Genomic DNA, 60,948 nt, shown 5'->3' on the forward strand with positions numbered 1-60,948 from the left:
ACTTGATTTGATATATGACGATGCCAAAAAATGGATGCATACACATACTGTTGCTGACGTTTATAAAGCCATGATCCAATAAACATCTAACTGGTTCTTGCACTCCGCGAAGTTATCAGCCAATTCTATTTTACTAGATGATTGTGCTGTTGTTCTACTTGTGCTTGTGCTTGTGCCGGACAAAATAGGCTTGTGCTTGCGCTGGTAATTCAAGATAGGCTTGTGCTTATGCTGGATATAAAAACAAATGGCCCATTGTGCTGGATTGGATTAGGGGCAGTGGTGCTATAATCTGTTTTTTAATATGTTTGTCGATTTGCTAAGTATAATATGTTGATTTGTAGATGGTTGAGGCTGATTGGTCCGAAGAGAACACTAGAGTTGTTTGTAGATTGTTTGCTGAACAAGTTAGGTGTGGAAATCGTTCGAGCACCCATTTGAACAATGTAGGATACAAAAATGTGATTGTCCAGTTTCATGAGGAGACGGACATTTTGTACAATAGAGGCCAGTTTAAGAACAAATGGGCAAAATTGAAGGTGGAATATACTGCTTGGAAGGGTTTGTTGAAACAAACAGGTATAGGTTGGGATGAAAAGAAGGGGACAGTTCGCATGAGCGACGATTGGTGGAAGAAGATGAGAAAAGTAAGTTTGCAAGTTGTAATTTATTTGTTCTTTCATGCCTCGACCAATAATAAATTTATAACATATACATACATGTTTTCAGGAAATTCCAGGATGTGGCAAGTTTAAAGACAAGGGACTTCAAAATGAAGATGAGTTGAAGATTATGTTTGAAGACCTTCGTAATACAGGTGATGACCACTTTTGTGCTTCATCAGGTGTAATTCCTCAAAGTCCTAATGGTGGCTCGAATGGTGGTGATGAGGAGGCTGAGTCAGATGATGACAGTGAGCCAGAAGAAATAACACCAAGTGGCAAGGGCAAAGGCAAGAGACCTAGTGGTGATGACAAAGACAAGGGAAAAAGAGCGAAGACAAGTGGAGGCAAGTGGATAGAAGACCAAATTAGTAAAATTGTGTCCTTAAATGAGAGGTCTACAGCTTCTGTTGAGTCAATGGCAAGAAGGGAGGACAACTCAGGGTGTTCCATCAAGGAAGTAATGGCCATTGTGAAGGAGTGTGGTGCTATTCCTGGTACAAAGCAACACTTCATTGCTTCTGAATTATTCACTAAGAGAGCTGAGAGGGAGATGTTTATGACTTTGGACACTCCAGAAGACCGGTTTGCCTGGCTCACTATGAAGCACTTTGTCAAATATGGTCCTGTGTAAGGTTTTGAGACATGTTTGTTACTTTATGTGGAGTCATGTTGGACAGATTATGTTGAGACATATTTGTGGGTTTATGTGGAGTCATGTTTGTTACTTTATGTGGAGTCATGTTGGTTGGTTTATTCATGAACTTGTACTATTAAGTCATGTTGGTTGGTTATTCATGAACTTGTCATATTCATGTTATGCTACAGATGTCCTCAAGTGAAAGTGAAAGGAGTGCAAGCGACTCCGATGATGATGATGTTTTTGATTTACAAGCCATACGTCAACATCAAGAGCTGCAGGCCAACTTGTTTTCTACTGTCACTATGTTGCACAAGTACTACATGAAGTATCATGATAAGAATGCACCAAGGACCTCACAACTCAGTGGATATGGATGGATTATGGAAACACTGAACACACCTGGAGAAAGTCACAGAATGTTCAGGATGAATGAAGGCCTTTTCATCAGATTGCATGATCTTTTGGTAAGTAATTATGGTCTACAGTCATCCATTCATATGAGCTCAATGGAATCACTTGCCATCTTTCTGTGCATTTGCGGGCAAAATAGATCCAATAGTTCGATTCAGAATACATTCAAGCATTCAGGGGAGACAATCAGTAGGAAGTTTGATGATGTGTTGCATTGCCTAGTTCGGATGGCTAAAGATTACATAAGACCTCAGGACCGTAACTTCTCCAATGTGCATAGTAGGATTAGTGGTGACCAAAGGATGTGGCCACATTTTAAGAATTGCATTGGAGCCATTGATGGAACACACATCTTAGCGACACCACCTCCTCGAGATTATGTAAGATACATTGGCAGATCAGGGACTTCAACCCAAAATGTTATGGCAGTGGTTGATTTTGACATGCGTTTCACCTATGCATCTATTGGACAACCAGGTTCTATGCATGACACAAGTGTGCTATATCATGCTATAGAACATGATACACAAGCCTTTCCACATCCTCCGCTAGGTAAAATTTATTGCTATCTTCCTTCCCTTTCTTTTTTGTTACTTTCACATTTATTGATTTCTTTCATGTTTATTCAGGAAAATATTATGTTGTCGATGCTGGTTACCCAAATAGACCGGGATACTTATCACCATATAAAGGACAGAGGTACCATGTTCCTGACTGGAGAAGGGGTGTCGCTCCTTCTGGTGAGCAAGAGGTATTCAACTATTTGCACTCAAGTCTTCGTAATGTCGTTGAGCGCACTTTTGGCGTATGGAAGATGAAGTGGAGGATACTTTTAAAGATACCTACTTATCCAATGAGCAAACAAAAGATGATTGTGGCATCTACCATGTGTCTCCATAATTTTATTCGTGAAAATCATGCACTTGATAAACATTTTCGAAGATGTGATCGGAATCCGGATTACATGCCCACAATACCTCGAAGATATGTAAGGTATCAACCCTCTCAAAATTCATCTAATGCGTCTACGTCCGATGCAAATGACATTAATATGGACAGATTTCGTGATGATCTTGCGAAAGCAATTATGGAATCTAGGTCATAGATCAATTTATCATTTTATAATGTTGTTTTAGAAGCATGTATTTTGGTACCTCTCATATTTTCAATGCTCAACCAGTGGGCCAATTATTCTGTTATGCGATAATTATGGATGCATGTATTTTGTACCTCATTTTCCATGTAAAAATATACTGAAAATTCATCACAAATATCAGGGGTACATTGGTCAATTCCAACACTTCTTTCTCTTTCCAGAATCTGAATCCAGACAGCTAGCCAAACGGTTTCAGCAAGTGATTCTGATTTACCAGAGAAACATTTCCAGAGAGAATCTGAATCTGAAACGTTTCTACGTGAATCTGGATCCCTACCAAACACGCCCTAAGTTCGGTCATCCATTCGGACAGGTCTCCTTCCTCTAGCTCACACAAATGTTCCTCTTCTCCGTATGGTCAGTGCAGTGGTCCATGTCCCACTAGCCTCCTCTTGTTTCTAGTAGCATCTCTGTCATCAGATCCGTATCCACTATCTATTACCGCATTAACCTCTTCATTTTCATCACCCCTGCCACCGATCTCGACCACCACCCTCCTATCGCCCGTGGTACCGTTGCTTCACTGCACTACCACGCTACAGCCCACCGCCAGTCCAAACACCACTCCAGCCTCCATCTAACCCAAGAGGTCACTTGTGAACCTCAAATCCTACCCCCATCAATCTTAACTATGGTAGTCATCACGTGCTCACACATATTCACACTCATCGAGATTTCATGCACTTGAATTTTAGGAAACGTCTAAAAAATATTCTTCTATTAAATTGTCCTTTTTAGAAATATTCTTCTCTTAAATTATATTATTACATGGTCCTAAAATAATTCGCCTCCTAATCGAGAGGAGACGTAACAGATGAAACCTAACCTGCTCAACTAGTACTGAACAGCCGATGCGTCTGTCGTTGGCAGAGTCATCTGCACACCCACCGCCTATGATGTAGCCGAGACGGCGCACTTCTTGCTTTCGGTCAATGCATTAGGTGAAAAGAAAAAAAGTCTTCAACTACACATGCTCCATGGGTACCATGCGGTAGCTAGCAATCAGCGAAATGAAGAAATGATTAGGTCAATGCCATTTCGACCATAATTAATCTCATGCAATCAGTAAGATCACACTGTAACGCAACGTCAAAAGCTTGCTTCGAGTTAGAGTTCTAGGAAGGAGAGAAAAGCTTTCTTCGAGTCGGGAAATTTTGCCTCTTGCAATAATCCCAGCCTTTTGACAGACGATGAATCAGCTTGCACTTCTTCTTAGGCGGCTGCCATGTGTTGAGAATTGGATAGAGGTAGATGCTGCGCCTCCATTGCGGCTAAACAATTCGTTAGTGCCTTCAAGCTTTGGCATCAGTTCCCTAACCACTCCAGTTTCTGCTTTTCTTTAATCCATCTCTTCCGTTTAATCTGTGTTAGCGCGTCCGATCGCTGACAAAAGCAGGCATGGTCTAGCCGTCTAGAAATATTGGACCATGAGATATATAATTAGAAAACAAAGCTGGTGTAAACGGCCCGGTGAACCAATCCTCATGTGTAAACGGCCCACCTACCATGCATGGATGGATTCATACGGAAAAGAAAACGGAGAAGAGATAGCGACAGATTCCTGAACACCACTTGCTCAGCATTTCAGCTATTAGTTTCACCATTCAAAAGCACGGGGTTCTTTAAGTGGAAGGAGCATGATATCACCTTATGCATTCCTGAAAGGCATGCATTCCATTCTCTTCATATGCACACACAAAACCGTGGAGGAAAGAAAATAGAAGGAAAAAAATTTAATTAGTACTCCACGTACGTATTCGATGGAGCTATTTCACAATTGCGATCGCTGAAAAGAGAACAAAAAAATTCGAGTTAGAAAGGAGAATAAGTGAGGAACACAAACGTAGATCAACTGCTCTTATCCTGTAGCCGCCGCGTCTTCCCCACGATTCCACGACAAACATGTGGTGTGGGTCTATAAAAGGGACCCTCTCCAACCTGCCCTGTCCATCGTGCAACCACTTACAACTCGCAAGACATTGCTAGCTAGCTGCCTAGTTCCTCCGTTTCGTGCGCACGCTAGCTCCTCCTCTCTAGCCTCAGCCATGGCGTCCCGTTCAGCTCTGGTCGCCCTGCTCGTCGTCGTGAGCTGCGCCTCAGCGGCCTCGGCGGAGACGTTCACCGTCGGTGATAGCCAGGGGTGGGCGACCGGCGTCGACTACACCATCTGGACTAGTGGCAAGACCTTCGCGGCCAACGACACGCTAGGTGAGCCCTCTGTCCTCGCCGAGCTACTTGATGCCTGTTCTTCTCTTCTGAAAGCACACATAACGGTTTTTTTTCCATTATATAATGAACAGAGAATTAGAAGAAAAAATTTGATCGCGCATAGCATATTTTTATCGTCGTCATCATCTTCTCCTTTTGGAAGGGTGACATATCGATGATTCGATGTGCGTTTTTTCAGTTACATGATTACAGTACAGTAGCACATTTCCATTTTTCTCCTCAAAAGCATTTTTGTTATTTTTTGGTTGCTAAGGCAAAACTAAAAGTCACTAGGCGATAAATAGCGAAACCGTTATTTTATTTTTAAGGGCATAAGAAAGTACAATAATATGAAAGGGCATCAACAATGCTAGGTGCTTAAGGAAAAAGTATTAAACATGTACATAAAAACTATAATTTTCAGTGTAGACAAAGATTACATGTGCTTAAATATAATTTATTATTTTGTTAGTACTAATATAAGCAGCAGTACTTAAGTAAACACATTACCTTCGGTCTAAACACATGTGCCAGTGTGGTTAAGAAAAAAAACTTGATTTTTCCATAAATATCTACTCTGAGCAACCTAGTGTACATGCTCTAATCAGCAGTCAAGTGATAATCAACCGTGTATTACTAACGAACTGCCCGCGTTGACCATGGCCTGATCCAACATTTTTTCCCTTCATTTTTGCAGTGTTCAACTTCGGCACCGGGCAGCACACGGTGGACGAGGTCTCCAAGAGCGACTACGACACTTGCTCTTCCAGCAACACCATCAACACCGTGAGCACCGGCCCGGCCACCATCACCCTCGCCCCGGGCACCCACTACTACATCTGCGGCATCTCCGGCCACTGCGCCAGCGGCATGAAGCTCGCCGTCAACGTCGGCTCGGGCTCCGGCTCCCCCGCGACGCCCGCGACGCCCGCCACCCCCGGGACTCCCAGCACCCCCACCGCCTCCACCCCGACCGGCGCGTCCGCGCGCCTGCAGGCCGGACCTGCCCTTGCCGTGGCTGCTGGCGTCCTCTTCAAGCTCGCCCTGTTCTGATCGTCGACGTCGTTGTTGAGACGATGGCGGCCCTGCCATGATCGTGGCCAGTGAAGAGGCAGTGCAGAATTCTTGAGCATTTTCTGACGGCCGGCATGTACGTACGTTTCCACGGTAGAGTAGTTGGTTTCGTGATGTTATTATTGATGCTTTGTTATTGTTTCGCTTGTGTTCATTGTGACTTTGCGAGTGTACTAGTTTGTGTCTTGTAATTTCTTTCTTTTCTCTCCATGGTCCCATGGATATTATTTGTATGACTTTGCTGTGACATTATCATCTCTAAATTACTATATCACAGTGGTTAGCTGATAGTAACAGTTAGCTGCTGCTTTCTCTCTCTCCTAACAACTCTTCTAACAAAGCTACATTGATGAGCTCTCCCGTCTGGCTCTTCTTCTCTCGTCTTTGGTGCCAACTCACGCCACCTGTCACAGTTTCGCTAATCCGATGTTGTTAGGCTACCGACTACACACCCTCATCTCAACCATGCTTATCGTCGGTCCTCTACCACCATCGTGGCACGCCATATCGTCCCACCCACCGTTGGACCGACCTACTATTAGGAAATGGGTAGACTATGATAGTGTAAATCAAATTTTTTTACCGTACTTAACCAATAAATCATACTAATAGAGGATCATTGATCATTACCATTAGATGCGCATAGTAGTGGAGGAAGAGTTGGAGCAACAACAAGAATGACTCTACGGTATCAACATGTCTAGGGGTGGAACGTAGTGTGCTAGTGTGCTAGCACCAGGCACCTGGCTAGGGTTTCATGGGGAGGCCAGTTTGAGGTAGCGGCTAGGGTTTCGGGATGAGAGAATTGACTCGTATAGAGCCTCATGCCTCAACTTATATAGAGCCCGCTAATAGGCTAACACATTGGAAACCCATTAGAACTCTAAAGCCTACGGATCGTTATATGTGTAGCCTACATACACAACCAATATGAATTAGTGTTCCAACATATTAAGTGTGTGACCTCTTAAGCTTATGTGTAAACAATCACGACCTGAAAACCCTTTTCATACCACATGTCAATAGTGATATCTAGCAAGACATTGACTCTCGAACACATACAAAGATCACATCGGTTGAACTTTGATATACACATATATCAATCCCTTTACTCACTAAATCAGTCAAGCTCAATGCAAGATGCATGACATCCTTGTGACAGTTCAACCATTCACTCAATCTTGTAATGTATTACTAACTCGTGAATATTTTTTTAATATTTTTTTAATCATATTAGCATGACCACATACTTTCTTAATCAAACCACATCGAGGAGGCTATGCATATCTCTCTTGTTATTTAAGAGGGGTAAATTTCATCTTAATCGCTCACACCTCACAACAACGTTTCATAGCATACCTAAAAACTACGTTTGTAATTACCTAGTTACGGGGTAGCATTTGACAGCCCATAAGTATGCTAATACATACTCTGGAGATCAATAACAATCTTGGGTTTAAGACCATCTCTGATAGATACTCTAAAAATACATCTGTTATAACACTATTATAGCATCCCCTAAGACTATCTCCAGCAGATACTCTAAAAATTCATCTCCTATAATATTATTACAGCATCCTCTAACACTATTATAGTACTCTCTATTTTTTTCTATCTCCAGCAGGTACCCTATTTCTTACCTTCTATTATTTTTCATCTCTCTTCGGGCCTACAGGCATCTTTTATGAGCAGTGATACAGACGCTTCATCCCTCCCGCAAATTTGTCGTTCCTTGCTGCTACAGTGATTCACGCACGCATTACTGTAGCACTAGAAACGACGTCTATTGGACCACGATACGGGCCAGCAGAAGCGATATCCGCGCTGCTGCAGTGATGCGGCTAGCGTTTGCTGCTTCTACTGGAGATGGCCTAACACTATTACGGTACTCTTTATTTTTTTTTAATCTATAACAGCTACCCTATTTACTAACTTCTATTACTTTTCATCTCTTTTCGAACCGACAGTTGTCGGAGAGTGAACTCCTGTCGCAGGGATCCCGAGAGACCCCTTTTTAGAGATTCGGCCGGGGGGATGATCCTGGAAAAGCTTGTGTGGGAAATAAGCGGGAACGGAAATAAATGCGATGGCTAGTGGGTACGCCGGGTTTTAGACAGGTTCGGGCCGCACGGAGGCGTAACACCCTACTCCTGTATGAGCGCTATATTTATCCTTGAAGGGGATTCTTCAAGGAGGTATCTGGTTCTAAGGGGAGAACTGTTTACAAAGAGCTTGAGGCTCTTATGTTCCAGCTTAACTTGAGCTGGTTCGAGTGTCTGTCGATCTATCTTTGGCCTGGCTCGCCGGAGATTGTTGGTTATCTGGTCTCTTGGTTGTCTTGTGGTCGGGGGCTGTTGCTCTCTCTTTTAGTGTTCTCCATCATTTCCTTTTATAGGCGCGCCGACCTCAACATATCCTGAATGGGAAAGAGGGGACGCGAATGCCAAGGTGCCACGGAGAAAGGCGTAATCATTTCATCTTGGCGAAGTGACAGGGGCGGTGGAGAAATGCGGCGCGCATTCGACCACCAGCCGCTGCGGAAGCCTCGGGGCGCCATGAAAGGGGCCCACCGGGCAGCCTCAGAGGTGCCCGGTGCGCCCACCCTGTCTTGTTCTTCTGCCAGGGCAGGGTGGCAGGCCGAGCGCTTCGATTCTGGCAACGTTATCCCGAGGCACCTGGATGAAACGGGACGGGACCCGTGCATTTAATGGACCCACGCCCCCCTGCCAGTGCATGGCAGGGTCTGACACTGGGGCGTGGGCAGCTGAGAATGTCAGGATGTCAGGATGTCAGACCGCGCGTGCCTATTAAATGCGGCATTGGGCCTTTGACTGGATGACACCCTGACGACGGGACCCTTCGGGTCGTTGAATGATCTTGCGCGAACCTTCGGGGAACCGAGTCCTCGGGGGCTACCACGTGCAGCCCCGAGCACTCTCTCCCAAGCACTCGAGTGAGACCTTCGGGGAACCGAGTCCTCGGGGGCTGCCACGTGCAGCCCCGAGCACTCTCTCCCGAGCACTCGAGTGAGACCTTCGGGGAACCGAGTCCTCGGGGGCTGCCACGTGCAGCCCCGAGCACTCTCTCCCGAGCACTTCGGTGGGACCTTCGGGGCACCGAGTCCTCGGGGGCTGCCACGTGCAGCCCCGAGCACTCTCTCCCGAGCACTTCGGTGGGACCTTCGGGGCACCGAGTCCTCGGGGGCTGCCACGTGCAGCCCCGAGCACTCTCTCCCGAGCACTTCGGTGGGACCTTCGGGGCATCGAGTCCTCGGGGGCTGCCACGTGCAGCCCCGAGCACTCTCTCCCGAGCACTTCGTTCTTAGTATTTGGGCCCTGCAGATCATCGGGGAACTAGGGTGCTCGGGAACCAGAGGCGGCGGCCCCGAGCACCTTCTCCCGGGACTTAGCTTTTTCTTACCTTGCAGGGTGGTGACATGTGGTGGATGGCCGGCCTGGCCTCGGGACTTAGGGACCCCTAGTTCTGAATACACCGACAACAGTCATCCACAGTCACTGCACCGCATAGTGATGCGGCCTCCTCTTGTTGGCCGCAAATTTGACTGCGTCGCATAGCATCCCGTGTCACTGTGCCGCTCGATAGCGACTCCGCTAGAGCGCTTTTGCGGCCTCCCCAATTGGCATCCAGTGCTGCAGTGTCCACTATAGCACTAGATACAGCTCCCGCGAGAGCTGCCCTAAGGATCCTGCATGCAGGTGCACCATCCGACATCACATAATAATAATCTAGTAGTGTTTTGAAGTGGGTCAATCTAACATCATATTTTTTAACATGTGTTCATATTATTGATTTGATATCTTCGTATCTATAATCCGTAAAATATGATCATCAATCAATACATTTGTCAGTCCTGTAATCATCATTATAATATGGGACTAGGAATCATTTATAATGATACCATAATATAAACAAAGAGCTTTACAAACAAATCACATACTTATATCGATGTAAATAATAATTATCTATTAAATAGAATAACACATCATTCAAAAACACATAAACATAAATATGATAAGATTATTCCTATAATTACCTCCAAGACATCACCAACACCTGCCTTTACAGAGCTCCCGCGAGAGCTGCCCTAAGGATCTTGCATGCAGGTGCACCATCCGACATCACATAATAATAATCTAGTAGTGTTTTGAAGTGGGTCAATCTAACATCATGTTTTCTAACATGTTCATATTATTAATTTAATATCTCTATTTCTATAATCCGTAAAATATGATCATCAATCAACACATTTGTCAGTCCTGTAATCATCATTATAATACGGGGCTAGGAATCATTTATAATGATATCATAATATAAACAAAGAGCTTCACGAACAAATCACATACTTATTTATCGATGTAAATAATAATTATCTATTAAATAGAATAACACATCATTTAAAAACACATAAACATAAATATGATAAAATTATTCCTATAATTACCTCCAAGACATCACCAACACCTGCCTTTACAGCATTCCCTCTAGGCCAGCTGCAGTGAACCTACCCTGAAGCTAAAGCCCTACCCGATCCCTGAACCCTAAACTTGCGCAGCTTGTGAAAAAAGGCGTTGACTGAGATTCCATCCACTGTCAAGCGATTGAGATTGGACTTTCAGAAGAAATTTACGGATCAGTCATGCTTAGCAATGTATTAGGTGTTGGCTTTGAGGTGAGAGTGACTTGGGCAGTTGGTTTAGGTAACAAGGATGGGACTAGACTGGAGGAAAAACGATGGAATAATCTGCCGGAAAGTGATTTGGTTGGACGTGAACGTGTCGTTAGAAGTTCCCAAAGTGTTCCATAATTGTAGTATGAAACATGTTAACAAAAGCAAGACGGAAGATCCCCGCCTGCTGTGCGGGAGTAAAAAACGTGAAGATTACAAAAGTGAGATGAAGAAGTCAGCAGCGAGTGAGCCTCGCTGACAGGCTTAATGACGTCAGCTGCGATCGATGCCAGTTTCCCAGCTATTGTTCATACCAGCTCTGGGAGAAAGGTTCGCATGCTCTGGAAGAAATTTTCAGTAACGTCAAATATGTTTATGTGGATAAAATGTAGAGAGGCTTTAGGACAAATGTCTCTTTTGAAGTTCATTAACCTTTTCTCTCTTTTTTCCCCAAGTTTGAGAGGAATTTAACCGTTTCTTTGTGAAAGTCTACGTTTGAAACATGTCGTCCTTGCCTTCGGAAGACCCTGTCCTTCGGAAGAAAAGTTGCTTATGGGTATGTTTGGTACAGCTTCACCTGATTTAAATTTTTTGAGAGGAGGATTCTCTGGGAAGGTGATTATGTAGTTGAAAGTAATTTTTAAAATAAATTTTATGGAGAAAACGATTCTGTGAGAGAAATAAATTAAGAGAAACTAATTTTTCTAGTTCTCAGCATCTAGTTCAAATCCGTCCTATGTTAAATTCTGACTGAGAAATCGCATCATGCTTTGAAAAAGAGCATTAAGAGGAGGGATGACGACAATACATGGAGCAACTCTGCTAAATACGTCCTATGTTAAATTATGAACTGAGAAATTGAATCATGCTTTCTTGACGAAAAAGAGCATAAAGAGGAGGGATGACGACAATACATGGAGCAAGCATGGTGAATGGTTTCTCAAGTTTCTTCACATCCCTGGTGGCTGGTGGTAGTTGGAGATTGACGGTGAGTAGGAATACTCTTTCCAGGTGCTCTCTCTCAAGTCTCAACAAAAAGGATGGGCCAACGGCGTGTGAAGGAAAGTAGGAATATCCACTACTGTGAGGCACAAATCCAGGAACCAGGTTACAGAATGTCGGTCAATTGGAAGCCCATCACTTGTTAATGCTTAACCCGCATTGGCACATGGGCTACCTACGGTAAACCCGAATTCAAAAAATATATTATTTTATTAAAAAATTATAAAAATAATAGTTAAATTCATAAAATTATAAGAATAGGTATATATCGGTACTTTTTGATATACAAACGGATTCAAATGAAAAAAATGTTCAACTATGAAGTTATAGAACTAGTTGAGAGACATAATTTTCATATAAAAATCATCTTCATCTACAATCACATAAAAAAAGTTATGATTTTTCTTTAAATATGAGACACTCCAAATGGATTCAAATGAAAAAAATGTTCAACAATAAAGTTATAGATCTAATTGAGAGACATAATTTTCATATAAAGATCATCTCTATCTAAAATCACATAAAAAGTTATGATTTTTCTATGAGGCACTCAGGACCTGTCAGCACTTCAACAGGGCCGTTGGGCCAACTGCTATGTATTGTCATGTGAAGTGCTTATTTTTTAATTTTGTAAATTTAACTATTATTTTTGTAATTTTCTAATAAAATAATATTATTTAAAAAAGCCCTGATAAACCCACGCCCTTTTTCTTTCTGAAAAAGGATTGATGGCCCATCGGGTCCATTTGGACCCACTCTCAATGATCCCAAACTTTCTTATTTATATTTTTTAAATAAAAAAATTGCAAATATATACTCCTGTTTTAAAAAATTACAAATTACTTGAAACAGGAAAAACAAAATTCAAGAGTACAAATCATATTTTTGTTTGAATTTTTTGGAGATACATAATAGCATCCTCTATACTACACAATTTTTCATAACAGTCTAGATTTACAATTTTTTCCAAATGAGCGTATATATTTAAATTTTTTATTTAAAAATAAAAAAATTCCAAAGATCCCTTCCTCGCGTGGGGACACATGCCGGGCGTTGGGGGCAGCCGGCGCTGACGCCGACGAGGGCCCCACGCACGCCGCAAATGTGGATCAACATTCAACAGGAGTAGTGATATCATCGTCATAATATCACTACAGCACATGAGGCCGGTGTTTTTCCCACGCGCAGCGCACCGCCAGCACCGAAACCGCCGTCGCCGTCAGGATCGTCGCGGTCCGCACGACCACACCGCGGAAAGCAGCCACGCGCTGACGCGCCGTGCCGCATGGCCACCACCTGCTCGCTTTCGGCTTTCCACTCCAGTCCACCACTCCAGATGCTTCTCCACTATTAACTTACCAGAGTCTTCCCATAGTGCCCCCCACCAAAGCCACTGTGAAAACTCATCGCTCTCGCTCGCAAATAAACAGAGAAAAATATTTGAGCAGATCTGGAGATCCAGCTCTCCAGATCTGCACGAGCAAGCACAGATCAAGCAACGAAAGAAGCTAAAGATCATGATAGTAATACTAGCAGCAGTGATGTAGAAAGAATGCGCTACATAAGAAACGGGGGCATTATACAATGGCAAGCCACAGCAACTGTCTCAACAATCTCTATCTCACACGCACAAACGCTAGATCAGATCTGACGAGCCCTAGACTAAAACCGAATGGAATGAGCAAACCCAAAAGCGGGATGGATAAATAGAAGTAGCGGAGGCCATATCATATCAGCGCAGACCTCAGTAGAAGACGGCGGCAGCAGCCACGGCGGCGGCGGCGGCCCACGAGGCGGCGGGGGCGACGCTGTACGCGGCGCTGGGCGGCGGAGGGGAGGTCGGGGCCTCGGTCGGCGTGTTGGCGATCGAACCCGGGGCCGGCGCCGGTGGCGAGAGGGGGGTCTCCGGGGCCGGGGCCGCAGCCTTGGGCACCGGAGCGGGGGCCTTCGGGGCGGGCGCGGGGGCGGATGCCGGAGGTGGAGTCGCCGGAGGCTGAGCAGGGGGAGGCACTGGGGCTGGCGCCGGAGGAGGCGGCGGCGGCGGGGTCGCCGGGGGCTGGGCCCGGGGCGCGGGCGTCGGGGAGGCGCCCGGGGCCTGCGCCGCGGCGGCGGCGAACAGCACGGACATGGCCACGGCCACGAGGTGGAGGCGCGCCATGGGCGGCGGCGGGCGAGCGTGCTAGGGTTTGGGTGGTGGGCTTTGCAAGTGGGGGAGGCGCTGCTTGGAAGTGTGCGAAGGGGATATAAAAATGGTGGGATACGCGGCAGAAGGATATACTAAAAGGAGGTTAGAGTATAACAATGGCGGGTTAACGACGAATTACGTCATCGCGTTATGTCGATGGGCTGTGGGACGGCTCTGACCATCGGATCCGGATCCAGCGGCCCACAAAAACTTCTTGTCGCCTTGTATTTTCTAAGTCAAATGGAAAATAGAAAATTTAGGTTTATGCCACTAGTTCAATTGTTATTTTGGTTTTTATCATTGTTTTTTGAATTATTAGGTTCATGCTAAATTTTTAAGTTCATGTCACTAGTTGGCGTGTTTTGAGTTGAAAATTTGTTCAGTTTATACCACTGGTTCTGTTCAGCTAGTGACATGAACCTAACAAGTTTTGAAAGTAGTGGCATGAGTCCAATAATTAAAAAAATAATGATAAAAATTGAAACTACAATTGACACAATGACATAAACTTAAATTTCTAAATACCATGCGATAAATGAGCTCATTAAAGTAAGAGAGATAAGGTCTGCGGTGAGCTTCAGCTGGCCTCCAATAGGCCTGGTCGCAGTCAATTTGATACTTTCGAGTTGGATAAGTAATTCCATTTTTCTCTAAAATAGACATAATTCAATATAAGAAAGAAGCTGAAAACAAAACAGTCGATACAGATGAAAGGGGAAATAGAGAGGGGAGAAGTGAAAGCAGTAATTGAGTTGCTTCCTCAGTGGGTGCAGGAGTTCAAAGGCAGCTGTCAAAGTGATGTGTGGGGGGAAATTGTGTTGCATGGCAAGTAGGAGATGAGCCGTCAAAGGATGACTTTTGATCGTTTCAAGCTTCAACTGAGTCCAAATAGGGCTAGCAATGAGTCAGGTCAGGTTCGGCTAGAGCAAAATCATGTTTGACTCAAAACCCGTCAGCCCCAACTCGACACGAACCCAAATTGCCAACAGGCGAAAACTTAAACCCAAACCTAAACCCGTCGGACGCCCATCGGGTTTTAGGTGCCCGTCGGGTTCAGTTCTACAGTAACATGTATATCTTAACAATCAGCAATAACAGGTACATCTCAGTAGTTCCAATAACATATTACACACAAATCAACATATCCAATAGACCAATATTAGTACTTATTACATATTTGATGCTCAAATAGAGAACAAACCAGCATAATGGGCACCCACGAGCCTCTTTGTGAGAATAGATTTTGGGTGACTCGTGGGCACTCGCAGGTGAAACTGAAAACTCAAAACTGATCCGACCCATTTTTGGTATTCGACCTGCCAGATTTGTGGGTGAAAATTTGGACCCGAACCCAAACCCATCAGATGCGAAACCTGCGGGTACCCGAACCCATAAGTCAAATTGCCAACCCTAAGTCCAAACGAAGATTCCTCATAAGTGCAACTAGAGGAAAGAAGAATGCATGGGCGATTTGGGTACAATCATATTGCTCCTTTTATTTTGTTTGGCAATATTTGTAAGTCTCGCAAATCTTGGATGCTTAATACTCTCTCTGGTCATAAATACAGTTGTTTTGGAAAAGGTTTGGTCAAATTTTTAAAACTTTGACTACAATAGCTTTCAAAATATTTAGTTTGGAAATATTAGAATCATATGTGCAGATTTGTCTTTAAAATGTTTTCATAATATCACAAATCCAATACATAATAGAAAATAATAATCAAAGTTATGCATTAGAGATCGTGTCTTATCCAAAACGACGTGTATTTATGGCTGGAGGCAGTGTTTGTCACATTGAAAGTGTATCTAAACCCCCATGTGGGCTTTGGATGATTAATGACAAACGATTGATGGACTAATGAGTTCAATAAGTTTATGGATAGATTGTAGTCCTATCAGAAGAAAATAAAAGGACGATTTGATGACTCTCAAAAAGAAGAAAGAAGCGGCATATGGTTATCTCTAAGTTTTTTAGTTTAAGTTTGAATTTGAATTTGAGTTTCGGGATGTCATACTATCAAGAGGGATACGCCAATGAATTTACTTGACATATCTCAATGCTCACAAAATATATAGGTCATTTTAAGAAGACACATATCACCCATGGTCATTGAGAATCTAGAATTTATCTTGGGTACCGAAAGTTCAGTTTTGGACCAGAAGTTTCAACACTACAACAGAAATAATCATCTGAGCCGAGTCATCAGTGTCGGCTAGGACGGAACTGACACTAATGAAGTATCAGTACCAGTTCATAACTTTCCGCACTCGATCAACGACTGGAACGGGTTGAACCGATACTGATACTCAGTATTAGTGTCGGATCCAGATACAAACTGATACTGATACTATCGGTACCGGTTTATAATTTTAACCAATGCTAATATAGGTCTGGATCCAAAATTACACTTCATTAAGTTTTAGCTTGCAAGCCTCACGTCAGTCTCACTCCTATCTCCTCTGCGCCTCTCTCTCCTCATCCTCTCTCTCTCTCGCTCCAATCCCCTTCGTCTCCTCCCTCTCTCGAACTCTCCTCCTCTCATCTCCTGGATCGCAGCATCATCACCGAGGAGGAGGAGCTCCGCGTCCGGGCCACGCGTGCGACTGCCTCCATCGCAGGTGACCTCCACCCTGGGTCTGGTGCCGAGGAGGGCGGTGGCGGGAGCAAGGGTGTGGTAGACGTGTTCGGCCAGACGCACCTAGCTTCCAAATCCTCTGTCCAACACCTGATCGCCATTGTTGGTATGACACTACTTATGCTCCTCTCTTCTTGTTTAGTTTAGCAGCATCATTGGCATTAGAGGAGAAAGATACCTTCTTTCTTTGCCATGGGTTCTTGGCAGTTCGCAGACTTGGGGTGAGCTATGTTCTCTTGCGGTGTGGGGAGTCGTTTGTGCTTACTGCCATAGTTGCTTCCCAGCTCTTGCTTCAGATTTAGCAGGGGAGGGTGGGGAGGGGAGGGATGTGGCCGTGCTCGTGAGGCATTCGTGGAAATGCCACATTGCTAGTGCCCTAATGGATTGTAGTACTGAGTGTTGACTCTAGGACTACGGCTCACATGGGATGTGACTGTTCGTGTTTGATCTTAGAATTCTCTTGGGACGAGTTGCAATAGAATAATACTAGTGATGATCTTTTACCTATACAGATGGATAGAAATAGCCAACGTGTCATGCCCTAGACTAGTTATTTTGAGGAGCATTTACCAAACCAGTAACATCCTACAGTGTGGTTAATGCATCTACTACCTTTGATTTTCATGTAAGACATCCTTTGCTTGGGAACAAATTCATGTTGTGGGCTATGACAGTTCCAGGCTTTCTATATATGCATATTTGTATATGGCCTATGACAAGTATGTAAAGTTCTTATTTCTACCAATGCTAAATGTAGTCAAAGTGCAAGATTATGGATTCCTTCATCTTCAAACACCATTAAATTTTAGTATTTGTAAACTACTTACAATCACGTGAGTATTGATCTTTGAAATAGGAGCCTTGGACGCATAGCTCTTCTCCTCTGTGTAACGCTTCTTTAATGGAAATAGATTTTCATCTCATGTGATTAGGGTTGCTTATTCGACGTGAGGGCAAGCTTGTCTTCAAGATTAGACTTCTATACAGGTTAGTGCATGCAAAACCTCTCTCAAGATTTACCTTTGGTCTATGTTTTTGGTTCTCTGAAACTTTCTAATTCATATTCAGTTAACAACATTTGTTTTCTATGTGGAGAATTGGACAATTTTACATCTAATTTATTTAAGTTGTATTTAAGTAACAGTTAGTTTGCAAATTGTAATGTGTTCATTGTTCCACATTTGTAAGATAATGTTGTATGCATATTGGCATTCCTGATGTTGAGGGTTGAAAAATTGAAAAATGTTTTCTTTGTTGCATTGGTTCATTTGAGCTAAATTGTAGTTTTGTCCATCCACAGATTCTTCTATGCAGGAGGAAGGAGCAGCATCAGGATTGATCTCCTCATTTTAAACTACATGATATTCATTTTGGATCAAGAGCTAGATGTGAAAGAAAAAAAATACAGTGTGCATTTGAACCTATTATGTTTATTAGACTTAATAGTTGTAAGAGAAGTAGAGAATACGGTGAGTGATGTTGTTTACCTTCAAGAGGTACTGTTGTAAGAGATTGTATGCTACATGTTAAATGGAACAACTTTTTGGTGCAACTATGGTGACTAAATGATTTTGTTGATTGTCTTGCATGAATGGAATTTCATTGTATCGAAGAAACAATGCTATGAATATATTACAGAAAAACTATTGTAAATTGTGCATGAACATGTAAATTATAAACTAATTCTGTATAGGGGAAAGTGATCATCAGTGTCGGTTCCTTATTATGAATCGGTACTGATAATCACTGACTATCAATGCTGAGTAATCAGTGTCGGTTTAAAAACCATCACTGATGGAATTTTTGAGCCAGCAATGATGACTATTTTTGTACTAGTGCGAGTTAGTGTGAAGTTCTGGGTTCAGCTTGGAAGGAAGCCTTCGGTTTTGGTTTTCTCATGAAATCCGAAATTTCGGGTTAGTCATTTGTTCCAGGTTCAACCTGGAAGGAACCTTTCGGCTTTGTTTTTCTCTTGAAACCAGAAGTTCTAGTTTTGGACCGGAAGTTCCGAGTTTGTTTAACTTGTGGATAGAATAACAGTTGTAATGGTAACTTTTTGACCGAAGTCGAAGTTTTGACTTAGGACCCAGAAGTTCTGGGTTAGACTAGAACGCTCTGTAACGGTTAGTTTTTAGGGGTTGGGTATATATACCCTCATCGTCCCTTTTGAGGGGGTTGTTGCTTTTGCACGAAAGAGACAACCTTTAGATCCAAAAACACTTACTCCCACCTCCCTTTAGCTTGAGCTTTGTAAAGATTTGTGGGTTGGATTGTGAGAGTAAGAGATTGAGTGAGTATAATTCCCATCTTGAGCACTTGAGTCCGTGAGCAAGTCGATTCATCGTCAGATTTGTTACTCTTGGAGCTTAGAGCTCCTAGACGGCTATGCGTTGTTTGTGAGCACCCAAGCTTGTGGTGTGCCACAAGAAAGTTTGTGAAGGTCGTGATTTTGCCTCCGAAAGGGAAGAAATCACATAGTGACAACCAAACTCGATCTTTATGATTGCTTGGTGAGGTAAAGGGTTGAGAGAGACCCAGTTCTTTGGAGCTCCTCAACAAAGACGTAGGAACCTCATTGGAGAGGTCCAAACTTTGGTAAACAAATCATTGTCTCCTTCATTGGGTTTTCTTTATTAAGAACTTGTTTCTTTTTGTTCATTTCATCTTACATGGTCGATCTCTTCATTAGTAAAGCTCTAGTTAAAATAGATTGGTTCCATAGATAAGCAGCTTCCTCATGAACTCGTGGATTTGCATTACAAGTAATAGAATTGAATAGGGATGGTTAAAGTTTAGTTTTTCTCTCTGTCACCGGAATATCCGAATTGAACCTGAAAGTTCCCGTTAAGGTTGGAACTTCCGGTTTTACTATTTTCCGCTGCAAATTTAAATTTTAGATAAATGCCTATTCAACCCCACCTCTAGGCGACATCAAGGGTCTTTAACACATCCCAGAATGCATAATCGAGCATCAGAAGCATCATATTTGAGTATGAGTATTGTGTATTTTGGTTAAGGTGAAATTTAGTGATTTTCCTTGGATTTTTTGGGAATTTAATCGATGCCATAAAAATTTTCTAGAAGATATGCAAGTAACCAAATTAGGAGAATTTTAGTTTAATTTCCACATTGGCTTTGAGAGTGAATCCAATTCGAGTGGGTTCATCAATTATAGTTGTTGTGCAAAAATTCTTACAATTTTTTGGAGTGCTAGAACACCACTTATGGATTTAAAAAGAATAGGAAAAACAAATGGCTAAAATTAGAAAAGGGACACTTACCTGTGGGCCCGCATGAGCTGAGCTAGCTTCACCCTTCTTTTCTCCCTCAGCTGCAATAGCTCACTCAGTCACTCACTCTCACTCTCTCCCTCTCCCAAAAACACTCAAAGGGGAGAACACACCTCTCCCTCTCTCCACCCTCAAATCTCCCTCAAGAAGTTGGATTTCAGGTATGCATGCTACATCATCGCTTTCCATCCATCCAAGAATTCCGTGCTTGCACGGAGGATTGATGTCGTTCTTGATCTCTCTTTTGGTTGAAGCAACGAGGAGCCAAGGCGTTCTTCTTCCTCTAGCTTTTTCCTCTCTTGTGCCCAACTCGACGTCTACCACCCCCAACAAAGACTTGGGGTAGGTTCCCTAGAAGCCCATGGTGGTGTTGCATGCGATGGATTGGGGTATAGTTGAGCATTTGAGCCACATTCTTGTGCTCGCGAAGCGCCGTCGTGTTCTTCGTTGCAAAGGAGCGAATATGAGGGAAAAGGTTTACAATGAGCACTTGTGTTTAGCTCGTAGGGATAGCCAATGAAGTTAGAATCCATGCTTTAGTGCAAACACACACTCATGTGAAATAGTTTTGACATCTAAGTTGAATAGGCCAAGGAATCGATACAAACTTAACCATGTTAGTTTGGTTGGATGTTCCGACTGTTGGATCAGAACTTCTGATTAGTTAAGAAAAACACCAACCCGAGAACCCCTTAGTCACGAAAACTGGAAATTCAACCACCATCGGAAATTCCAACCCTAACATCGAAAATTCCGATTACATAATAAATAATAAATAAAATTAGCAACCCGATAATCTAAATGTTTCAAATTTTCAAAAGGTCCGACCAATCGGAAATTCCAATGTTACCAGAATGCTCTCATGTTAGGGACTTCTTTTCTTTTGCGTGTTAATGTGGTTTATCTTAGTGTGCTACATCTTCACTCATGCATAAATCTTGGAGCATACCTCATAGCATTGATCATGTTAATTGCGATGCATCGTCTTCCTTTTTAGCGATCAACAAACCGGAGGGCGACGAGGGTATTCTCGAGGCAGGGCTTGATTATGTTGTTGAGAACGAACCTACTGAGTACCAAGGCAAGCATCTATACATACTTCATCTTTACTTTGGATCATTACAATGTCTAATTTTATAAGTTATCGCTATATATATGTCATGCATTTTTAGCAAGTTGTTTTTGAAAATCTGGTATAACCTATTTTGTTGCATGTGTTCCTACCTTGATATATTGTTGATCTCCATCCTTGTAACCTGGGTATAACCATGTTAATGTATAACTTAAAATTTTATCCAAAATACTTAGCAATGCACAGATTATCGGTAGAAGTCAAGTAGTGGTTCTTCCATCGTTCGTGAGCTATAGCGCTTAATTATTGTTCACAATGAAAATAATGTTGGGATGATAAGATATGAGGATAAGACAAGATTTGGGAGAACATTAGGGATGGTTTGGAAATGGAGTCTCGAAGGTCGTAGGCCCGCCTAGGTCGTTTAAGCACCGATCATTGGTGTCGTTTCCTTAAACACTTTTCGTACTTTTCACATATCTGAATATAGTAAAAATGAGCCAAATACCTCTAGTAGCCGTGATCTTTTGGGCTTGAATATCTATGTGTCGGAGGATTAACTCCTGTCGTAGGGATCCCGAGAGACCCCTTTTTAGAGATTCGGCCGGGGGGATGATCCTGAATAAGTTCATCGGAGAAATAAATGGAAATGGAAGTAAATGCATCAGCCGGTGGTGGGGGATGATCGACCTAGTACAAAGGGAAGTAAATGCACCGGAGTTTAGACAGGTTCGGGCCGCACGGGGGCGTAATACCCTACTCCTGTATGGATGCAGTAACTTATCCTGAGGGGGATCCCTCAAGGATGTATCTGGTTACAAGAATATAGTGTCTAACTAAGAGCTTGAGGCTCCTTGTTCTTCGGCAGGAGCTCTGCTCAGGCTTGCTTGCAATGTCTTCGTCCGTTGGCTTGGTTCGTTGTGTGGTTAGTCTTCTTCGTCTGGGTGTCTCAGTTGACCGCTTGGGCTTTTTTTTTCTCTCTCTGTATGCCGATCCTTTTATGCACTCGCCGGCCGCGACATACCCCGAACGGGAAGGAAGGGGCACAAGTTCCAAGACGCCACGACTGAGAAAGGCGTCATCATTTCCTCTGGGTGAAGTGACTGGGGCGGTGGAAAAAACGCGGAGCGCGTCCGGTCACTTGTCACTGTGGGCGCCCTGGCGACGGGCGCCGTTGAGAGGGCCCACCGGGCAGCCACAGAGGCACCCGGCGTGCCCGCCCTGTCTTGTTCCTCTGCCACGGCAGGGCGGCAGGTGAAACGCCTTGATCCTGGCGATATTATCCCGAGACACACCGGATGATACGGGATGGGACCCGTGCAATTAATGGCCACACGCCTCTCTGCCAAAGCATGGCAGGGACTGACATTGCTGCGGGAGCAGTTGGGGATGTCAGGCCGCGCACGCCCATTAAATGCGGCCTCGGACCTCTGACTGGTTGACACCTCATCGGCGGGCCCCTCAGGGGCCCTTCTGGGTCGTCGGGGCACCGAGTGCTCGGGGGTACTGTTTACCTCCCCGAGCACCCTCTCCCGAGAATGCCTACCCTTACCCTCGGGGTACCGGGCGCTCGGGGGCACTGTTTACCTCCCCAAGCACTCTCTCCCGAGCACTCTCGCACGAACCTTCGGGGAACCGAGTGCTCGGGGGCTGCCACGTGCAACCCGAGCACTCTCTCCCGAGCACTTTTGCACTGACCCTCGGGGAACCGAGCGCTCGGGGGCTGCCGCACGCAGCCCCCCGAGCGCTCTCTCCCGGAACTTAGCTCTTCTGATCGTCGGGGGACTAGGGTGCTCGGGGGTGACCAGGCACCTCCCCGAGCACTTTCTTCCCGGTACTTGGACTCTGCGGGTCATCGGGGAACTGGGGTGCTCGGGGACCAGAGACTGTGGCCCCGAGCACCTTCTCCCGGAACTTAGATTTTCCTCATCCCGTAGGAGGGACCTCGCGGGATGGTGACACGTGGCGGACGGCTGGCCTGGCCTCGGGACTCAGGGACCCCCGGTTCCTGATACACCGACACTATGTATGAGCGGGAGGACTTGTAGAAACACTTGAGGTTGTTCCGGGAGTAGACCTAAGTGCCTCCGCACCGAGAGGCGCATGTTCTAAATGGTCAGGATTTAATTGGGAAAGGTTATCACATGTACCCCCTCTTGCAATTTGATTGGTTGCATAAGTCACATGGTATCATATCGTGTGGGTAAAGAAGTACCTCTTGCAGGATGTAAAATCAATTTGAATTGCCGTACTCTCGGTCATAAGCATGCTTAGTGTCAATCCGCAACAACGTAGAGTTTCTGATGATTGGATGTATGAATTGGTATGTGATGTGTTGGGAGTTAGCCCGAGTATGTCTATGTTGATATGAGCATGCACTTATGATGGTTATGTTCATACTTATGTTCTCATGATGGTAGTATAATTTTGAGATATGTTAGGTGCTTGCATTCGTAAGTCAATAAATTGATTTTGCGTATAAATTCATTTAACCTTGTAGCTTATTCCTTGCTACTCAATTCAATTGTATTATCTTTGGAGTCGGGTTATTATATATACACAATATGAGTAAGTTCTGCGAGTACCTTCGTACTCGTGTTGCTATCGTTGAGTTTTTACATGTGAGAATGAATTAGTGCATGACTACTTCATGACTATCGATATCAATGACGGGCAAGAGTAACGGTGTGCTACTCGTTGTGGTTCAGTAGTGCCTTACGGAAAATGGCACTAACTATTTTGTTGTTTTAGATCAAATTTCCATTGTGTAGTGGCATTAACATGTTAAGATATAAACTTAATGTATTTTATTTATTTTAGTGCTTGTTTATGTCTTTATTGAGAGTCCAGACATGGTTGATTTGCTCTCTCATCTTTTCATTTTAGCAAATAGTAATTTAAATTGTTAAACCTGTAATAATTCTAGAGACTTGTAACATACTTAAATTACTTGCTCTTTGTTATATCTTAATGTGACAAAATTTATTGTAAAAGTGCGTGTTCCGATCTTAGGCATAAAACACATATCGGGATTATCAGAATTAGATTTGTCTTAATCATTTAGCGTATGTGATTGTTGTTGTGAGATGTGAGTTAGCATGTGACATATCAGAAAACGAACGTATGCTAGCTCTTATCTTATTAAATGATTGTCTAATTTAATTAATTCAAGTATAATTTAGACGGTTCTTATAATGTTCTAGTATTAAGCAAAATTTGGTAACTTGCACCCGTTAGATAGACCAATAGTTCGGGTCTCCCAAATATCTACGCTGCACAAATAATGCGGAATGGCGCTTAGAAGTTTCACAGTAACCCTGAAGAAATTTTCCGCTCTCCTGACGTTAGTATCCGCGTTAGGTGGCTTCCAAAATTCCAAAATCTTTTGACATGCTACGTGCCTCGTTCTCGCTCGGGATTGTTTGATGATTTCCATCTTTGATTTGGTCGTGCAGAGCTGTGATCACTGATTCAGATTTCTTAACCACCAGTAGTTAGATTTTTCGTCCAGGAAAAGCTTGACTCAGAGCATAAGCTGGCATTGAGTTGAAGGATGTGTTTACGTGAGGTATCCTGTGAACTTCCTTTGCCCAGGGGCGGACCCAGGCCAATGACAGGCTGAGCTTCAGCCTGAGCTATGGGTCTAAATTATTCTTTATTTACTGTAGAAATAGCAGTGTTTTTTAAGATTTGATCTAAATTTGAATGGATCAGCTTGGGCTTAACTCTGGGCTGGTTCCGCCCTTGCTTATGCCCCTAAAGTAAACCACGCTGCAGTCAGGTGATGGAGGTTGAACTTTTTAATTTGCAGTGACACTCAATTTCAAAATAAAATTTCCTCTATCACTGTTATCATATTTCAAACCGGCTGGTATTCTTCTTCACTTGTGTCTCATCTTTTATATGCTTGTGTTCCTGCCTCTGAAAATTGTGGACACTAGCAGCTGGCGTTTAGTTGCTAATCGACCCTACGCAGAGAGAAAATAGAAATATCTGCTCTAGGATAAGGGTAATATATGCTTGCTCTAGGATAAGGGCAAGTGAAGCGAGTTCGTCGGATTCGATCTCCCACTTGCACATAACGTCTTCTAAGACAAGGGCTAGTCTCTATAGTCTTTTAAGGTAATATATTATGACACCAACAAGTTAAGATTAATTTGTTTTAGCGAACTAGTTGAGATTAATTTTCTTAGCGGACCAGCTAAGATTAGTTTATGCAAAGAACTGCTGAAGCAAATGATTGATTTGGTTAAATTAGCCAATGAAAACCGTCTTGTGCTTGCTTGCTTGCTAATGATTTTTCTCTACCCTTGTACTCGATTTGATTATCTTTTTGGTATTCCATAATCAAGTTTCAGCGTGACAGGGTGGATCCATAAGAAATTCAGCTGGAAATCATATAGGCTTGTATAAGCATCAAGCTCTCAAAGCTCGAACTGTTCAATCAGCTAGAATGGATTAGGGGCATCAATAATTAATACAGTACTTTCACAATAATAATAATAATAATAAAGATAAACAAATTTCAACACTGACTGGAACCAAGGTTTACGTTACCAACCGGAGCTCGATTACCGAGCTCCGGTGGTAACCGAAAAATCGCGATTACCGATTACCGCGGTAACTGCTTGAATTTTCAAAAAAAATGGACAAAATTCATTTGAATAAATTTAAAATTTGGGGAAAAATCGTGATTTTAGCGCTCGGTAACCGGTTGAATTGGACCGGTTACTGAGCGGTTTTTACGATTTATCGAGCGGTTTTCTCGAATTTTCTGTATTGTCGGTAACCTCTCAGTTTTCTCGGTAACCGTTCGGTTTTCTCAATTTATCGAGCGGTTTTCTCGATTTTCAGTGAAGTTCAACAAAAAAACTCAAAAATTATATCAATCTTATAAAATCAATAACTAATTCATCTGAGCTTCAAATCAAGTGAAATAAATTTTGTTGGTTTCCTTGTAACATGATCTACATGATAAAAGTATTTATACTCATAAAAAAGTTCAAAATTTTCTGTGAGAAAATGTATTTGTTAAACCAAGTTAAATACATAGTTTACTCTTTGCTAATCGAAAAATCATAAAACTAATTTTGTTAGTCTTCTTACATGATCCTATGTCTTTTAAAAATACATGAACTCATGAATTAGTTATTGTAACATGCAGGATTGTGTAAATATATTGCGACTAGATTAATTCATAACTGACCCATCACACCTCAAAAATTAGTGAAACCACTTTTATTAGTTTATTTATACTATGATTTACGTAGAAAAAATAATATTAGACATGAAAAAGTTAATTACAGTTTTGTTTCTTAACATATTCACTTTATGCTTGTGAACTTTGTAAAAACCATAGAGAAATTAATAAAACTCTAAATAAAGTGAAATCAATTTTAAAGATCCTCTTAAGATAAGTTCTATACAAGAAAAATATGTGTTTGCATGTTAAACTTTTTCTTAATATTAGTTAATAACTGAGCGGTACGCTTTAACTTTTTTTCATTTTTTTTTCAAATTTTCTCCCTATAGAATATGATGCAAAAGACATTATTTTTGAAAAAAAAATTCACAGAAGGTCTTATAATTGTGTCTAATTTTTTTAGGATTTTTTTTGAATTTTTTTGAATTTTTTTAAAAAAAAATTTGAATTCAAATTTGGTTACCGTCCGGTTTCTGAAACCAAGCCAGACCGAGATGTTCAATAACCGTCGGTTTTTGGAACCTGACTGGAACAGAGGATTGTAGGATACGTTCTGTGAAGCTTCTACGTCACAGTTCAGGGGCGTACTTATAGCATTATAGGGCAGTGGCGGACCCAGGGCCCGGCGACCCTGGGCACCCGCCCGGGCTCCACCCCGACTCGCCTCTTTACTTCTATACAAGCTATAAGTAAATTAGTGATTTGGATCGGTCAAATTTTGGACAAAACACAACTTGTACGGGCACGGTCTGTATTTAGCCCAGGCTCACTGAAATCTCTGGGTCCGCCACTGTTATAGGGTAACTAGTGGAAATCTTCAAACACGTACGTGTCAAAGCATTCGAGGACCAAAGGCCTCGACTGCAATGCAATTTCAAACTCGTAACACAATCCAAGACGTATTTACAGAGTAACTGGATGAAGACAAAAGACAACCTGAGTGCGTGCAGAAAAGACTTGGGCATTAAAAGACTACCCGCTCCAGTCACAATATTCGTTTTGAAGTGGCACAGTATCCAATGAGTACCTTTAACAAATATGTTTTACTATAATATATTTATAAAATTAAATAACTTTATGAGGTTAAAAAATATTTTTAAGATAAATCTACACATGATTTTAATATTTTCAAACTAGATATTTAAGTTTGATAGCCAAAGTGGTAGCATCAGATTATTTGTGAACTTTATCAGATAAATTCACCTGTCCTGAATGGCCTGGCAAATTAGAAAATGCCAATAACCCACCACTTAAGCTTGTAGTCTATTAAGGCTCTAAAACTTAGCCATTAACCCCACTCGACTGAACTTAGCATTGGGTTATAGGTGGAAAATTCCCACCGTTGATTCCTAAAGAAAGGTACAAAACAGGTTCTTTTTTTGCGGTTGGGTACATGAGAACAGGTGATCATCAACATATCGGCTAGATATACAATCCTCTATCAAAACATCTACCCTACACAGACATTATCCAAGAGGAACTTGAACATTCATCCTCTACGTTGAAGGGGCACCAAACGCCCATGTATACTATGGAGTATGCATACAACCTACAAAAGTGCAACTTCTGGAAGGATCTTCCTTCAACTTCACGATGCCAATGCTTGGTTATTTGCGTGTAGCCTTGCAGTTCCATTTGCACCAGATAGTCATTGAAAGAATCTTTTAAATGAAATAAACCCCTCCTATGTCTTGTTCCGAAACACTACAAGATACAAATGACTCAGAAAATCGTAATGAAATAATTAGAAGCCAAAATAAAAACAAAGGAAAAAGAACCATCCCAGGGGTGAATTTGTTACCTACACTTTACAGGAAAGACCATCAGAAGTATATTCATGTCCATCTGTACATGGTCAGCTCATTTCACCAGGTCGCTTCTCGAACTAACTGTCTCTAATAAATCTTCGCTGCTGCCTTCAGCGACTTCCATTTCCTTCACCTTTTCTAGCTGCCTGAGGAGATCTAACCTCTCAGGGGCATATGTGGATGGGATCTACACAATAACAAAGGCACAATTATATATACAAATTGTAACAGTGCAGAAGTAATGACTGGTGAGGGGTCATAGACTACAAACCATTGAAGGTACATATCTCTGGATGAAAGCCAAAATAGCAGCATGACCAACAGCGGTAACCTGGGGAAAAAAGCAATTGTTTACAATAATCTAAGGATGAACATATATTGTCATGGGCGAGAGTTAAGGTAGGTGCAGCACGAGTTTAGTAGACATTATGTCAGGAGATCAAGTTTTGCCATTTAATGAGCAGATAAGTTTGGTAGGAGTTGGATTTGATTTGGTTAGGAGATAAGTTTGATTTAGTTTCCAATTCAATAGGAGATAAATTTGGTAAGTTAGGATTTAGAGTTGATTTAGGATTGTAATCTCCCCTCTCTACATAAAGAGGCAGTCGTGCATCATTGTAAGCAAGCAAGAATAATTAATCTAGTCTCCTCTAATATTCTAAGTCTCTCTCATCTATTGTCTAATCTCTCATCCCTAACAGCTGACGCCGCCCCGCTATCCTCCTGACGGATGTTTAACCCCGTTATGATCTAAGTATCGTAACATAAATGCACTCAATGCAATATTCACAAGTCAAGAAATATGATTATGTCACCCTTGGAGCACAGAATAAAATACTTGGCCATGGCAATTTGGACACCAAATAAGGCCCACAGTCAATGCGGATGAGGTAAACAGTTCACAAGATTACACCACCCAAATTGAAAACAATAATGTGGATCTGTATATAAAGCCTTGTTCAGGAGAGAGAAATAAAGTACAAGAAAGACTTACTGGCAGAAGCATGAGTATTCCTATAGGGACAACAGATGCCAAATCCGTCAGGGTTCTTTGAAGAGCCTGTTTTTCCTTCTGAGTTAGTTCATCCCCAATAAGAGCTCTTCTTAGCAAATCCGTAGCAGCACCGGTATCAATTGCTAAGAGTTGTGTCCCTTGCAACACAGTCTGTGCAGAAAAAAAAAAGAAAAAGAAAACGAGGATTTTAAATAACTAATATAATGGAAGTAACTATATTGTGATGAGGCCCTGTTGGTGGCAGACATTTTAATAACCATTTAGATTGTTTGAGCCCCCTACTAAAATAGCTCACAATGGTATCATGAATGCCTTTAAGCATCATTATCATGTCTCAACAGAATAAGGAAAGCTAGTTAAGCCGGAGAAATGAGCAGTACCAAATTTTTGCTATAATATATATACATGTTTCTTACTTCTATGGGACCAGTTAAATTAAATTTCAATGGCCATACCGTCGTTGTCTCCTTGACCTTCTCCACTGACTTGGTTATAACATTTTCCTTCTTGCTAACCAGATCAGAAGGCATTGGCGCAGCAGGCAATGCCAAAGTTGTTTCATCTGGGACATCCAACACCTGCAAATAGACAATTCTTTCAAATTGACAAAACTTTTCAAACAGTGAAGCCAGTCATTATGGTTAAAAGCATAGCCAGAATATGATACATAGCTAAGAATGAAAGGAAAGCTACGTTCTAGAAAAAAAAAAGGAATGAAAGGAAAGCAATTAATCTAATAATATTTGCTAGCTCGAATACCGATAAAAATTATCATTTGCTATTTATAACATCTATTAAGCAAGCATACCTCCTCCTTTTGAGCATCATCTTTGCTCTTCTGAACTCTCTTTTCTAACTCAATTAGCTCACGCCTTAACTGTTCAAAGCGGAGGATGTCGTTTGGCTCCATGTCTTTCTTCTCCACATTGGTAACAGCACCCTTCAACAAGAATAAGGTGAGAATTGCATTAGATTAGGAACATGGTGCAACAAGACATCTTTTGAGATAACTTAGATGGTATTCTTCCAAAGATCAATTTTGTTTTTAGTGATCAACTAGAGCCAGAGTGTCTGGCCGGTTCTGTTCACTAAGCAATGATGAACTTTGCAAATCCTCCAATGCTAAATGTGACAGCTCGAACACTTCAAGCAAAATTTCACGTTTGCAGCTATTCATATAATCATGTTTCTCTTCCCTTTTTCCCTTTTTTCTATTGTTTAGTGTGTTATTAAATGAACTGAAATACAAATGGTACAAATTCATACATCTTGATCTGCAACTTGAAGTACTGGCTCAACTTTCCTTCCAGAAGTCCTACCAAAGAAGTCCCAAAATGGACGTCGCTTGTTATCCACCCTAACAAGAGAAATAGCAAAAAACGGGCAGGTTTATTCACCTCCCTGAAATAACCATATTGCAATTAGTTACAAGAGATACCACCTGTTCGTTGATTTTAGTGGTACTGGAGTCTCATTAGCCTTGCTACCTGTCTTTCCACGTCCTTCCTCTGCCGCAGGTGATAATGGTCCGTTACTAGCATTAGCCTAGTCAACCACAAAAAGACTTTAGTACAGTTATCATGATTGTAAACAAATAGTTGTACCAACCTGTAATACAATCCAGTATACAGTTTGGGATCAAGTCACCAACTGGTACATTGTATGCACCTTCTACTATGGTGGACACAAGACCACAGCAGGACTTTAGGAACTAGGAGACTTTGCTTAACTCATCTTTGCATGGTTTTATCGGTGCACCTCACCCTTATATAGTGGGTGTGACCCTAACAATAATATCTAGTGCGGTCTTATCCAAGTAACTAATGCTCTCATCACTAACCAATGAAACTTAGATCTTATCTCCACTAATGAAAACAATGCAAACTAAACCACGTGATACAGTAATCTGTGGTACTGTTTGGGCGTGAGCATTATCCTAATGGGCTGCCCATGACAGGTGGAGTACACTGGAAAGCCATAAATGAAATTTTCCCAATACAGTGAAATATCTTGATAAATTAATGTGATCACATACTCGTATTGATGCATGGTTAACCTTAGAAGCAAAATGCATGTCTACTAAAGTATTGAAACAAATGAAAGCCAGAGAAGCTAAAGCAAACCTCCAGAGATTCGGCTTTTGCTCGAAAGGATGCCTCAAGAAACTCAGCTTCTTTATTCAGTCTTCTGATCATTTCAAGATCAGAGCATGCAGCCTTTAGATCCTCCTTACCAGAGTTAGAACTGGAAACGTGCAATTCTTGAAGTAAATTTTCTAACTTAACCAAAGCTTCTTCAACACTTTCAAGTGACTGCAAAAATTGAATGTAATTTCATCAACACTTTAACAACAGGAGATATCATCTATTCAGAGGCAAATATCATTGTAAAGTTAAAATAAGCGCATCACACAACTATGCACAATACAACTCAGAGAAACCAATAATTTATGCTTTTTAGAAAGTCTGACATAGGGAACAGAAAATTGTCCCTAACATAACAATCTGTAAAAGGGAAATATCAAATTGTACAAGATCTACTGTTGCTTAAAAAAAGAAAAAGGGAAGCAATCCACAAGTGATGCCCATCCAACATATGTCCATCCTTTGAGAGAACACAGAGAGGGACTGTAGCTCTATAAGTTTTTTTTTTTCTCAAACAAGTAGGAGAGCTGCGTATCATCTCATTAAGAAAGAACAACAACAAAACCCGCACACAGCAACCTCAACACACACCCACACACGCAAACTCTAAACTGAACTGATTACATGGTGTGCCGCCGAACTAAAGAAACAACCAACTACCATGCCCCAGAGGCACTACACTCCTCCGATCAGCTACACCAGACCGGATGCCCCTGCTCCACACCATAGCCGAGCCTCCTCCCAAGCTCTTCTCAAAACTCGTTGTACATCGGGGGTTGCACCATCGAACACACACTCATTTCAGTGTTTCCATATAAGCCACGCTCCCAAGAGTATGAGTGAGTTGAACCCATTCCTCACATGCTTGTCGAACCGTTTGCTTGTTTTCACCCACCAATCACTGAAGATATCGTCTTGTTGTGGTGAAAGATCAAGGAGATGAAGATGTTGAAACAAGGAGAACCAAACATGCCGTGCAAACATGCATGAAACGTGGATGTGGTGCATTGATTCCTGATCCTGATCACAAAGAGGGCAAACAGCAGGGTGTGGCAATCCTCTCCGGGCCAAGCGGTCAGCCGTCCAACATCGATTATGGACCGTCAACCAAAGAAAAAAATGGCATTGCTTCGGCGCCTAGGATTTCCATATGAGCTTCCAAGGCTCAAAATGGACAGCCCTATGGAAGAAGACCTCATACGCCGATTTGAGTAAATTCCTGATTCGGAAAATTTCCAACGATGTTCATCCTGAGTATCCGGTTGCAACGTAACCTCGGAAAGTATGTCACATAGCTCCAGATATTCCACAAGGGCAACGACCTAGAGAGGGCCCTGTATATCGCTCACCCATTTGAGGTCTGTCAAAGCCTCCTGTACTGTACGCTTCTTGGCAGATCTCTTGGAGACGAGAGCTGACAAATGGGGAGCTAAATCAGCAACAGACTTCTCATGTAACCATCTCAGTCCAAAACAAAGTTGAAGCCCCATTACCAACAATAGACACCACTGCAACAGAGAACAAGGCACTCACGTTTGTGTGAACCTGAATAGGGAGAGTGGCCTGAATAGGGAGAGTGGCCCAAGGTTTATCGGCTGCGTCTTATGCAGCCATAACCATCTCATGCGTAATGTCCAGCTTAGTGTCGTTAGGTCATGGATTGCCAAACCGCCAAGCTCCCTTGGACGACAAACTTCCAGCCACGAGATCAAACAATGACCTCCATTTGCTTCTTTTCTGCCCCTCCAAAGAAAAGCCCTGTGAATCTTATCTATGGCTTTAACAGCCCACTTTGGAAGATCCAAACCAATGGCGTGGTAGACCAGGATTGAAGTTAGCACAATCTGGACCAATGTTAACCTCCCTGCCCGGGTCAGAAGCCCTGCTTTCCATCCTGGAAGCTGATCTGCAATTTTATCAATGAGGGGCTGAAGTTGTGCTTTTGTAAGCTTTTTGATTGATAAAGGCAAACCGAGATAAATACATGGGAACTCCTTGATTTTACAGGGGAGGTGAGCATGCACCACCGTGATCTCAATCCCAGTGCATTGTATTGGCATGACGCTGCTCTTTTGGATGTTTGTTCTAAGACCCGAAGCAGCCCCAAACACATTCAGGATATCTCTTATCACTCCAATGTCGCATCCTGCCGGCTTCAAAAATATGACCACGTCATCCACATAAGGAGACAACCAGTGCTTGATACTCCGATTAGAAAGTGGCTGCAGCAGACCTTCCATTCTTGCCTTGGTGATGATCGCATTCAGCACATCCATAACAAGTATAAACAGCATGGGAGATAATGGATCTCCTTGTTGCAACCCCGTCGATGACGGATCTGTTCACCGGGAATACCATTTAGCATTACCCTTGTAATTAAGGCTGGACCAAAAGCTCGAAGCTCGCGAGCTAGCTCAGCTCGTGTCTGTCTCAGCTCGGCTCGTTCCAAAATCTAACGAGCCGAGCCAAAGTTTCAGCTCGTTCAGATAACAAGCTGGCTCGAGCCAGCTCGTGAGCTGCTCACGAGCCAGGGAGGTGGCCCAGGCTGCTAATTTCCCTCTTCTCTCCTCTCTTTTCAGCCCGAGTCAGCAAACCTCCTTGCTCCTTCCTGCTCAGTTCAAGGCCGGCCCGAGCCTCCCTTTTCCTTTTCTCTTCTCACCGGCCTAAGCCCAGGCAAGCACCCCCTGCCTTCTTCCCAGAGCCGCACGAATAGAGACCGAGCCGCACACGCCTAATCTCCAAGTTGTAGCCACCCTCTCCTCTCTCCCCCAACTGAATCCGCTCGAGATTGATCTCTTCTATATCTCCGATCACCAAATCGAATTTGTTCTATCCCAAATCTAACGACCCGTGCTTTGAAGATTGCCCTGGCCACGCGCCGTTGAGCTTTTGTTTGTTCCGGCTATGCCACTGAGTTGGCCGCCGACGTGCATGGCCGAAGCTGCCGCGCCGGCGTTGAGATCATTTTTGCAGGTATGTCCGCCATGGGTCGTCGACGGAGTTGCCATGGCGAGGGCGCAGTCCAGCTCGAACCACCGCAGGCCCTTGCATCACTAGTCGGGCCGCACCTCGGGGCCAGGCCAGGGTGGTACCGGCCACGGCCATGCGGGTCAGGGTTGTTGAAGGCGCCGACGAAGCTATGGCGAGAGCGGGTCAAGTGCTGGTACACCACGAGGAAGCTGTAGAGCAACACACACGACTCAGAGACAAGCACGAAGAGCTTGTTGCCGGTGTCCAGCGGCGCGTTCGCCAGCAGACGTTGCTCTGCGTCGAGCAGCGCAACTGGCTCACGAGCCAAATGAGCTGGCTCGAGCTTTTAACGAGCCCAGCCGAGCTAGTCTTTTTGCTCGTTTCGCTAATGAACCAAGCCAAGCCAGCTTGTTATATTAACAAGCTGGACCGAGCCGAGCAGACCTGGCTCGTTGGCCAGCCCTACTTGTAGTTGTTGCTAGTAGGCCGCACATCAAATTGTGCCATATCGCACCAAAACCAAGTTGTTGAGCACCTCTAACAAAAAGGACCAAGAGACTGAATCAAACGCCTTTGAGATATCAAGCTTGAGGAGGATGTGAGGCTCCTTTTTTTCATGCAGCAGCCTCGCCGTCTACTGGACTAAAAGGAAATTATCTTGTATACATCTCCCATTCACAAAAATGCTCTGATTACAGGACACCAAATGTTCCAATCGACCAGCAAGACGATTCGACAACAATTTTGTAAGCAACCTAGCAAAACTATGAACAAGACTAATAGGTTTGTAGTCCTTGATCTGAACAGCATCACTCTTTTTTGGCAGCAAGATTATGAAGGCGGTGTTCAACAACCGAAGATTCGTGACATTACCTCGATAAACCTCATGTAAAGCTGACATAATATCAGGTTTGATTATTGCCCAGCTCGTTTTATAAAATCTTCTATCAAAGCTGTCAAGCCCTGGCGCTTTATCAGAAGGCAGCTTCTTAACAGTCACCCAAACCTCCCCATCCGAAAACGGAGCGTCCAATGAGGAAAGACCAAGGGACCACAGTGGCAACTCATCAAGCCTCAATGTGACCTCACGCTGTGCAGGCGTACCAAGCAACCTTCAATAAAAGTCGAAAACAACCTGAGCTTGTCTTCATGCTCCGTGAGGATCTGATCACCAGAGATCAATTTCAGGATGAAGTTCTTGCGCTTCCAGTGTCGAGAATGGAGATGGAAAAACTTGGTACTATTAGCATCACCATCTTTGAGCCATATCAACCGTGAACGAAGTAGCACCATTGTGCGTTCCAAAGAGGCCAGACCAAGACACATCTTCAGATTGTTGCGCAGCTAAAAAATAGCTCAAGTTCCGTCAGCTGTCTTGAGTCCTGCGCAACCTCCAGCTGATGATGAATGATCTCCCTTGCCAATTGATGTTGTGAACGAATGTGACCAATTTTCCTCTGGCTCTAACTCTGCAGAGCTTTTGTGAGCGCCTTAAACTTGACCAATAGTGTCTCAATCGGACAAGCTCGTGGTTCCACCTCTGACCACACCTGTGAAACCTCTTCCAAGAAGCCATCAATCTTGGGCCAAAAAGCTTCAAAATGAAAACAGACTTTGCCCGCAGCATTGTTCTGTAACCCAAACAATAGAGGGCAATGGTCTGAGGTTTCCGTTGCAGCACTTTGCAACAAACAGTTTGGAAACATTTGCTCCAAAACAGTGGTACAAATCACCCGATCGAGCTTGACCACAGTGGGAGATTCACTCTCGTTCGACCAAGTATATTTGCGACCGAGAAGAGGAATTTATTTCGCTCTAAATCATCTAGCAAGCTCTATAAGTCATCTCTCAAATATGAAATTGTCTCCTACAGATATGCGGGGTTACATAGAAATAACTTAAGAGACAACTAAAAGTCTTAAATATTTTGAAGGGTCAAATACAAACAACGTAGAGACAACCCAATGGAGAGGTTGTCTCTAAATTTTACTGGAGGCTTAGGCAACATACAATGGTGTCACCTCAACTGTCTTTTGGCATTGTTTTTTTCTCGAACACGCAAGAGAGTTGCATGTCATTATATTAAGAAGAAAATGACCCAGTTTATAAGGAAAAACGAGTCCAAAAACCATAACAAGCATAGTACTACAACCCGCGGAGTCCAGCTCGCGCGTAAGATAAAGAAAGAAAGAAACCCCAACCCCTAAACAACCGGACAACAAAGGTCGGCTTAGCAGCATAAAACCTAGCGACTACAGAAGCGGCGCCCACACCAAGCAACGCAACTCCACAAGCAGCTAAGTCCAACTAGCACCTCGACCAGAACAACCCTACAACTTAAACAGGCGGAGCCCAGCTCCCACGCCTGACTACCTAACCGATGGCGACCTGGGACATCAGGACAAAGCCACAGCCTCGATGCGCCGAAAGGTGCAGGGAAGCTTCATCGAAAAGCAACAGAGGATGGTGTGCGTTGCAAGGAATACCACCAGATGTGAGAACAACAACGGAGGGATACTCCGAACCGAGGGAGAAGTTTCAACGCGACGCCTCCAGGGAGGTAATGACTCCCGCAGGTGTCACCGTCGACGGCAATGGCATGACGCCAGCCAGGGCTTTTGCCCAAAAACTTCCCCAAACCACGAAGCACCCCGAGAGCCAAGAGGCTCGATGGGTAAATTAGCCAAAGACCTGCAAGAAAACAAGAGCACGACGGCCCGAGCAACACACCACCATCAAGAGACGACCAACGGCGACACACAGCATGGCCGCCAGGTTTGCATCGACAACGGATGGTCACCGCAAGGAGCACAGGGACAAGCGAGGAACTGCCCAACGCGCAGTTGCCACCTGCGCCATGGCTGGCAGATGGAGAGCAGCCAGCAGTAAAAAACGACCACCGTCTAGAGAGAGCCGGGGAGCACGACGACCATCCGGGCAACAGCCCACCGCCAGCAAGCAAGGGGCCACGCAATCCTCTCAAGCCCGCAGCCCGCCGCCGGAGGCGACGGACAGCAACAGGTGGCAAGAGGCGGCAAACGCACAGGCATCCACACGATTCCGACCAAGAAGAGCAGATCCAGCGAACACACGCACGGATCCGGCCCGAGCGGCAACCATGCTGGCGGATCGTCCCGGGGAGAGCGCGATGAACAACAGGAGCGGGGAGGGGGAAAGGGGAGGGGCGGGGGGACGGAGAGGGTGATGGAGGGAGAGGGGAGGGGAGGGGTGGCCGCGGCGTCCTGGCTTCAGAGCCGCCGCTGGCTGCCGCCGCCGGCAGCGACCGGATCTAGCTCGTTTTTTGTGGGTGTTGGGCTGGGGGTCTAGTCGCCCCCCGAGTCGCCAGAGCAGGCGATGCCGGGGGGGGTTCTTTTGGCATTGTGACATTAGCAAAATCCTACATAGAGGGAGAATGAGGGGAGATAATGTAGGACCATCTCAGAGATTTGTAGGGTCACAAAGAGATTTTAAGTCATCTCTAAGATGGCGTGGAGGCTAACAACCTAAGAGACAGCACCAATGTACACGCCCTTAGAGACAACACCATTGCACATGCCCTAATGGACGTTATGTTTTGCATGTATGAACAGATCACATGTACAAACTACTGCATCTCATTGTCTGCACAGCATTGTATTATAGTAAATTTAACATCTGGGCTTCTAGGTAGGAACATTTGATATAACTACCATTGCTATAATCAATAACGATTTGGAGCATAAATGTATCAAACACGCTAAGAATTCTACCAATAGTACAGAACATACTTTTATAGGCACACGCGAAGCACATTCTACAACAGATACCTTGTCAAAGGAAGCTAACTCTGTCTCGGTAACCGGGTGTTCTTCGGGTTCTGGCAACCCTCGGCCTTTCAACTTATTATTTCTACAACATATTAGGAAATAAACAATACAGCATAAACATCATTTACACAATTGATAAATAAAATAATGCATCCACTAAGTGAAGGCAGAAAAAAAAATCCGAGCTCTTGCTTACTTTGCTATGTCAAGCTCCTTCATGCAGTCACTCAACATGGCATGTCTACCAATTTTTTTACAGATATAAGAAATATTAGTTAGTATTTAAATATCCGTATCTGAAAAAAGGCAAGATAATCATCACCATGACAGAAAGTTAGCATACCCCTTGGACAGGAATCTTGCTGCCTTCACATTTGATGGGTTCTCAAGCCATGAGCTGTACTTGATAAAACTAGTCATCCAATAAGTGCACACATTTAGCATTCTTGATATTACTTCCGCTTTAGGCATTTCTTCTCTACCTTCATTATCAGTTGTTGTAGTTGGCACATCACCACTGTAAAAGGGAAGCCACTCAAGCTCTTCACAGACTACCTGGAGGTGAGAAAGGCGTATGAACACTTAAAACCTGAGTAGCATTAGAAACTCTGTATCACCTGCATACTTACCTCCACATACAACTGATATGAACTAATAGAGGACAACTGTGGATAATACAATACACTTCCGCCAATAAGGTACCTGGATGATTGTAAGCTCATTAAGCTGAACACTAAGGCAATAAAGCAGGCATATCGAAGCTTATATACTGAAACATCATTTCAATGAGAAAGTGGAAAATTAAAATTCACATTGATCATACCTTACAATACCATCAAGTGAATCATCCAAATCAGTAAGACATTTGGATGACAAATACCGTTGTGTGCTTCTGCCTAAAGCAATGAAAAATCCAAATATTGCAAGATCCTTTTCCAGAACCTGCAGTAATGAATAAATAACTATTTTGGATTTGGAGCCATGGAAGAGGTTTAATATGACTATAGCAAAAGATATAAGTTTCAACCTCAATACTTTCACTTGTTGTCAGTCTTGACCATATCTTTTCACGATCAAGAGCACGAAGTAACTGTTTCTGAACCAGATCAATCCAAAACGATATCTCAACTCCATTATCACTGGTAAATTTAGGAACAGCGGCACGAGGACCAAAATTATACAAGAACTCTCTCTGAAGACCAATATCTTTTGTCAAGTTATATGCTTTACTTAGAGGGACAAACTCAAGAAGCATATCCATGAACCGACCAATAATATCAGGAACCATTGAGGAGAACTGCTGACAAGAAACTTTTGTTGATCCAAGCTTTGTGATAGCAGCAAGACAGATCAAACCTAGCATAAGTAGAGAAAGATCACTTTCACTAGTGCTCACTGGCTCGCCTTCACAGCATCTGACAACAAAAAGAAGAAAAATACCCATGAGTCTTGTATTAGTTATTGACCATGAGCATGTTATAGTCTAAACAAAAGTATTAAACGTACATTGATGTTGCAGGGTTAACCCGTGGATCATTTTCAAAAATGTTCACAAATGTTCTCACCACCAAAGGATTTTGAACAGAAGAATACCATTGATATAATGTAGGTTCCCTTTTAGTCAACTCATTCTTGATAACAGTCTCTAGAGAGCTGAGCAGGCGGGACACACTGCAATCAAATCAAATATCATTAAATAAGCACACAAGAAAAGCCCTATAGCTTCGATACTGATGAATCCAACGTCGCACTACGAGTAAAAAGAATCAATACGGAAGAAGATACATATTCATCTCCATTTATGCAGCCACTAACCAAAATCAAAATGTACTATGAAACAACACATTTTTTTTGTGGGCATCATACTAAAAATAAATTTATTCTTAATTAATGCAGCTTTGGCAGAAATTTGCGTGTTAAGTCAGCACATGCAAGACACCTGATAACTCTTTTTCCTAACTATATGTACCAACAGAACCAGAACCAAGGCACCAAGTATATTTAATTTCTGAATCATGTGAAGACCATATCAATTGATATTAAGATCATTCCACCTAACCACGTCTTGCTGTCCACTCCTGCCATAAATACTCTGGTTATGTGAGTTTGGCTGTTTGGTAATTGAATCCATTGCCAAACTACTTCTGGATCAATGAAATGTAATACAGCCTAACATTGTAGGCCTCAGCAGTAACTTTGTTTCTTGCTGAGAGCAAATATTCAATTGACATCCAAACTTCTGAAACCAATCAGTCAACAAATGGAGGAGCATACTTCTATCAATCAAATTTTAGATGTAAATCAACTTATAAAATAGAGATTTGTTCCAAGCAAACTTTGATGCACAGAAGACTTTGTATTTAAAACAAATGAATTTGTTTGAGGACAACTTTTGAGCAACAAGACGTGAAGTTAAAGGCAAAAGCTAGAGGGCTGACCTCCTTTGAACAAATACATTAATATCTCTATCTCTGCCATTCCCTCGAGATGAAACATCGATAACTGCTTGCAACAATAAGTCCACAGCAGCCTGCAAATAGCTTTTATAAGATTTCAGAGGAAAGAAGATATGGATGTCATTGTAGTTTTGGACTCCGCAGCTACAATGAAGTATATTGAAGATACCCCTGTAAGAACTAAGGAACATCAATTCAAAGCAAGTTCAGTTGTGGTGCTTGGCTCTTGGCTCTAAGATGATTAAAAAGTGGCAGCATCTTCACACGAGATAAAGAAAAACTCCAAGAGCGGTAGTTGCAATCAACCCAGTCGGTAATAATTTTCACTTTTCATTACTTTAATAATGGAGTACCAAAGTTTTTTGGAATGACAAGATAGGAAGACTGCACAGACTCCTCACTTTCTTCATGTGAAGCACAAGGGCAAATGTACCTCAGCAGAATGTTCAGTTCTCTACCTGATAAGACAGTGATTTTATCCATGCATTGTTCTCAACACCGAGCCATGTCTTTGGAAACCAATAGTCCTTTGATGATTTGCGGTGATCTAGGAAAGCCAATTCAATAGACCTCGCAGCATCATGTATTGACTGGACAAGTCCAGAGCTAATATCTTCAGTTTGCAGCGCTTTATCCAATTTCAACCTTATTTCCTCCATGTCACTTATTGAACCAACTTGTGGAACTCCATTAACAGATACACCGTTGCTGTCATCATCAGAAGCCAAACGGATAATGTGAACAATCCTTCTAGTTCTCTGAAAGATTCCCTTCTGGCTCCGAAACTCCAACCATCTAGCACTGTGAATGATCTTGTCACATTCCGATGGTGAGTTCTTCAAGTAGCACTTTCTCTTAGAAATGCGGGGGTGGAACTTTTGAGTCTTTAGATCCACGATGCTTCTGCATACGAATCTGAATCCATATACTTTCTCCAGAGTATAAACCCTCGATGTGCTGCAAACACAACATGCTTGATCCATTAATAATCTGAATCTGAAACAATGCCAATGAACTTCAACTGCACGACTCACATCAACTAGTCCAGCCAATCAAAGTCGGAGGCAAGCAACTATTAACTATTTAGGACAACCGTACCTATATAAACAGTAAGAGCAATATGAAAGCCCGCACAGTGTGTATATCAAGTCGCAACATTCAAGGAAAATTTCAATGTGACAGACCAAGTAAACTAGAAGAACATCCCAATTACCAAGTAAGTTTCAAGGGATTCCTCGTTTCGAAACGAGACCGAAATGTTACAGCCATCGGGTGTACATAACCAAACCCAGTAACGGACTTCGGACTATACACTGGTACAGTTCTCCGGCGACGCACCCCCACCACCACACGCATCCTCGAACTCCACTACCGATTCAACCAAACCCTCTCGATTCCCACCAGCACATTCGCTCAGTCCATCCGCCCACGGGCTAATGGCGACTACCAAATCGTAGCGCCGTACAACGGGCAGACGCGGGACGAGCGGGAGGGAGAGAGCGAGGAGAGCGGACCAACCTGGCGGTGCACCTCGGCTGCGCCGCCACGGCGGTCGCCATCGGCAGCTGCCGCGCAATCTCGCCGGCGGTGGGGTGGGGCCGGCACGGCGGCGTCACGACAAGTGAGAGCAGGGCAAGGCGGAGAGGGATAGGGCTTATATCGGGAGGGCAAGTAGCGGTGGGGAGGAGAGCGAGGTCGAGGAGGAAGAGGAGGCGAGGCGGACAGACGAGGGCCCCGGAAACGATAGGCGCTGGACGAGGCCACCGGTGCCTTCGCCGTGACGCTTCACGGGGACCAGACCATTTCGCGTCTCCGTTTTCCCCTTCTCCACTAGGCAATTCTGTTTTGGCCTCGCGCCCCTGCGATTGCCGCGATTTTTTCCCCTCTCCCTTCTCTTCTTCCCTGAGATCATCTTGTTCTTCTTGGGCCGTTCGCAGATGGCGTCGGCAGGCGGGGACTAAAATTTCATCAAAATATTTGTGAAGAGTAACTTTTCTTGATAGACATATAAGACCTATAGACTAAAAAATGACTAAAATTTCGATGATATTTCACGAATTTCGGTTTCTCACGATGAAAAAAAATTATAAAATGAAATTGAAATCAAAGCTTTTTACCGAAAGCTTACTGCTCTATTGCTGTGACGGTGACTCAAATCGTATGGACTATTGCTTCAGTTGTAGTGGAACAATCACTTGGCACCTTTTTCAGCGAGTAAAATTTTAGAACCATACGTCCATATGGGACGTTTGGAACGTTTCACGTATGCCGCAGAGAGAGATCGTAGCTCTTAACTTTCGGTTGTCTACGCGTGCCGTCTTTAGTAACGCATGTTTGCTCGCAAAGTGTTTTTACTGGTTGATAATAAGATTTGATATTTATAATGGTTATTATAATAATAACTAGTTTAATAGACAATCAGCGATAAGTATATCTACCGATTAATAGTCTCCCATCATGATGAACAGTATTCTGACCGTAGTAATCAGTACTCTGTCGGATGAACAGTAATTCTGACTGGTGAACAGTACTTTATGGCTATGCCAGTGAACGATCAATGACCACGGTTTGTTTCAGCACTTGATCTTCGAACAGGTGTAAGAGCTAATCGGATTAAGTACATGGATCAAAGCATATAGTCTAATTCAAGAAGGTTAAGTTGCAATAAAAGATGTTCGGTATATATATAGGAGTTTTTGTGGTCGATTAGGAAAGGTATGTTAGTTATACGAAATTTGAAAATTAAAAGGCATAGCAGAACTATATTTAAGAGTCTTGTTCGGTTATGTTTGGTTTAAATTAGAAGTCATGATCTCTTACAGCTAAGATTTGCCACCCTTTAAATATGAGAGGGTCATGGTTGATTGAAAAAATCAAGCAATCGATCGAACATAATCTATCTTTCATTTTTATCTCTTTTGCATAACTTTTGTAGTCATGTTCTCTCTGCCTATCTACATTGTTATATGTTCTTGATCTCAACGATCAAAGATAAGTCGTTGGTCATCCGCGCTCCAACGGTGTCCCTCTCGAGCGTGGGTGACGATGAAGGTCCGACAACATAGCATTACGATCGGGGTATCCTGGGTGCAGCTCGTCGGATTATGCACACGAGGTGCTCGTGTGTTGGCACGAGGATCCATATTTTTGTGCCAACAAATTTTGACGACTCTATTGGGGATCGAGTTGTTCGGCTTTCTCCTAGCTAAATTCTAAAGCCTTAGCCATGTCTACTTCGGAGATCAACAAAGATAACATCATTATGGTGTCGTACGACAAGTTGCCGGAAGAGCCACGTTTGGCAATCGAGGCTGACTTGGAACAACGTCGACAACAATTGCTCTCGTGCTATGTAAATACTCGGCAAGGCGTATTCAAAAAAGAAGATTCTTCACCACCTGCCAACCAAAGCCCTAAGGTATAAGCTAATGTGAGCTCTCAGCCCTCTCCTTCTCATCAAGAGATTGCTATTATAATCGATCAATCTGTTGGTGCAACCATGGCTAATAGTGTTAAAAAGATGGTTGATGATATATTGGCTGAGAAAATTCGACCTTTAGTTTTGCAAATTCATGAGGAACAAAATCTGAAAAAACCTGCCACTAGTAATGTTATTGCTCCAATTTTACCTATTGTTGTTGATATATTAACTTAGTGTTTCTTATACGCATTTAAATAATCATCATGATGGCCGAACTAACCTGGATAGTGTTGCACACTTGCACCTAACCATATTCCTTCTTATGCAATAAAAACCGATGTGACACAAAACTCGTATCAAACAACATATGCTAAGCCTTATGCATCATCTTCGGCTTAAGCTTGTAGAGCCGAAAGTTATCCTAATGTGCAAATACCTTATTAACAAACTGTAGCATGTAGTGTTTCACCTATACCACTACAAGGATCGGACATCCCTTATGGGTCGATACCTGAATAAAACTTCACCATACCACCTCCTATCACTTCTTATGTGCCGAACGTACCTACATCACCGCTTGAACCAGTAGCTAATCCTAATCGGCTTGTGGCCGATTATACCGAAATCATGCGAGAGCAAGTAGCTACTGTTTTGAGAGAACAATTTAGCTTAGATGTTAGGAGGAAAGCTCGTGCATATCAAAAGCCATATCCCGAGCACTATGATACAATCTTATATCCTCATGGTTTTAAAGTTCCTGATTTTGTGAAGTTTACCGGAGAGGATGATAGGACAATTAGGGAGCATATAGGCCAATTTCTTGTACAATTAGGTGAAGCTAGTTTCAATGATGTGTTGAAAATTAGATTATTTCCTTTATTATTGTCTAAAACCATTTTTACTTGGTTTATATCTCTTGCTTCTAATTTCTTACATGTGTGGTATCAATTGAAAGAGAAATTTCATGAATATTTTTATAGTGCTGATATCGAATTGAGACTCTCACATTTGACATCAGTTAAGAAAAAATATAATGAACATACCGTTAATTATATTAAGATATTTAGAGATTAAAAAAAACTGATGTTTTAAGTTGATACTTTCTAAAAAAGATTTGAACGAATTAGCTTATTCAGGTCTGTTGTCTCATCTTAAGGAAAAGCTGGAAGGTTATAAATTTCAAGACGTTAGCCAAGTTTTGCAAAGAGCTCTAGTATTAGAAAGTCGGACTAAAGAGTCTAGGAATTTTCAAAAATAAAATGATAAATTTAGAGTTGATCGTCCTAATATTCATATGCTTGAGTATGAGTCTGAAAATTCATACGATGTTGATAATGATGTGTGTGCATCCGAATGAGTTTGATCTTCTAAGTCTAAACCATTCGTTTGCTCTGCTCTTAAGCCGATTCCTCCTAAGAATCGGCAAGAGAAAATTAAGTTTACTTTTGATGTGGCAAGGTGTGAAAGAATTTTTGATTATTTTCTACAAGAAGGACAGATTAAGCTTCCTCATGGTCATGTGATTCCACCAGTAGAAGAATTGAGGAAGCGAGCTTATTGTAAATGGCATAACTCTTATTCTTATGCAACTAACTATTGTAATATTTTTGTTGATAAATTCAATTGGCCATTGACGAAGGACGATTGAAATTCTCAGAGATGCAAGTTGACAAGCAATTGTTCGCGATTAATGTTATTGATCTCCAAGACAAGAGTGTTCTAATTCGGCCAACTCAAGCCGAAACAGCTAAAGGAAAAAATATAATCGTTGGTGAAGATAGGCTAAAACCTTTGGGAGAGAACAAAAATTCGCTAAGCGAAGTACTACTTGAGAAGACTCCCAAAAGCAAGGAATTAATCAAAGTTAATGGCTGATTGGTGAACACTTTGACCCCCAAGGGGCATGGCAATGCTAGGATGATCAAACCCAAAAATCCGGAGATTGACAGGTAAAAGATTAATAAAGCAAAGGGATATGACAAGGTTATGAAATTCAACCCACTTTTAAGCAACTTCTGTCTAAGTATGAAAAGGATAAAGCTAGCTAAACTCATGTGAATCGATCAAATAATCTCAAATGATCAAGATCACCTTTGAAGCAAAAAAATGCTTGATCATCATCAACCAAAGGAGGATTGTGTTGCTGCTACTCACCCACCACTTGGGTCGGTGCCATAGCCATGGGTTCCTCCTCCGATGTCTTTTCCTTGCCTAATGTGGGGTTACAATGGTATGTGGACGCCTCCTCCTCCTACACAATTAAATTGTTTTCATCCGGGTTAGACAACACCACATAGGCCAGTTATTGATAGAATATCACGTCCTATTCATAACTGATTGGGGTATAAAAATCGGTTTAGTGATGTTAGACAAGTTAAGAATGTAAAGAAAATATACCGGGTCAAGGAGAGTGAAGTTTCTACTCGAATTTCATATTCTAATGTTGCTGAAACAAGGGCCACTACTACTGATATTATTGAAATTGATTCGATGACAGTGGCTACTGAAGAGCTTGGCAATGGACCGATTGTTATTAGCAAATAAATTGGTCAAATCTGAAAATATGTCTATTGTTGTTTATGTTATTCCAAAGGATGATAATCATGCGGCAAGTAGCAGCAAGCCGCCTTCTAAGTCTCTACATCCGAGGTGGTGTCCCTCCGGCTTATCTCATACGAAAAAGAGAAAATTTCAGCAACTACGTAAGCAGGAATTAATGAAGCAGGAAGCTAAAAAGTTGCGGAATGATACTTTCAATGAAGTTAAGCTGATGCAACCCGTGAAGCAAGTGTGGAGACCAAAGGTAAATGCAATAACAGCTCCTACAGCAGTCCCTTTGTCAACAACAGCATTGGTGCTTATGCAAGAAGACAAGGAAGATGAGGATTTGATTGATTATGATGATTCGGTTGTACATACTAATGATGCTTCACCGATTAAAGGTATGGCTATAAATATGGTTTTTATGCTACCTTTGGAATTTCGTGTTATGGATGAATGTGAAGTAGCTCAATTGGACTTTAGGGCAAAAAGAGGCTATTTTTGAGAAGCCAAAGGAGACAGATCGACATTTGAAGTTATTATATGTGAACGGTTATATTAATGGGAAGCTGATCTTTAGGATACTTATTGATGGTGGAGCTACTGTAAATTTGATGTCATACTCAATTTTCAAGAAGCTTGGTAGAGATGACAGTGAATTAATGAAAACTAATTTGACGTTTAATGGATTTGCGGATGACTCTAATGAGGCCAAAGGGGTTATCTCTATGAAGCTCACTATTGAAAGCAAGACATTATCCATCTTCTTCTTCGTCATCGAGGTGCAAGGTAACTATAATGTTATTCTTGAGTGTGATTGGATTCATGCGAATGGTTGTGTGCCTTCCACCTTGCATCAATTTTTAATTTAATGGGTGGATGATGATGTAGAGATATTCATGCGAATACTTTGGTCTATGTTGCTTTGGGCGATGCTTCAGCCGATTGGAGATACGGCAATGCTGAATGCTTGTCGTGTCTTAATTTTTCAGATTATGATTTTCTTAGTGTCTTTAAGGATGGATTTGTACCTGTGGTTGTAAAACCGACTTGTGATAATCGGATCAATGACATGATGTATCAATGAATAGAGATAGAAATTTACAATGGTTGCACAAACGTATGGAGCAATATTGGTCAGATAAGAACAATATTTGTGAGGCTATTGAAGATTTAGATGTGTTAGATAAGTTAGGTCAAAGTTTTTCATTGGTCAATCCATTAGAAAAAGTTGATATAGGTGATGGTAGTAATCCAAGGCCGACGTTTGTAAACAAAAACATAAAAGCCGATTACAAGGCTAAAGTAATCGAGTTGCTTAGAGAGTATATTTATTGTTTTGCTTGAGTATTATGAGATGTTGGGACTTGACCGAGAATTAGTAGAATATTGGTTGCATATTAAAACGGGATTTATGCCTTATAAACAGCCCCCTAGAAGGTTTAATCCTTATATATATGATTGGATCAAAGAAGAAATAGACCGATTGTTTAAAGCAAGATTTATTAGGCCATGCAGGTATGTTGATTGGATTTCCAGCATCGTCCTCGTGGAGAAGAAGACTAGCAGTAAGTTATGAGTTTGCATTGATTTTAGAGATTTGAATAAAGTTACTCCTAAAGACGAATATCTTATGCCTATAGCCGGCATGCTAATTAATGATACTGCATGACATAGAATAATTAGTTTTCTTGACGATAATGCTGGTTATAATCAAATTTTTATGGCTAAGGAAGATATGTCTAAAATGACTTTTCGTTGTCTTGGTTTTGTTGGTCTATTTTAGTGGGTGGTTATGACATTTGGTTTGAAAAATACGGGTACTACTTATCAAAGGGCTATGAATTTAATTTTTAATGATCTACTTAGTGTCATATTAGAAATATATATTGATGACATAGTTGTTAAATCGGATGATAATGATTCTCATTTAGCCAATTTACATTTAGCCTTTAAAAGAATGCATCGGTATGGTCTGAAAATGAATCTACTCAAATGTGCTTTTGGTGTGTCGGCTGGAAAGTTTTTAAGCTTTATAATACATGAGAAGGGCATAGATATAGATCCTAATAAAATAGAAGCTATACAAAAAGTTCAACTCCCTACATACAAAAGAGATATGCAGAAATTTTTGGACAAGGTTAATTACTTGAGAAGTTTCATATCAAACTTATCCGAGAAAGTTAATATTTTTACACCTATACTTCGGTTGAAAAGTGAGACCGAATTCACTTGGGGGGCAAAACAACAATTTGCATTTGATGAAATCAAGAAATATCTGTCTACTCCGGTGGTGGTTTGAGCGCCTAAAGCCGGATTGTCTTTTTGGGTATATATCGCTGCGGGAGATGATGTGATTGGTGTTGTTTTAGTACAAGAAATTAATGGTAAAGAGCATGCAATTGCTTACTTGAGCTGACGTCTTTTGGAAGCGGAAACAAATTATGCCTTTGAAAAATTATGCTTATAGCCATATTATACGTGCACAAAGTTAAGGCATTAGTTGCTATATAGTACTTGTGTTGTAGTATATCAAGCTGATGTAGTTAAATATATGTTGCAAAAGTCAATTTTAAGTGGTAGAATTGGTAAATAGGCTTATGCACTTATAGAATATGATTTGGCTTATGAATCTTTGAAATCTATGAAAGACCAAATTTTATCTAATTTTATTGTTGACCATCGGATTGATGATAAGTATGATTTAGATGTTGGCTTTATATCTATTAAACCATGGAAGCTTTATTTTGATTGTTCGACTTGTGGGGTTGTATAAAGTGTTTGTCTTATTTTTGTGTCATCTAGAGATGTTGTTCTTAAACATTTTGTCATTTAGAGTATTTTTTAACCAATAGTCAAGCTAAATATGAAGCTCTCTTATTAGAAGTAGAAATTTTAAGCTCAATGGGTGTAAAGAACATAAAGTCTTTTGGTGATTCGCTACTAGCTGTCTAGCAAATTTTCGATAATTATCAATATTTTGACGGATCACTAAATAGCTTTTTTGATAAATGTTTGGACATTATTGCTCTTTTTGGATGATTTTGTTGTCAAGCATGTGTCTAGAGATGATAATTTCAGAGCTAATGACTTAGCACAACAAGCATCCAGTTATCAAGTTAATAGAGGTAAATTCTTCATGATTAAAAGACTGATGCTTGATAGTGTTGATCATTATATAGTCGAATATAAATTTATGGGTTCAGTTGTGTCTTCTTCATTGAGAGAAAATGTTGTAGTTGCTGGAATTAAATATTGGAGGAAGCCTCTCATTGATTATTTGAAAGATCCAAACAAGGGTGTTGATATAAAGATTTGACGGTAAGCTTTCAGATATGCATTATTGAATGGTGATTTATATCGTCAAACTGTGGATAGTGTACTTCTCAAATGCTTGGATTCAGATGAAGCTAGAATTGCTATGGAAGAAGTACAAGAAGGCATATGTGCCACGCATCAACCAGCACATAAGATAAAATGGTTATTGAAAAAAGTTGATTTTTATTGGCCTACTATGTTTAATGATTGGTTCAGGTATTATAAAGGATGCGAGGTATGTCAAAAGTTTGGTGATATTCAATTAGTTTCTGCTGCTATGATGCATCCTGTTATTAAACCATGACCGTTCCGAGGTTGGGGTTTGGATTTCATCGGTCAGATACATCCTCCGTCCTCTAAAGGTCATCGCTTTATTTTGGTGGCTACAGATTATTTTACTAAGTGGACTGAAACTGTTCCTCTCAAGAACGTGACACATAAGGAGGTAATTAATTTTATATTAAAGCATATTATTCATAGATTTGGCATTTCACAGACTTTAACTATGGATCAAGATACTTCATTCATATCACATCAGATACTTAAATTTACCAAGTCATTGAAAATTAAGCTTCTCAATTCATCTCCATATTATACTCAGACCAATGGTCAGGCCGAGTCTAGTAATAAAATTTTGATTAAGCTCCTTAAAAAAAAATAGAGGAACATCCTAGAAAATGGCATGAAGTTCTATCAAAGGCTTTATGGGCATACTGTATATCTAGGCATGATGCCACTAAAGTAACGCTATATGAACTTGTTTATGGTCAAGAAGCTATTTTACCTGTTGAAGTAAATCCTAATACTTTTAGATTGGTCGAGCAGAGTAACCTATCAGCTGTGGATTATTATAGTTTAATGATGGACATAATTGATGAAGTGACAGATGAAACGTTGAAGACTTTGAACGAGATCGAGAAGGATAAATTAAGAGTAGCCAAAGTCTACAACAAGAAGGTAAGAACAAAGTCATTTCAGATTGAAGACCTCGTATGTAAGACCATTTTGCATGTAAGATCGAAGAACAACAAGTTTGGTAAATGGTATTCGAATTGGAAAGGCTCATATAAAGTTATAAGTACCGTTTCTGAAAATTTTTATTTGCTAGAAAATTTGTAAGATGAGAAATTGCCTAGAGCGCGATACTTGAAGAAATTTTATCCTAACATATAGCAAAATGCTTAAAGGAATATGACCGATGTATTGATTACCATCGTCCTAAGAAATTTTCATAGCTGGTGTCTTAATCATTGTCCTAAATAGGTAGGAAGAAAAATAATATGTTTTTAGTGAACAAGCTTTAAAAAAACAGATTGACATATTGATTTTAGTGAGCAAGCTTAAAAAAATAGAAAGACATGTATTGATGACAAGATTTAGTATTTATAGTGATCATTGCAACAATGACTATCTTATTGAACGATCAATACATCCATCAATAAACAATGCTTCAACCACTACAAATAGTATTCCGATTACGATAAATAGTGTTCTGACCACGATGAACAATATTCACCATGATATTTAAAAAAAAACTGTTCATCAATGGATATATTAATCACTGATCGTCCATTAAACCAGTCATTATTGTAATAACCATTATAAATACTAAATCTTATCATTAAGATTACTCTTCTCTAAAATAAAGTTTGAACTCCCTTGTGAAAAGACAAGCAATCTACATTCCGTATATAATGCAGAAGATAAAAGTTGAAACAAGTTCCTGCGAAATATGTTCGGTAGTAAGAGGCATGAAACCTCCTTTCAGCAGATACCACTGTACACCACGTCACCACCCTCAATCAAATGTCTTCATAGCGGAATCAAAATATACCGAACATAAAAAGCATCAAACTATCTAAGAGGGCATATTCATCTGCGTTCCGAGAGGTCCTCTGACCCCCGAATAGAGTGGACATAATCAACAAATGACAATAGAACTGGTGAATTACATATGACCAAAACTTCGACCAGCAGATGTTTCCAAAAAAGAACTAGAGCAGCAGAAAAAAGTTACTGCAGTCAAATTGTGGATTCTATTTACTGCCAGAAGAAGCATGGAGGTAATTTCAAACTTCTCGAGTTTGCTCTTGCCGGTTGGCGTTGTCAATCTGATCCTGCTGCTTTTCCACTTGTATGACCACTAGGGTGGTTTCCATAAACATGCCCCATCTTCAATCGCTTTGTTTCCATATAACGCCGATTCTCATTGGTTATCGGTGTCAGCAATGGCACTCTGCCCAGGACACTTAAACCATAACCCTTGAGTCCAGTGTACTTCGCAGGGTTGTTAGTCATCAGCCGCATGGTCCTGACACCAAGATCACGTAGTATCTGCAGAAAAGAGGGTAATCATCCCCAGGAAGAAGTTAACTAAAGATAGTTCGAATGAAATGGTCTTTACCTGTGCACCTATACCATACTCCCGTGAGTCAGCTGGCAACCCTAACTCCTCATTAGCCTCGACAGTATCCCGCCCATCATCCTGTAAGTTGTAGGCCCGAAGCTTGTGACCCAGCCCAATGCCCCTACCTTCATGACCACGAAGGTAAACTACTACACCCCGGCCAGTTTTCTCAATCATGGTCATTGCCAGAGCAAGTTGATTCCCACAATCACACCTCACTGACCCAAATATATCTCCAGTTAGGCACTCTGAATGCACTCGCACTAAGATATCCTGGCCATCCCCAACATCACCCTGCATATGAGTGTAAGGAAAAAAAAATGATTCTAGATTCCAAACAGAGGGCTGAAGGAAAAGAAAGACTAGGGAAAGTTCATCATTTGACAAGCACTAAATCCCAAACCATAAGAAATGTTTTCACTTTCTTCACCCCAATCTTGCAGTCTGCAGGTAAGCCATATCTTGGATACGACATTACGAATGCATCAGAAGTTCAGATATTTGGCTGATCTAATGGACGTAATTGGCAAAAATGTCTTGCTGAATTGAATTTTGTTCAAGAATTCTTAATGTGACACATTTGACCATAACATTCCACACCCATCAGTCAATTGCAAGTGATTTTACCTTTCTACGTCATGCAATGGAGTTATCGTTTTTCATAATACCTAAGCTGTCCTTCATGCAACATTGCAACTTCTAGAACCCAATGGTCTAACGGTAGCCATACTTAACATTAAATTTGCCAAGTGATGCATACCTTGACCATAGCAATGTGTTCCATCCCATCAATAAGAGATCGATAGCAATATGCCTTAAATGATCCCCATTGTAATTGCAAGGGTGTAACACAAACACATTCAACCAATCTGTCTCTCTTCCTCCTATATCTGCATATGGGAAATATGAGCTTTTCTAAAATAAAATAAAAGCTTGTAATATAGGTCAACACCCTTGGTACTTTGTCTTCCTACGAAGAAAACATGTACTTACATGCAACAAGAAATGCACCCATAAAACTGAACTGTTTTATAGTTACCATTTGTCATGAAACTGTTAGAATTTGGTATATAACACTACCTCTGGTTACAAATACTTGTCATTTTGAACAGGCATGCAGTAAAACTTTCTTGACTACCAATGTCTTTTTAAAAAGGATTTAGGTTGGAAACATAAAATTCATATGTGTAGATTTGTCTAAAAAATTACTTTCATGACACTATAATTTATAGGGTTTACAAGCATTTATACAATAGAAATTAATTGGTTGTCAAAGTTGTGTTTTGCAGACCATGTTGATGTCCAAAACAACAAGTATTTGTGACTGGAGGGAGTAATTAAATTTTCTAAATCAATGAAGAATGCTTTATCCTTATAAATAAAAGAACTGCCACTAAAATATGTTAAGACATGGCTAACCTAATCAAGTCTGCTATTGATATTATCTTCAGGTTCTCCCTCTTAGCAAATTCTTGCAGTTTTGGCAACAAAGCCATGGAGCCATCATCATCATCAACAATTTCACAAAGAACTGCAACAGGAGGTAACCCAGCCAACATGGCAAGGTCTACTGATGCTTCAGTATGTCCAGCCCTTTTCAGCACACCACCTTCCCTATATTTAAGAGGAAAAATATGTCCTGGGCGGTTGAAGTCCTCCGGCTTAGAATTAGGAGATGCAAGTGCTAGAATTGTATTTGCCCGATCCTTAGCTGAAACCCCAGTCGTAGTTCCCTCTTTAGCATCCTAAAACACATATTATTAGCAGGGAAAGATTAGAGACAACAAGGATAAAGTATAAAATGCTCTCAATACAAGACATGCAGTTCTCCTGCGTGTTGAAGAAAAAAATGCTCTCAACAAAAAGAGAAACACAAATGTGTGCATGAGAGAAAATGAGAGGGTGGGTGTGTCAAATCAATTAGAGCTTTTATGTATGGGCAATTATATTAATATCTCATGCATAGTAGCGCCAAACCTTGTAGAGTTCAATCAGAGGAACATTGATGTATGCATAAGTGCTTTCACTCAAAAAGTGATAGCTTGCCTATTCTTCCCAAATTACAATTACAAAGCTCAACACACTCCTTTTTTTCTTGATAACATGAGTTTGTGTGAATGTTCTTTCTCTACAAAAGGTAATAACAAATAGAAACACTTACCACTGAAACAGTGAAGGCTGTCCGCAGTTTCTCTTCATTTTCTTTTGTCGTTACCATAAGAGGGAGTTGTAGCCTTTCCAGGTCTTCTTCTTTCATGCTAACACAAACAATCCCAGTGCCATGCCTCACTATGAATGCCATAGCCTCAGGTGTGACCTTTGATGCTGCCATTATAAGATCTCCTTCGTTCTCTCTGTCTTCATCATCCACAACAATAACATACTGCCACATAAACAGTGAATTTAGAAATATTAAGGAAATGGCTGACATTACCAAATAAATGCTAGTAAGCATAAATCTGGTAATATGGGCATACTTTTCCTTGACGAATATCCTCAATAGCTTCAGGTATAGATGAGAAACCCTCTGTGGGGCAATCTAGGTCAAGCTCATCATCAGCAGCAGAAAACCCATCAACAGCAGGAGCCATATCAGCTGCAATGGTCCCAAGTGCAACAGCATCCGCTTGAACGGCATTAGATAGATTGGCCTTGCCATTTATAATAACATGCTCTGATGAATCACCCCCAGCATGAGATACATGCAACTTTCTGAGTCGGTGTGTATTTTTCAAGCGAATGGATCCGATTGTCCTCAAACTGTTTGATGCGGAACTCAAGAAAAGTGAAGTATCACAATGCAACAAAGAAGTCCTGGATTGACCATAGATGTTATTCGGCCGGTGAAAGTGTTTTCCACTACATGAATCAATTTAAGAGAAGAAATTAGAATATTGAAGAAAGCTAATCTATACACAAAGAGTGTGACGATAAAAAGAATTCAAATTGTTGTCAAGATCTTGCATAGGTGATCCAATGTCCTGTAAATGTAGCACGATAGTAACAAAATTCCACAGGGCACCTTGTATGCAAAGCATGATGTACAAACAAAGAACGAACATGGATGGGGTATTGCCATTTCCTCACCAAAATTTATAAAGAGAACTAGTAAAAAAGTCCAAGGACCGTGTAATTGGGTAAGAGAATGGAGGAATAGAATTTGCATCTTGTGCACTAGGGGTGAAAATTAATTAACCTCAGATATCCACCGACCTCCTTAGTTGAACCAATAACACTAGTTTTCTAAAAAATTGCTCAATTTGAGAAAAATAGTGTTATTGGTTGAACTAAAAGGGTCCGTGGGTACCCTTAGGTTAATTAATTTGCACCCCTATTGTGCACCCAAGGCATGGATGATAGGAAGACAATTCAAGATGCATCAAGCCACCAACCGATCCTAGAAATGGGGATATTCCTCCAACCAAACAGAGACTGAACCCTAAGTCTGTAACAAAGCGTAACTAAAATGGGATACCTAATTCCCTCAAAATCCAAGGCTTAACCAAAATACACTTGCACGCTCAATTACTCAAGCGGGTTTTTTCTCATTCTACTCCAAACTACATTTTCCCAAGCGATTCTATCATCTCTGGAACTCTACACTGGTTCAAAGCAAACGAAAGGCAAGTCCGCTGGACTGGGCGGCTCACCGAGTGCACGAGGACGAAGACGGCGGCGCGATTGAGGCCATCCCACGCGCCCGCCGAGGAACTCCAACACCTGCGCGGGGGCCTGGGGGGTCGAGGCGAGAAGACAAGCCAGGGCGGATTGCGAAGTTGCGCTCGCGCGGGTGGATAGGTGGGGACGTCGCGCGGGTAGATAGGATCCTAGGCGTAGCCACTAGCGAGAGCCGGGTACCGAGGAATAGCGCCGTGGCGTGCTGGACTGGTGGGGACTGGGCTGCCGCGGCGGGCGACCAGCGAGCTCTGGCCGCGTAGGATCGGATTTGACGGGACGGATTGATCTACTCGAGCAAAGGGGATGTTCCTGTTGTGATAAAGGTTGTCAGGATCATTAGAAAAAGGAGAACAAGTTACGTGCGAAAATATAAAAATTAGATATATACAATATAGATGTGTTACCAGAGCGTCGTTAACTGAATATGTCGGAAGTAATGATTTACTTTGAGTTTAGATGAGATCTAAAAATAAAAGAGATTATTTAATAATTTTTTTCCAAATTTTTTTATTTATTTTTATTAATAAAATATGCCCTACATCCGTAGTCAATAACGTAACAGAAAACCTGAAAGATAAGAATAGATGATAAAAAGATGGATAAATATTTAAAATTTAGAAATTTTTATTTAATGAAATAAGAATATATAAAGATATGATGCGGGAATCAACCCGTTAACTAAGTAGAGATAATATCCCAATCATGACAATAACATACAACCTGATTATGATAAGTTGTTGTTAACATCTAAAATTAGATACAATTAACCAGCTTAAATGATGAGTTATAAATAAATAATATTTAAACTAAGTTAAATTGAAGCTCGAATGACTTACAGCTTCTTAACTTCCTCCGCACATTCGGTAGCAAAATACTGTGCGTCACTTTTAACGGTGGCAAATTCTAATATCCCCCTCTGGAAGGAGGCAACGAGCCATTCCTATTGGGTTGTTCGTTTTAAGACACCAGGAATCTATTTATTTTAGTTGGAAATTATAATAAGCAACTTATAGATTGTAGATAGTAAGAATCTAAATTATTAAAGCTAAGTTGCATAATCTGTATAAGTTGGTGGAAAATATATTACTAAATTGTTACAGCCTAAAGGCTATGTCGTTAAGAGCTAAATTGCATAATCTACCTGTTTATTTCAGCTTACAGATTAGGATCACAATCCACAATCTGCAAACTGAAACAAATGGGGCATATGTCGAAGTATTGAGTAAGAGGTGTCCTGGCTAACGGGTCTCACGAGAGATATGACAAACGGCAGGGATATTTTCTAAACCTTGGCTTATTGTGCGACCAGGTCAAGGCTCGCCCGACCAGCATGAGCCTTACTTGTCACGAGACGTCCATATCTAACATGTTTAATCGCATTTATTGATTTTTATTCAAGTGTTTTCCTTCTCGATGCACCTCCTTCAGCGAACAAAGTCGTGGCCGACGCAGATGGGCAGTGCCCCGTCCCATAGTATTAAATGCTACAGAGTAGAGTTTTGCAGACCAATTGGTGAAGCGCGACAAATGGGACAGGGTCTGCAGAATAACCAAACAAGTGGATGAGTTCGCAGGCAGCCCACGGAAGGCTAAGACAGAACGGCTTGGCAGATAAGCTTGTGGCTTATGGCAAGGGGACAAGCAGGGCTACCGAGGTAAAGTAAAAGTGGATGTATCTAAGAGAATGGGATGAGCCCGCAGTACCACCGGTGCAAGGTGCAGTGCACACGCTCTGCGTGGTGATGGCATGAGAAAAAAGTATCTACTGAAAGGGCCCACTTATAAGTTATCCTTCTCTTGTATATAAAGGGGAGAAACGGGTCTAGATTGGGAGGGAGAACTTATCTGTAATCAGTTCATAAACACTCATAATAAAATACACAGTATGTAGGGTTGTTATCCTTCATGAAGTATGAATCTGGATAACCTCTGATGTTCTTGAGTTCATCACACTGTAAGTGTTGTTCACACGCTTATGGACCGATACACCATGGAATCATTTCTGGGATTAACTCACCACAGTTGGTGTGCCATGTAGGGGGCGTGTTTCTGCAATTCAGTAAGTGCTGGAGATTAGATTGGGCTACCCATGGCTGGATCCACGGCAACCGCTGAGTCCCGTTCTAAGGACCCCGGTCACCACGAGGTATTCGTCATGGCATACGACCCGGATGAGCCTGATGTGCTCTAGGTATGGGACACCAGATCGGAGTCCAAAGGCTCCAAGGCTCAACGATAAGTTTGCATGACAATTCATGCAACGGGGAGCAGTGGAGGCTCTCGTGTTCTGGGTGCTTGTGATGATCCCGAGGCCACGCGCCCAGAGGAGAACCAGACTGGCATTGAGCAAGATCCCCAAACAGGTAAGAGGGTATCCTGAAACTAATCGGGTGTGTGGCTTTTTGGGCAGGGTCGTCTCGAGGACAGGAAAAAGGGTCATCTGATTTTCAAGTTTCTAATATAAAGAATGACCACTTTCAATAGATACTAGGAACGGGGGCAGCCTTCCAGGATCTCAACATGTGACCCTTTTCTCCTATGTATTGACCACTCCTCGACTAGACGAGGAGTCCTTGCCCTATTTTACAGCTACCCTCACAGGTTGTGAGAGTAGTACTAGTCGTTGAGCGGTGAGGATTTCTGTGACCAGAGACGAACATGCACAGGACCACACATGTCAATAGGCCGTTCATGTCGAATGGATTGAGGGCTAGAGCGATCTCGACCCCACAAGCCAGCGACACCTTCAAGTACACATTTTAAAATTTTCAGGCCACTAAATAATATTGCAGAGTATGAGGGCCTCTTATCTCAAATACGAGCAGCATCCGCATGAGGGGTAAAACGCCCACTAGCGATAAGAGACTGCTACTAGCTGTAAACTGAGTGCAAAGGGTTTCCTGTACTTTCACCATACGATGGCGATATACCTCTTCAAAGTGAGAAAGTTAGAGTGACACTTCATCGATTTTGAAGTCAAACATGTCCCTCGCAAGGACAACTTCCTAGCCAATGGGTTGGCTTGCCTAGCCTCTTCTTGCGCACCTATCCCGATCGGAGTCTTTGCAAAAAGATTCACACGACCACTCACTGCAGTCTTGGACCAACGTGGAAGGGATGCTCCGCTTAGAAACGGAGCATCAGAGGTAACACCTATGGAGTAAACGTCTCCTCCGGTGTCGTTGACCTCGAGTGGCCATCATGTGGTCGCCCTGCTCGATTCGGGTACAAGATAGATGAATCAAATACTGGACTACCTTCATAATCAAGCAGCCCCTGATGATGATATGTCAGCAGAAAATGTCACATGGCAGGACCACAAATACTCTTAGGTAGAGGGATGCCTCTACTATGAAAGGAACAATGACTTTTTACTGAAATACATCACTTAGGAAGGGGGGATCACAGCGTTCCCCGACATCCTCGGAGGCATATGTGATAGTTGCACTTCGTACCGCACTCTGGTCGGAAAAGCATTCCGATAAGGATTCTATTAGCCCACGACCCTCTAGGATACTTGTGAGCTAGTAAAACGGTGCGGGTCATGTTAGAACCATGGCCGACATACCAAACTACCAGCCCAAGCACAAAAAAACCATACCACTCTCTTGTCATTTCATTGTGTGGGGGCTCATTATCGTGGGATCGTTTACTAAAAGCCCCAATCGATTTTAAATTACTGTTTGTGGCAGTCGGTAAATTCACTAAGAGGATCGAGGCCAAATCTGTCAGGAAATTCGTGCTACAATAACGATTAAGTTCACGCGAGCGGTGGTAGTACGATTTAGCCATCCAAACTATATAATTACGAACAAATGGGACTCAATTCAACAGTCGAAGAACACATGTCGGTCGCCTCGAATGACCAACTACTTGCGCAACGATCAGGAACTGTGGCGAGAGGACAATACAAACGCGAGCAAAGGTCCCGCAAACGTGCTCAAAATTAGGGCAGTCCGATACCAACAGGGTCTCAGGCGCTATCACGACCACATGGTGCAGGAGCGGACACTGGTCATAGATGACCTCGACCTCAGATGAGTCCAGAAACATGGCAGGTCGTAACATGCCCTTCCCCAAGGGGGAGAGGTCCTACAAAGTACTTTGAATTTCCTAACCTAACACGGTCAACTTAGCCAAACAGGCCGGCCACAAATTACACAAACTCACGGAATACGAGTTCTATATGTAAGGCTGCTTGAAGACGAGCCTATTTTTTATTTTGCATGATCTTTTGGATGAGCGTGGAGCATGACTTTTAAGTTTTTTCAAATTCTAAAACCAGACTCTATTTTGCAGGATAACCTAGGTATGAACGGTCTCACCAAATTTTAAGTTTTTTTAATTCATAGGCTTGACCACCTGATCGGTAGTTTTCTGGCCGACTAGACGGTCGGTGGCTATAGCTTTTAGGATATGTAGCTTGTTTTTATGCAGCGTACAGGTTTTGTTCTACCCGATCGATCATATCAATTGAGTGGGAGTTAAAATTATTGTTCTTGTAGTGTTGAAGGTATGGGCGTTCGAGGAATGACGACCACGAGGCCACGAGTCCTAGATTGGGTCGAGCGCTCATCGCCCCCGAAGGGCTTGTCATGCTAAGAGCCATCATAAGCGTCAAGCATCTTGCTAGCGAGCACCCCGAACCTACTTGCCACTCAAACACAGGAGAAATTTACATGAAGACTGGTCCTTTCATTACAAAGCGACCACCCGGGCAGTTCCCGGAGGCTGTTTCTAAACAGTCTATTCAGTACACACTGGACCCAAAAATATAGGGTAGTGGCCTGAACCGAACAGACAAAAGAAAGGAGCGGACCACCGGCAGATACGAATCAACGAGGTCATGTAGCTCCTCTGTGGTCTTCATTGATCTGCCAAAACCCTCAGAGAGCGTCGGGATAAGGTCAATATTCGGGAAATGCTCGTGGACGCTTGGCCAGCGGCAGCCTGACTGCTCTGAGTCTAGTTGGGGCGTGCCTGGCCGGAGCACGCCTGGTCGGAGCGAGTCTGTTCGGGGCAATTCTAGTTGGGGCACGCCTGGTCAAAAGGAGTCTGGTCTGGGCGCGCCTTGTCACAAGGAGTTTGCTCGAGACGATGCTAGCCGACCCTCGGCTGTCCAGCGCCGCTCGCGGTCACTACCCTGCTCTGTGCA

General features: G+C 42.1%; 5 protein-coding genes across 9 annotated transcripts; 2 read left to right on the forward strand and 3 right to left on the reverse strand.

Annotated features, from left to right (window-relative positions):
• The first annotated feature begins 490 nt into the window (after positions 1-490).
• Positions 491-1,462, forward strand: LOC133896088 (zinc finger CCCH domain-containing protein 43-like). Its single transcript, XM_062336603.1, has 2 exons — positions 491-647; positions 730-1,462. Exons 1-2 carry the CDS (start codon positions 615-617, stop codon positions 1,294-1,296), a joined length of 600 nt encoding a protein of 199 aa, XP_062192587.1. The 5' UTR covers positions 491-614; the 3' UTR covers positions 1,297-1,462.
• A 3,342-nt stretch (positions 1,463-4,804) lies between these two features.
• LOC133894814 (blue copper protein-like) lies at positions 4,805-6,423 on the forward strand. Its single transcript, XM_062334983.1, has 2 exons — positions 4,805-5,080; positions 5,778-6,423. The coding sequence occupies exons 1-2, from the start codon at positions 4,918-4,920 to the stop codon at positions 6,131-6,133; spliced, it is 519 nt and encodes a 172-aa protein (XP_062190967.1). The 5' UTR covers positions 4,805-4,917; the 3' UTR covers positions 6,134-6,423.
• Positions 6,424-13,339: 6,916 nt separating this feature from the next.
• Positions 13,340-14,120, reverse strand: LOC133895658 (arabinogalactan protein 1-like). The gene has a single exon (XM_062336121.1). The coding sequence runs from the start codon at positions 13,999-14,001 to the stop codon at positions 13,588-13,590; it is 414 nt and encodes a 137-aa protein (XP_062192105.1). The 5' UTR covers positions 14,002-14,120; the 3' UTR covers positions 13,340-13,587.
• Positions 14,121-27,491: 13,371 nt separating this feature from the next.
• LOC133896167 (uncharacterized) lies at positions 27,492-42,362 on the reverse strand. 5 transcript variants are annotated; one of them, XM_062336718.1, is made up of 19 exons: positions 41,947-42,362; positions 40,887-41,385; positions 40,411-40,502; positions 39,479-39,643; positions 39,000-39,387; positions 38,796-38,914; positions 38,602-38,674; positions 38,316-38,527; positions 38,169-38,213; positions 37,934-38,054; positions 31,176-31,364; positions 30,494-30,597; positions 30,319-30,409; positions 29,861-29,992; positions 29,508-29,630; positions 29,032-29,202; positions 28,309-28,368; positions 28,031-28,224; positions 27,492-27,933 (listed from the first exon to the last, which is right to left on the reverse strand). In XM_062336718.1, the coding sequence occupies exons 1-18, from the start codon at positions 41,985-41,987 to the stop codon at positions 28,090-28,092; spliced, it is 2,760 nt and encodes a 919-aa protein (XP_062192702.1). In that variant the 5' UTR covers positions 41,988-42,362; the 3' UTR covers positions 27,492-27,933; positions 28,031-28,089. The 5 variants fall into 5 exon arrangements, with proteins under 5 accessions (XP_062192702.1, XP_062192701.1, XP_062192699.1 ...); XM_062336717.1 differs by lacking the exon at positions 41,947-42,362 and adding an exon at positions 41,642-41,876 and having other exon boundaries at positions 30,319-30,367; XM_062336715.1 differs by lacking the exon at positions 41,947-42,362 and adding an exon at positions 41,642-41,872 and having other exon boundaries at positions 28,035-28,224.
• Positions 42,363-51,506: 9,144 nt separating this feature from the next.
• On the reverse strand, positions 51,507-56,077 carry LOC133895515 (probable bifunctional riboflavin biosynthesis protein RIBA 1, chloroplastic). Its single transcript, XM_062335905.1, is given in 8 exon segments — positions 51,507-51,838; positions 51,840-52,042; positions 52,113-52,409; positions 52,876-53,005; positions 53,535-53,860; positions 54,277-54,498; positions 54,593-54,974; positions 55,766-56,077. Coding segments are annotated over 8 exon segments (1,662 nt in total). The 5' UTR covers positions 55,807-56,077; the 3' UTR covers positions 51,507-51,777.
• Positions 56,078-60,948: the final 4,871 nt, after the last annotated feature.

Source organism: Phragmites australis, chromosome 16 (assembly GCF_958298935.1).
Source record: "Phragmites australis chromosome 16, lpPhrAust1.1, whole genome shotgun sequence".
NCBI lineage: Eukaryota > Viridiplantae > Streptophyta > Magnoliopsida > Poales > Poaceae > Phragmites > Phragmites australis.

Excerpts from the sequence above, each read along its gene's own strand:
- LOC133896088 (XM_062336603.1), top strand. The coding sequence starts at position 615 with ATGAGCGACGATTGGTGGAAGAAGATGAGAAAA. Across the intron at positions 648-729 it reads GGTGGAAGAAGATGAGAAAA|GAAATTCCAGGATGTGGCAA; the intron begins GTAAGTTTGCAA and ends ACATGTTTTCAG.
- LOC133894814 (XM_062334983.1), top strand. The coding sequence starts at position 4,918 with ATGGCGTCCCGTTCAGCTCTGGTCGCCCTGCTCGTCGTCGTGAGCTGC. Across the intron at positions 5,081-5,777 it reads CGCGGCCAACGACACGCTAG|TGTTCAACTTCGGCACCGGG; the intron begins GTGAGCCCTCTG and ends TCATTTTTGCAG.
- LOC133895658 (XM_062336121.1), bottom strand. The coding sequence starts at position 14,001 with ATGGCGCGCCTCCACCTCGTGGCCGTGGCCATGTCCGTGCTGTTCGCC.
- LOC133896167 (XM_062336715.1), bottom strand. The coding sequence starts at position 41,784 with ATGCGTGTGGTGGTGGGGGTGCGTCGCCGGAGAACTGTACCAGTGTAT. Across the intron at positions 38,528-38,601 it reads CATATCAGTTGTATGTGGAG|GTAGTCTGTGAAGAGCTTGA; the intron begins GTAAGTATGCAG and ends TCTCACCTCCAG. Across the intron at positions 30,410-30,493 it reads CCACTAAAATCAACGAACAG|GGTGGATAACAAGCGACGTC; the intron begins GTGGTATCTCTT and ends TTCTCTTGTTAG.